Source organism: Mus musculus, chromosome 6 (genome assembly GCF_000001635.26).
Source record: "Mus musculus strain C57BL/6J chromosome 6, GRCm38.p6 C57BL/6J".
Lineage (NCBI taxonomy): Eukaryota > Metazoa > Chordata > Mammalia > Rodentia > Muridae > Mus > Mus musculus.
The window spans coordinates 85897144-85966677 of NC_000072.6; the positions used below are offsets into that span (position 1 = coordinate 85897144).

At 44.9% G+C, this 69534-nt stretch overlaps 4 protein-coding genes and 3 pseudogenes across 20 annotated transcripts; 2 read left to right on the top strand and 5 right to left on the bottom strand.

The window, feature by feature from the left end:
* Positions 1–1906: 1906 nt before the first annotated feature.
* On the bottom strand, positions 1907–12172 carry Nat8f4 (N-acetyltransferase 8 (GCN5-related) family member 4). Of its 4 annotated transcripts, XM_030255652.1 has the most exons (6): positions 9966–12172; positions 8100–8220; positions 7569–7970; positions 5049–5183; positions 4810–4954; positions 1907–4470 (listed from the first exon to the last, which is right to left on the bottom strand). In XM_030255652.1, exon 6 carries the CDS (start codon positions 4394–4396, stop codon positions 3716–3718), a length of 681 nt encoding a protein of 226 aa, XP_030111512.1. In that variant the 5' UTR covers positions 4397–4470; positions 4810–4954; positions 5049–5183; positions 7569–7970; positions 8100–8220; positions 9966–12172; the 3' UTR covers positions 1907–3715. The 4 variants fall into 4 exon arrangements, with proteins under 4 accessions (XP_030111512.1, NP_083607.3, XP_006506783.1 ...); NM_029331.3 differs by lacking the exons at positions 8100–8220; positions 9966–12172 and having other exon boundaries at positions 5049–5186; positions 7569–7795; NM_001145895.1 differs by lacking the exons at positions 7569–7970; positions 8100–8220; positions 9966–12172 and having other exon boundaries at positions 1908–2127; positions 4049–4470; positions 5049–5390.
* An 838-nt stretch (positions 12173–13010) lies between these two features.
* Positions 13011–18771, bottom strand: Nat8f1 (N-acetyltransferase 8 (GCN5-related) family member 1). 2 transcript variants are annotated; one of them, XM_006506470.3, is made up of 2 exons: positions 18067–18771; positions 13011–13877 (listed from the first exon to the last, which is right to left on the bottom strand). In XM_006506470.3, the coding sequence occupies exon 2, from the start codon at positions 13831–13833 to the stop codon at positions 13135–13137; it is 699 nt and encodes a 232-aa protein (XP_006506533.1). In that variant the 5' UTR covers positions 13834–13877; positions 18067–18771; the 3' UTR covers positions 13011–13134. The 2 variants fall into 2 exon arrangements, with proteins under 2 accessions (XP_006506533.1, NP_075649.3); NM_023160.3 differs by having other exon boundaries at positions 18391–18489.
* Positions 14717–33141, top strand: Tprkb (Tp53rk binding protein). 10 transcript variants are annotated; one of them, XM_017321732.2, is made up of 10 exons: positions 14717–14837; positions 16253–16337; positions 17329–17385; positions 18006–18224; positions 22774–22881; positions 24280–24368; positions 27217–27379; positions 30098–30220; positions 30665–30841; positions 31633–33135. In XM_017321732.2, exons 7-10 carry the CDS (start codon positions 27239–27241, stop codon positions 31717–31719), a joined length of 528 nt encoding a protein of 175 aa, XP_017177221.1. In that variant the 5' UTR covers positions 14717–14837; positions 16253–16337; positions 17329–17385; positions 18006–18224; positions 22774–22881; positions 24280–24368; positions 27217–27238; the 3' UTR covers positions 31720–33135. The 10 variants fall into 10 exon arrangements, with proteins under 10 accessions (XP_017177221.1, XP_030111446.1, NP_001348993.1 ...); NM_001362064.1 differs by lacking the exon at positions 22774–22881 and having other exon boundaries at positions 14772–14837; positions 31633–33141; XM_030255586.1 differs by lacking the exons at positions 16253–16337; positions 22774–22881.
* On the bottom strand, positions 23486–24237 carry Gm18290 (predicted gene, 18290; annotated as a pseudogene).
* Positions 35414–36239, bottom strand: Nat8b-ps (N-acetyltransferase 8B, pseudogene; annotated as a pseudogene).
* On the top strand, positions 41300–42074 carry Gm7542 (predicted gene 7542; annotated as a pseudogene).
* Positions 45125–64589, bottom strand: Dusp11 (dual specificity phosphatase 11 (RNA/RNP complex 1-interacting)). Of its 4 annotated transcripts, NM_028099.4 has the most exons (9): positions 64295–64524; positions 62073–62148; positions 61441–61572; positions 56228–56351; positions 55162–55222; positions 53371–53417; positions 52875–52950; positions 52475–52654; positions 45125–50633 (listed from the first exon to the last, which is right to left on the bottom strand). In NM_028099.4, exons 1-9 carry the CDS (start codon positions 64390–64392, stop codon positions 50462–50464), a joined length of 966 nt encoding a protein of 321 aa, NP_082375.4. In that variant the 5' UTR covers positions 64393–64524; the 3' UTR covers positions 45125–50461. The 4 variants fall into 4 exon arrangements, 3 of the variants coding, with proteins under 3 accessions (NP_082375.4, XP_017177243.1, XP_011239778.1); XM_017321754.2 differs by lacking the exon at positions 64295–64524 and having other exon boundaries at positions 45131–50633; positions 62074–62147; XR_001785172.2 differs by lacking the exon at positions 53371–53417 and having other exon boundaries at positions 47333–50633; positions 64295–64589.
* Positions 64590–69534: the final 4945 nt, after the last annotated feature.

Consider the following 69534-nt stretch of genomic DNA (forward strand, 5'->3'; position numbering starts at 1 on the left):
TGACTTCCTGTCCTTAGTAATTCAGTTCAGCCTTGAGTCTGTCCATGACTAGAAACATGCAGCTGAACTCCAAGGGAAACCCAGGTTCAAAGAATTGGTACTTCTCAGGCTTCAATAAATGACTTGATTTATATGTGAGGAATAGGCTCAGTGGGCTTTCTTGCTTCTTTGGAAGGGACGCAATCTCTCTGGTTTATTCAGCCACCTATTTCAAGCTTCAGGTCCCTCTCCACCTTACACTGGTTCTTCCAATGACACCTGATTGGGTGTGTGAGGTGCTGTACTCTACAAAATCCAAACTGTTCGTGTCTCTGGCTCCACAGCCTAAGGTGATCCTAAGGACGGAGATTCTAGGTGCACGTTTTACATTAAACAGACTGGCTTTGCAGCTTCATTCTGCCTCTATTTGTCTCTGCATCTCTGTTCCTGAGGCTGGTTAGGATGAATTCATCCAGTCAGAGTCAAAGTGGCACAGCCACTGGCTCTGGTCATAGTCACTCCATTATTACAAAAACTCCACCCACAGTTTGTTCTTTCTAACCTTGGAGAACCTAGCATTTGAGTTTATTCTTTTCCAAACAATTCTCTTTCCTACATGTTTTGTTTTGTTTTAGATGAAAGGTATACAACATGAAGTTAACCGATGGTTACACTGTAAGACTTAGTGGCCATTGCTCCAGCAAGTGTTGTGCATAACCATATTTATCAAATCCCAAGCATCCCCAGCAGACACTGCTTCCTGTTTCTGTCTCCTGAAACTCTGGCCACCTCCATTTTCCCAGGTTAACTCTGAGCAGCTTGGCTCAGAGCTCCTGGCACAATTTCCTATGTATCATGAGGACTTCCCAGCTCCAGTGCATCTTCCTTCTTGTATTAGCCCCACTGAGTCAGTGATGCAAATTCCATCCACAGATACATGCAGCCATCAGCACAGCATGGGCTCCATCTTTGCATCCTTCAGGAGGAGATGGGAAAGCCTTATTCATGGAGAATTGGTTTTGGGGCTGGAGAGGTGGCTCAGCAGTTAAGAGCACTGACTGTTCTTCCAGAGGTCTGAGTTCAATTCCCAGCAACCACATGGTGACTCACACTCATCTGTAATGGGATCTGATGCCCTCTTCTGGTATGTCTGAAGAGAGCTACAGTGTATTCATATAAATAAAACAAATAAATCTTTGGGGAAAAAAATTGGTTCTAGACCACTGATGATGTCTGCCCCCCTCCTCCTGGAGATGGGTACATGGCACCTGGATAAGACTCTGTTTAGGGTGGACATTTACGTGCTGGTATTAGCCTTGTGAGTATAAAAAGCTCCATGTCCCCTCTTATACTCATCAGGCAACATGGGAGGCGGTGTTCCCCTGTGAGAACACAAGACGTGGAGCATAGAAATAACTCTCCATGACACACAGAATACCTTAATTGAAAGCACAGTTGCTGAGATGGTAATGATAATGGCAGGGGGGAGTAAACTGGGGGAGGATGTATTAGCATGGCATGTTTGGATGCTGCCAGCAAATTTTACTGAGCTGTTGCCATGTAGAAAAAAGGGCAGGGGCTGAGCAACGAGGTCCAGCGAATTTCTGAGGCTATATACAGGAGCAGGATCCCTGAGCAGGAGAGATCCCAGTTAGGAGGTGGAGGGCCACACAGCTTTCCCAGATGCCAAGGACACGCTGATTGTCCACTTTGGCAGTCTCTCCATCCTGAAATTGCTTGGCCTTTCTGTTCCTGTCATTTGGCTTCCCTCCCAAGTGGGTACAAAATGAGTAAAACCATCTGGTTTTGGGTGTTTTGTGTCTGACTTTCCCTGGGAATGTGAATGAACATCTATTCTCATCATCCAGGCACTATGACAGACCCAAGCAACTAAGTAACCAAGCAACCAAACACAGATCCACCCGAGTCAAGTTTGATGAAACAGTTTATTGGAGCACAGGAGCACAGCTGAGGGATTACTTACAGGAGCACGGGTTGCCCAGGCAGTATGGCCATTGCATTGGTAATGACTTACAAACCTCCAGCCCTGGGGTTCCTAAGAGGCTTCTCTCTGCTGATAAATGTTTACTGCCTGGGTGACATCAGAGAGGAACGCTCTCCAGAGTCTCCTGAGCCTCTGTCAGCCCCCTAAAAGGGGAAGTTTCAATTTAGACCAGAGAGATACAGGGTATCCCACCCACTCCAGATCTTAAATCTTTATGCATCCGCTTCCATAACTCTTCCAAGCCTTGGACATATACATCTATTTTCTTCCATCTATGGCCCAATATTGGGCTATATCAAAGGATCAGTCACGTATTCTCTGCAATTGTACAAGTTATGAGTCTTTGGAGTGACCATCTCCCACTGTGAAAAGGCTCCCAATTACAAGTGACACTGGAACAGCAGTCATTGGGCATGAACACAAATGTTTTGAAGGCAAGCTGATATACTATACCTGCTTAATAAAAACTAAAACAATAGTAGTAGTCTCCTTACTATGGCCTATGGCCTGCACATCACATAATTTTGTCTTGATTTAGAATAATCAATAGGAATATCCACCTGTGGAGGTCTTAATCAGAAAGTATGTGTGTGCAAACATAACAATGCCACTATAACACTAAAACATACATCTTCCCGGCATGTAACAACACAGCACAGGGAGCAAGACTGTCTCAATAACTGTCCCTCAGCAGCCTGGATCGAGCCTCTTGGCACTAGAAACCCAGCGAGCACACAAGGCTTTTCCAGGTCAGTCTCTTGATTCTTCCATGTCCTGAAACCAAAGTATATCATGTCCTCAGCAAGGAGTTCTCCAGTTCCAGCATGCAACCAAAAGCAGTGGAAACCACATCTGTGATTCGTTGGCCCTCGGGGCCTTTCCTTAATAATTCTGGAAGTCTCTTATGCCTAGCAGGGTCATCTTCGGCCAACAACTTTATTAGTTCTGAGACTGCCTTTCTCCACTCTACAGTGCTGTTCCAACTCCTGAACTGCCATTTTAACTTTTTACAGAGGAAATCCAGGAGCACTGGAAGCCCACTGATGTCCAACCTACTCGAGTGCCAATTAGTCTGGGCGTTTTCCCTAGAGTGACATATTCATGACAACTCCTGATCCCATTTCATTTTCATGAATCCCCAAGTACATTTCATGCATTTAATTGTGCTTTCCCGTAAGACTGGGACCAAGAGGCCAGGAGGGATCATTCCACTAGGAGAGGCCATTCAAAGTTACTCTCACTGCATCAGAGGTCCCCTTCCTCCCTCTGCACAGAGGTGGCTTAGGTGTAAGTTACAGGCTTCGTTGCTCCAGTGCTCTCAGTGCAGCCACCCTGATCTGTGCTGTGCCTCTACCAGTGGAGGCTCCATTTCTACACAAGTCTTAGATTTAAATCCTGTGTGAGCTGCTGGAACTTCAGCTCAGCAAGGTTGCTTGCCTTGAGGTCTTGAGACCACCTAGCTGATACTGACAGCTAACAGATTCCTAAGTGAACTGTGTGCAGGATGGACTCAGTTGGGTTTTGTGCTATCTTATCATGGCACTAGAAAGACGAAAGAGAGATACTTAAAAAGGCAGAATGGAGCCAACACCCACAGGTCACCACCAGCATGGGTGCATCTGAAAGGAGTGCAAAGGGAGCCCTTGGGATTGGTAGCAGGAACTTGTCAGGGATGGCTTGTTCCTACAGCAGAGTGAACTGGAGCCTCCAAGGCAAACAAAGGATAACAGGTCACATCCCTGATCCCCAAGCAAAAGGGAGAGAGTAGGTGAAATGAAGGATAGAAAGACCCATTAACCTTGTGGCTATGCTCACAAAGTACTGGTCTGTTTTCCGGAAGCCCATGGCCTGGTAGAGAGCCACAGCACTGTACTGCACACAACTGGTCTCAAGGACAACATCACTGTAGTCCTGGTCCCGAGCAAACCAGAGGACAGTTCTGACTAGTGCTTTTGCTATCCCCTGTCCTCGATGCTGTGAGGACACAGACAGGCGAAAGAGCTGCATCTGCTTCTTCCCTAATGGAGGGTCCTTGACTGGCCGAGCACCCACTATGCCAACTACCTGGTCTCCAGACTCAGCCACCCAGAAGGAGCCATGTGCATTCAGGTAAGACTTGGTGATGTCAGCCAGGTCAGCTTGCAAACTTGTAGCCACGTAATTTCTCCAAGAAAGCCAGATAAGGAGCCGCAGGCAAAGGAGAAAGAGAAAGCTGCATACTGTGGCCAGGAGCCAGGAGCCAGACACTAGGACTATGGTCACAGGCACCCCAGGTAAAAGCAGGAGAGTCTGAGGTAGTGTCAGCATATGGTGGAAGGCAGCAGGGACATGTTCCTTCATGCCCCTGGAGAACAATTCCAGGACCTTTTTGTGGTCCTTCTCCTGGTACTGTCGGATGTGATAAAAAGCCATGGGGAGACTTCTGGCTCTCAAGTATCAGTGATCACAAGGGACATCCAGACCTTCTTGCACAGCTTCCCTGAGCCCTGCAGGAAACAGAGGAAGCCAGGTCAGCCCCCCAATTCCCTCCCAGACTCTCAGAAGCCAGGGAGACTCCACTCACAGGTGTGCCTCTGTTGACACTACTACAGAGAGAAGTGTCAAGCCATCCGCACTAATGACCCCACTTCCTCCCTTTTCTAGTCATGTGTCCCTGGAACATGTCCCATGACCTCTCTGAGCCCATGTGTCTTCCCCTAGAGACCAGGGTAAAACAGTACCTGGTTTCTAGGAGGCTTTGAAGATTTAATTTGAAGATTTGATTTGAAGATTTGTGAGCAGAGCCCTCCCTGTCAACCTCCTTCTCTAGTGACAAGTTCTCTGACCTTTGGGAACTGAGGTGCCACACTGTGGAAAGATGTGCTGTTCTGAGATCTTCTGTTTCCTCTTCAGGGTCCAGACTGGAAAACTCCTGTGTTCTCAAGTGCAAGTTTCAACAAATCCTCTTTCCAGCAACTGGTATGATTCAGACTACAGAAAAGCAAAGGATCAATGCAAAAACTCTCCACTCAAGAGCCTTCAAGAAGGCTCTGGTACTCCAGACCCAAGGAAAACCAAGTCTCACCTCTCTGTCCTCTCGTGTAGTACCACAGTTCCAAGTGTCCAGGATGGCTTCAGGCTCCAATGACATCCAGGGAGAATCTACCAGGGTCTGATGAACCTCTAGAGCATAGATCTAGCCTGGCACTTCATTGGCTGACTACTGAACAATCATAAACCAAAGGTCAAGAGCTGAAATATGACATGGGAGGGAACCCATATCTATTATCTCTTGGGCTCCACAGTATTATCCTAGAGGAAGCTGGATCTGGCTTGCCTCAAGTTCCTCATCATTTCAGGAAGCTTCACTCTCCTCTCTGTCCCTTTCGTGTCATAACCTCTTACACCCAGTGTACTTTGCCACCTCTGGTTTCCGGCCTAGTCAGTGGCATTGGCACATGCCTCCTAGAAGAGGTCACAAAGACAGGGATGACAGGTGCATCACAAGATCATGACATATGCTGGTTCACCTGTAGCATTTAGCCTGGGTCTATGGCCACCTGAGGGCAAGCAAGTTCTAAGGAGAAAGAAGGAAGGCAGCCTTGGTGGGGTCCTATATTGAAGCAGATGCTCAGGAGTTTGGGGGGCTTAAAGGATAGCCTTTAGAACTTTATAAAAATCAATAATAAAAACCAGAGGATGTGGGAAAGAGGATAAAGGCAGTGAGGGTTTCAGGGGAGGACTTAGGATGAAGGCTCTAGGAGAGCTTCCTTAGCCTCTCGCCATCAGTCAGGGAGCTCTCAGGTCAAGGAGAGAAACAGAGATTCCCTGAGCAGGACTAAGGAGCAGCTTGAAGAGAATATGTCACAGTTTTGGAGGAAAGACACCCTACATAGAGGGGGGAAACATTAGGATGGGGGAGGAATGGGGGAGGGAGAGGAGAGGGAACAACTTATATAGTGCATGTAGCACGGACCCTTATAAGGAACAGATAGATATTGTTTTAATTAGTGGGATGCATGTACTGTGTGTGTGTTTATATGACTTGATACATATGTGAGAATCAATCAGGAGAGAGAGAAAGATGGCAGAGACCTCTCCAAAGGCAGGAGAGCTAGAGAAGGCCCAGGTACAGGGGCCCCAGATGGCTCACAAAGCAGCTAGACAAGGAGAACAACCTTGCTTGAAAGAAACCAAGCTACCTGAGGTCAGGCTCTGAAGTGAGTCTGGCAGAAACAAAAGGCATGACTTATGGTTAATTCACTCAGGGGTGTGATTTGCCACCATCTTGCATTCCATGATCTGTCAGCATCTCATGGTTTGTATGGTCTGAAGGAGAGCCTTGTCTGAGTTGACAAAGGAATCAGTTGGGTTGGCAGAGAACCAAGAGACACAAAGTTCACTGAGACCAGAGTGAAGACATTAAGACCTCTGAGCCTCCAACCATGTGGACATACATTTTGGAGCTAAATTGACAGTAGATTTAACAGGATTCAGGTGGGGCTGAACACCATGAGCACATGACTATAAAAGAATAACTAAGACCCTACTGGGGCAAGGCCATGCTTAGGAAACTCATGGCTTGTCTGTCCATGCTGCCTTCAGTTTTCTTTCATATGGTAAACCAGAAGCTGGAACCCAGGTCCTGGTGAAAGCTGCTGTTACCGACTGAAGGCAAAATGCTCCCTATAAGTTTATACATTTAAATATTGGTCTCCAAATGGTGTCACTGTTTTGGTAGGTTGTAGACTCTTTGAGGCCTAGGTAGCATTAAGTGGGACTACAGGAGTAGGCTACATGGTTATAGTCTACTCAGATGGGGACCTGAGTTCTGTTCCCAGCTTTACCCAGCAGCAAGGGCACATTCCTGCCAAAGCCAGAAGCTACTCCTGCTATGTCACAGACCCACCTACCCACCCATCCCCCAATACCCTAGCTTAGTCAATCCTCAGGGAAAAAGCCTATTTGTGGTCTCTTGTGCTACTGGAATTGAGTCTCTGCTGCAGAATAAGGATAAGAACCTGCAGTGGCAGGTCCTTGTTGCTTCTCACACATTCTGTCCTTGGTGGCCTCCTTAAGAGCAGTGCCTTGATCTTAAGCCATTCACTGCCTCCACAATGCCAAAAACAGGAGGTTTCACCTCGGTTTAACATAGTGTCCGGGAAAACTCAGTGTCCTGAGGAACGCCCCTCTTGGTTGAGGGTGTTAATGTGGCCCCAGTCTTCCAAGCACTCCTGGAGCTCCTTCAATCAAAAACACTCACTCACCTCCCCAAGTGGATGCCTCCCTAATTCCTCCTGAGAGCCCACTTGATAAGAGTCCAGAATGTTCTTGCAAAGGGCAGTGAATCTTCCCGTGGTGGTACTCTGTCTCCACCCCAGGGAGAACCTGAGGGTTTCTAAGGAGAGCCAGGAGGCTGGCTAAGAACAAAGGCACGACTCAAAACACCATTTCAATTTCCACCTTTTCCTGAAAAGCACCTGTTTTCCTCTCTGTCAGCAACTCAGGCTCTGTGCTGAGGAAGACTCATCGGAAGAAGGTGAGGGCGACACCCACCAGCATCTGAAAGACTTCCTGAGCAGCTCAGCAGCTCAGCAGCTCTCACCTTGGGCGGGAACTGTGTCTTCCGGAAGTGGCGGACTTGTTTCCGTGGGGAAGATCTTTCTGGGACGACCGAGACTAAAGGTGAGCTCCGCTCTCAGGAACTGACCCAGCGAGTGCTTCTCCTGCCTTGCGGACACTTTTCTCCTGAGATGGTGAGCAGACTCCTGGCCCAAGTTCACTGCGCCCCCTCCAAGGCCAAGTGTGAGAGCAGGTGTAAGAAAGGGGTGCGCGCCTCAGCGCTGCTCTGGACGCGCGGCGCCCCCTGGCGGCAGGATCCGAGGCTGAGGCAGGATCAGAGAGCAGAGGCCACTGAAGATCTTGTGCTTGTAGGAGTGTGTCTCTACTGGTCTCTAAGGCTTCATGCTCAGTAGGTACTCAGACTTTGCCTTCAATCACGATGTTTCTAATTAAAAAAAAAAACACTCATTTCACTACTTTAATAATCTTGTGTATACAACATACCTCGAGGTCATGAAACTACAGTCCATAAAGAGTCAGAGAAAAGTAAAACAACTAGATCAGTGTTACTCACCCACAGAGACCTGTGTGCAGAGCACATTTTCATTTGTGAGGATGCTTCAGGCTCTGAATAATTCTTATGATGTTTGACCCATGGCCAATTTGGTGGCCACCATCAGATTTCCCACGACAAACTGAAAAATGACGATGAGAACTACATGGAAAATATGTTCAACCACTTGAAAGGAAAGCTTGTATCTGAGAGAAAGGAAGCCCATGACTGAGGAAGAAGGCGGTCCAGAGATGTCTCAGACAGAGAAAACACTAGTTCCTTGTATTTTTTAGCTACTAGTGGTTTTGAAAGATATCTTAGCAAATGTCACTTCAATTCTGATATCATTGAAGAGGGTGGAAACAAATGTTACCTAACATCTCAAACGGAAAGTCATCAGGTTTGTCTAAACATTCTTCCTGACATAACAAGTACCTAAGCAATCAACACCGTTAGGGGCTGGGAAGACGAGGCAAGGAGTAATGCTCTTGCTGGACTCGCATGAGCACTGGGATGGTGAGAACCCCACACCCAGACTCTACTTGAAAATGCTGGGAGGGGTGGCAAGGGAGCCATAATCTACATGTTCAAGTCAGAGGAGGACTGTTAAGAGCTAGTTCTTGGGCTGGGCGGTGGTGGCACACACTCAGCAGGTGGGAGGCAGAGGCAGATGGATTTCTGAGTTCGAGGCCAGCCTGGTGTACAAAGTGTGTTCCAGTACAGCCAGGACTACACAGAGAAACCCTGTCTCTAAAAAACAAAACAAAACAAAACAAAACCTTCCACTGTGTGATCCTGGTGCTTTACTTGGCGTCCCTACCATGGAAAGAGTGGGATAAAGAGGTGGCAGGAACTCCTCAGTCAGTGTTGGTGTGAGGCTGCTACTGTCTGCACTACTAATGCCAGTGTCCAAGTTAGCCAGCTCCACAACACCTCTAATGCCCCACCACACTGTGAATGCCAGTGCAGGGATGAGCTGCCCCGAAGCAACCCTGTAAGCAATGCCAGTTACTAAACACATCCTCCACTTTGGCCTGTGTGCTGCTGGTACAGTTTATTAATGTGTGTCTGGAAGATGATTGGTGAAGCTCTTATTTTCTCCTTGAGGTGTGTTTGATCCCTGTGAGCCTCAGATCAAGAAAACAAATAAAGTGTTTCCATTTCCCAGGAAGGAAGTTAACAGAAGTTCTCATGACTCTCAAAGGGCAGTTTGAGCCCATGTAAGAACAATGGTCTCTACAGTAACCAGTGAAGTCCAGAGCCTGTGTTATGCTTTGGAAAAACTTCTCATTTCTACCTAGAATGTGCTGTGAGGAAAGGGGATGTAGGAGCTAGGGATAGGCTCAGTCAGAAAAGCGCTTGCCATACAAACATTAGGACCTGAGTTGGATCCGTAGCATCTATGTTCATAACTGAGGCATGGTGGCCAGCCCTTGTAAATTCTAGCTCTGAGGAGGCAGAAACCAGAAAATCCCTAGGACTCTTTGCAGCCAGTGTACCCTAATAGTTTAGTCCCAAGTTCCAGTGAGAGACTGTTTCAAAAGGTGGGTGGCGGGCTCCTCTGCAGACATGTGCACCAACCTACATGGGTAAGGGGGTGGAGAAAAGAGACAGAAGATGTGTTTTCGGGGGTCACATTTATTTGCCTACTTGGATAAGAAGCCAACAGGGATACAGTGGAGGAGGGGCTGTGTCAATCAGTGGTCACTCTCACTCCCCAGGATTGGGAAAGACAAGCAAGGCTTTGTGTCAGTATGGAGGAGGTGGCTTTGGCACACCACAGCCACCATTCAGAACCCAGCCAGCCCTAAGCCTCCAGCTGCATTTTAGGAGAACCCAGTGCTCACAGGCTATGTGATGGCCTCCTGCTGCCAACCTCCTACTTACCCCATCCCAAGCTGTGCGCTCAGCAGCCTTGAGCTGGGCTGGCTCATGGCCACTCTGGCTTTGTTGTTCTATTTTTCCTGGCTTTGCTGCAGCTCTGTTCAGTCACCCTAGAGAGTAAAGCATGGCCTTCAGGTCAGTTGCTCTGGGGACAGAATTTAGATGCATCACAACTGGCTGTCCTAGATGCCTTCACAGCCCTTCATGCCGAGGTCAGCACTTGCCCTCCTGCCACCCCTCTGCCCTGGAGACTGGGTCTCTGTACTGACACAGCAAGGGTTTGGCATTGGGGATGAGGTGGGAGGCCTGGGAGAGATTGGAAGATGGAGGAAGGGAGTGGTGCTTTGTCTGGGGCCTCCTTGAGGACAGGGTCTATTCCCAGCTGCCCAGGTTCTCCAAACCTTCCCTCCCTTCCTGTCCAGAACAGGCAGCCTTGGTGACTTCAAACTTCTGCTCATCCCGTTCAGGCTCAAAGTCACAGCATGCTGGCTTTAGAGCATCCTCAGTGTGACTCCTGCCTGTCCCGTTTTACTCAACTTGTTACTGTCACAAAGTCACTGAGGTAATCCACTGACAAAGTGAAAAGGGATGTTGTGACTCAGAGTTTTGGAGGGTCTAGCCTAGGGCAGACTCAGCTGCTCTGAGAAAGCTCTGAAAGAGGGACCCCTGCAGGCTCACAGGCAGCTCAGACACTGGTTAGGAGATTGTCTCTAAGACCTTAGGCTGGATGGGGTGCGAAGAGATGAGTCCTGGGTAGGTGGCATTTGGATTTCTCTCAGCAGAGCCCCAGACTTGGTCCAACTTGGATCTCAGCATGGGCTGAGCAGTCCAGAGCTGGTTGAAGGACAGTGGCTATAGCAGGTGTCCTCTCCCTGCAGTAGGGATGGACACCTTGGCAAGTAGAAACTAACATGCTGTTCTTTGTCCCCTAGAATGGAATGGGTGGAAGAACCTACCTGAGAAGTCCTGGGATTTAGGTGCAGGGGCAGCTTCTATTCAGAAGCAGCCCTCAGGCATAGCTCAGCATGTAGGTAGCCACATAGACCAGAGCCTTGTTTCTCCAGAGGCCCAGTGAGACACATGTTTTTGGCTATCGGGAACATCTGCTAATTTGTGTTCTAGAAGTGCATGGCCATCTTTTTTGGGGTAGTGGACACACTACAGTGCCATGAAGTCTGGTATAGGGAGCATTCCCACTGCCATGGAGCCACAGTGTTGAGACCAGGCTGGCTGGACTATGTTAAAATTAGTGCATTTAAAAACAAAGATGTCCAACCTAAAAGGCATTTCTGCAGGTGTAGGAAAGAAAACATTCGTGGTTGAACAGGGAATACTCCAGTGGGATGCCAACACTGCATTTCAATGGCAGTGTTCCAGACTTAATGAAACTTTAACCTGTCATGCCACCTGCAGCTACACCCACCCCATGCTTCTGTAAACAACAGAAGTCTGTGGTGGAGGATAGCATTCACCTCGATCCACCTCACTCTATCAGACACATACCAAATTGTGTGAGGCAAAGCCACAAGAAACTACTATCTTCATGAATTAGCATTAAGTGTCTCATGTAGGAGCCCGAGATAGGCTTCCAACATCCCCACAGTCTAGGAGATAGGTACTACCCCTCTGGGTGTCTGCATCTCAAGAGGCACCAGGGATGTTGAGAAGACTGCTAGTGTGTGGCTTGTGAGCCCTGTTAACTCCTAAGGTTTACACACATCTCCAAGGAGCAGAGATGTTTACAATGACAAGCATTGGGAGGCTTTTCTTGCAGAAATGTGAAGATATTCCAGGTTGGACACTGACAGACCAGATAAATCCTACCATCCACATCTAGCTTAGTTGAATTAGTGAGTTTATTGTGTCTCGGAATGCGAGCAAGGAGCCTTAATGATTCAAAGACAGCTTCATCCCTGAAAAGCCACAGGATGGCTCACATTCATCATCCTGGAGCCCTGCACCACTTGCAAGCAGCTCTGAGGTGGGTCTCTTCTCCCCAGCAGTTGCTGCTAATAGAACCTTGGGGTGGGCCTCAGTGGATCCTTTAAGTTTCAGGTACTTCCTGATCTTGTCAGTTGTCTCACCTCTTGGGTCTCTTTCGCTTACTGCACAAGTCTCATGAGCTTTCAGAAAGTAGCCATTTCCTAGGAAATGAAACCCTACTTTCTGAAAGGAGCAGTGTTTGTTTTCCTAGGAAACAGTCATAGCAAGCTTACTACTGAAAGCACTGCTGTAAGAGAAAGTGATAGAGACACTTTTTTTTTCTAATTTCCAAATAAGGAGACTATAGTGACTATGTGCACACGTGTGCACATACCAATAATCTACTTCTGAGGAGTCAGAGCTCTTCTATGTGAGGATGACAGGGCTCTTGAGTCCCAAACACAGGTGGCAATTAGAAATGTACTTTTACTGAAGTCTGGGGTGGGGGGAATGAGATTTCTTAGTATTTTGTATAACTTTGTATGCCTTTTTAATGAAAGTCTCTACTCTGAGGACGTGAACACGATCTAAAGCAACTCAAGACCACGGGAAGCTGATCTTTTCCCCCAACAACCTTCTGATACTTGCATCAGTACCCAGCACTGGGGAGCTCCCATCTTCTTTGTGGGCTGGGATTAGCTGTAATGATACCTGTGTGTGTGAAGACCGGTCAGTAAGAAACTCAATGTATACATGTGTGAAACTGTCAAAGAATTAAAAAAAAAAAGTGGACTCAAGGTGTTATTCACTAAGTCTGAGAAGGTCAATGACCACAGGCCAAAGCTCATGGCTTCCTGGAACACAGGAACACACAGAGAGAAACCTTCATGTTTACTCCCCATGTTTACATCTAACCAACTCAGTGTCCTGGGGCTAGGTAAGTGGCCCTCTCCAGCCCTACAGAAACTTCTGGTTCACACTCAAAAGTGAATACATGCAGTAGTATTTTGCACAATTTATAATACAACAGTAATATGGGGCTAGATATATGAAACACAGGTACCCCAGACACCTAGAATGTAGCAGAGCCCCTAACCCCCCACTCAGCCATCACATGCATTAGAATCTGGTGTGCACCAACAAACTTTTATTGTTAATCACACTGACATGACAGGGTTCACTGGTTCCTGTAGCAGAGTGCAGAGAAGTGTGCTTGCTGCACAGGAGCATAAGGTCACAGCCACCCCTCCTAGGCAGAAGGGAAGGAGTACTTTAATTGAATTGTACAAATACCTGCTAACCTCCAGAATATACTCATGAAGTACTGGCCTGCCTTCTTGAAGCCCATGCCCAGGTAGAGAGTCACAGCACCTTGCTGCAAGGCGCTGGTCTCAAGGACAACATCACTGTAACTCTGGTCCCTTGCAAACTGGAGGACAGTTCTGGTCAGCGCTTTCGCTATCCCCTGTCCTCGATGCTGTGAGGACACAGACAGGCGAAAGAGCTGCAGCTGCTTCCTCCCTAGTGGAGGATCCTTGACTGGCTGAGCAGCCACTATGCCCACCACCTGCCCCCCAGACTCAGCCACCCAGAAGCAGGCGCCATGTACATTCAGGTAAGACTTGGTGATGTCAACCATGTCTGTCTGCAAACATTTGGCCACATATTCCTTCCAGGGCTGTCTGGCAAGGAGCCGCAGAAGTAGGAGCAGAAAGAAGATGCAAATAACAGCCAGGATCCAGGAGCCAGACACCAGGACCAGGGCAAGGGGCACCCCAAGTAAGAGCAGGAGGGTTCGGGGCAGCATAAGCATGTGCCGAAAGGTAGAGGGAATGTACTCCTCCATGCCCTTGGTGAACACATCCACGACTCTTTTATGGTCGCTGTCCTGGTACTGTCGGATGTGATAAGGAACCATGGGAGACTTCTGGGTCTCAAATCTTGGCATCCAGGAGAGACAGCTATACCTGCCTTGCACACCTTCCTTGAACCCTGCAGAAGAGAGAAGCCATGTGAGTCTCCTGAACTTCCCTTTCACAACCTCCCAGGACCCATGTAGGTCCTGTCCAAAGGTGTATTTTCCTGCTGTCACTAACACTGAGAGGAAGTATTGTGTTAGCAGGACCTGGTCACTCCCCTCCCCGTTTTAGCCTCTAGCCACTGGGTGATTTGTCTCTCTTATCCTCTCTGCGCAGGTGTGTCTTCTTCACCTGTAGATCAGGAAAAGGAAACTTTTGGTTTTAATGTTCTGACCTGTATGCAGCATGCATGTAAACTGTTCCTTCTCCCGTTACTCAATTACAGGCGCTTTGGTGTTTGGTACGGAGATGGCACCTTTGTGCAGGAAGATGTTATGTCCTAAGAACTGTGTTTCCTAGTCACGGTCCCTGCATCACAGAGCTGTGTTTCCAAGCTCAAGTCCCAGCAAAGCCTCTTTCCTTTGACTAGAAAGACCTGATGTGATGAAAGGCAAAGGGTTAACCCCTAGCACCCACCCTTAAATATTGTGTAATACAAGCCTCAACCTTGCCTCTCTTCCTCTCATCTGGTACCACAGAACCAGAAGTGTCTGAAATGGTTCCAACTCCTAAGTAGCATTAAGTAGAAGCTGCTGGTGCCTGCCCTTTCTCTGGGCAGTAGACCTGGGGAGGAAATTCCTTGGATGGCTCCAGAATAACTGTAAACCAAAGCCAAGAACTGGATTGTGAAGGTGGCACACATCCATTTTCCTTGTGACCCCATTAAATAAACCCAGACAAGCAAGCTCTGGAATGGTACATTGGACCCCACCGTTATGAAGCCCCGCCCCCATCTTCTTCCTAGTCCCTTCACTTCTGTTTTTCTCCAGTTCCCAGGCTGGCTATCTGAATGCATCTGCTAAGACAGTGTTTCTTAACCTGGGGGTCAATCAACCCTCTTACAGGGACCACCCAAGACCCTCCGACATACCAGGTATTGTCATGATTAATAACAGTAGCAAAATGACAGTTAATGTTTGGGGGTCACTACGACAGGAGAAACTGTATTAAAGGTTTGGGGACCACTGTGTTAGGAGGACCTGGGGTCTGGTGTGGCTGTGCTCGCACCTCCTGCCTCGGTAAGGGCCTTTATAGCAGTGTGTACCATGCCCAGTGAAAGGGAGTATTTTAGATAATGAAGGATTTTTTTTGTACAGTAAAATAGGATTTTTGCCTTGGGTAAGATGACTAGATTTTTTTCCCAAGTGAAAACAAACAAACAAACAAACAAACAAGTGAGGGGAAAATCAGCAAGCTGAAGTGAGTGGACAATGGGGATGCACAAAATCTTCGGGGACAACTTATGATGGTGTGGTCTTGTGCTGTTACACCCACACAACCTAAAAGTCGGTAGTTTAGAACAGTGAGTTCTTTTAAGACTGGAAGATATTAATCTGCTCTCAGCATTTGCAAAAATACTTAAAAACACAACAAATTGAATTACTTATGCTTTTTGTTATGATTGTCAGAATTTTAACTACTTAGGAAACCCAGTCTTAAGCTGATGTTCATTAAGTCTAATTTGTTTATGTTAACACCTTTAAATAACCACTTTTATAAATAATTTTTCCAGGTAAATTTAATACTCTATTGTATGTAGCAATCTATGTCTGAACTTGTTTGCAGTTCAAGACATTTAATTCATACAGAACGATTGGCACATGCTCTCTTTTATACAGAAATCATTATGGCCAATAGAATTCTTTTGATATCTCTACCAGTACCATTCAGAATTAAAAACAAAACCAAATTACAATCAGTACTGTTATTTAAAATCCTGGTCTATATGTCTTCACATTGACAAAAGACATACCTGCTCCACAATTCACTTAGTACATCTGTGTATAATCATTAACACTGCTCCCCATTATGGGTCTAAAGTTTATTTTTAAATAGTTAATGCTGTAGGTCTTTTACCCTACCCAAAGAACCCAAATTTTGCTTCAAAAACAAAACTAGGCAGATTGATAAATAATGGGGGGGGCCTCTTTAGTTTTGTATAATTCTTTGATGTGGTGACACAAACTATCTATGTGTATATATGTGTGTGTGTGTGTATCTTGTATTCTATAAAATTTCTAAAACACAGCAGTTAGGAAGTACTTTGAAAACTGCTTTTCTCCAAATCAGAACTGTTCATGTTACTAATTTTTCCTAGGCGGGCGTGTGTTCATGTGCTGCTAACTCTCAATTCTCTTTAAGCAATGATAATTCAACATGCTCTAACAGGGCACACTCTGAGCAATGCTTCCTAATGATTAAAAGGCATTGCCTATTAGGATTTTAAAACATAAGTAGATAATTAGATTTAAAAGCATCTACAGACAACTGCTTATTTGTAATTTATAGAATTCTCATTACTATCGTGTGTGCCATGGCTTGAGTGGAGGTCAGAAGGCAAGCTCTCGCAGTTGGTTCTCGCCTTCCTCCTCAGGTGGGTTCCCGGGATTCATTCAGGTCTCAGGCTTGCTGGGCTACCTTGATGGACTGCATACTTTAACACTAGCTTTCCTTAAATATTCACTCATTAGTTCTGTTTTGTGTTCTCCTTTAAGAATTATATGGCTGGAGAAGCTAGAGAAAGCACCCAAGGAGCTGAAGGGGTCTGCAACCCTATAGATGGAACAACAATATGAACTAACCAGTACCCCCCAGAGCTTGTGTCTCTAGCTGCATATGTAGCAGAAGATGGCCTAGTTGGCCATCACTGGGAAGAGAGGCCCCTTGGTATTACAAACTTTATATGCCCCAATACAGGGGAACACCAGGGCCAAGAAGTGGGAGTGGGTGGGTAGGGGAGCAGGGCAGGGGGAGGGTATAGGGGACTTTCGGGATAGCATTTGAAATCTATATAAAGAAAATATCTAATAAATAAAAAATAATAAATAAATAAATAAGAGTTATATGGCTATTGCCTGCAGACATTCTGCAGAAATACAGCCTCTAATGGACATCCCCATTAGTGATTTAATGGAGATGCAAGGACGTCACCAACAGGATAAACAAAATGTAAAAAAAAAAAAATAGACAAGGTAGGCTCTAGGGTTTATTGGCATTAATTCCTTGACATGTGTCACTCATTCACGCCTTCAACACAGAATCAGATCGGTTGGGACAGATCCCATCACAGGGCTGAGAGATAAAATTAAACCACCACAACCAAACAATAGTATCTTCAGAGATGTGGAAAGGAGTCAGAATTAGAACCAAGTCACACTGCTTGTGTGAAATTCCAGCACTGGGGAAGCTGAAACAGAAAGGCTATAAGTGCAGGGCAGTCTAGCCCTGGTGAGTGAGACTGGACTCACTGTGGTGGACTTTCCAAAAGGAAAGCTGAGAAGTTACAGAGAAATGGTTTTATATGTGGCTACCTGACACTGTCTTCTAACTTTGGTTCAGACCTTTATTGTCTATATCTGTTTCAGAACAAAGCATATTTCAGAAATTCTCACTCCAAGACACAGCTGCTCCTGCTACATATGGTATGTTCTGATGTACATCTTTTTGTGCCAGAGAATTCTCTTACAAGAAAAGAAGTCATTCCGACAACCAACCAGGTGCACGGTGTCAGGATGTCATCTTTCATATGACACAGATCTCAGAGTTGCTACTGATAGTGAAGAATGATTGGGGACAGATAGGGACACTTTCATATTCTGGATTATGAAGACACACTTGTACTTCACACTGAGGAAAGGAAACGAAACGGACACCCTCTCATTTGTTTTGAATTAACCTCCCAGGTATCTCTGTAGGGGTGTAAGGTCGATTATCAGTAGAAATTAATTAGATTCTGAGTTCCAATGTGCCTGTGTCCAAACACCTGCAGACGAGGAGAAAGCCAAGAAAGTAAGAAGCAAACATCATATGAGAAGTGTCCTCATGTTGACCATCTGGCCAGAGAGGCAAAACAAAACGGAGCTCCAGGATTATTGGCTGTCTTTGCCTATGGCCCTATCTCCTCCTTATATATTCTGCTGGGTGAAGATGGCAGGGAATGCATGTCTGTAGGGTAATTAACCTACTATTTCAGACTGCAGGTTCTCTCTGGATAAACTAATTTTAAGATTCAAGCTCTTTATTCATTGGGTTCTCTTGACAGGTAGCAAGGACTAAAATCCGGACTCACTATCTTGGTGGCCACCCTTCCCCGTGAGCAGTACCCTGGTCTTGTATAATTCCCTGAGGCGGATGGCTTCTGGGGACTTGATCCCAGCGTCGCGTCCTCTGGTCTGCTCAAGAAATTTGCCTCTTTCCTCTGTCACAGCTGTGAAAGTCCACTTGTCTCTAGATCTCCAAGCACCGGAAGCGCTCCTTCAATGTAAGCCACAACCACGCCAGATCCCCGTTTCCACCCAAGAGCATACTCGGTAAACTGAGTCTGGAAAGCTCTGATAAATTGTGACTCCCATCCTGGTGAATATTTTTCTTTTTCACAGGAAAAGAGTGTTCAACACAGGCTAAGAACAGGGCTGACAACACCATACCTCAGCTTCTAGGCCCGACCAGTGGGGGCTTTTCCACCTCCGAAGCCGGGACAAATTAGAGTTAGTTCTCCTTGTCCTCCGCCAGCAGCTTCTAGCGGTACTAGGAGTCCGCTCCACTTCCATTTTAGAGCCAGGAGCACGCCCACCGGAAACTGGGCGCCTCGGCGCCCGCCCACCTATCAAACATTAAGCACTTCCGGAAGTAGAGAGCTAAGTTTCCTAGGGGACGATCTTCTGATGCGGGCGTAGGATGCAGGGTGAGTTCCGCCCTGTTGCTCTTTCCCTGCGGACAGTTTTGCGGGCGAAGTACGCGTGCCTTTGCCCGTGTTTGTCGCGAGCCCCGGTGGAGAGCGACATGGTCTCAGGAGCGCGGCTCGGGACGGAAGGCCGCTCGGCTGCGCGCGCCGGGGCGCCCCCTGCAGGCGATGCCCGAGGCTGAGGCTGGAGGAGCCGCGTGCGGACCGCACAGCCACAGCCAGGCCCAGCGCTGGGAGGGAGGCGCGGCGGAGAGCGGAGTCGCCTCCACCCCAGGCTTTACCCGGGCCAGCGAGCGGCCTTGGCAGGAGGGACCCAGGCAAGAAGCCCTGAGGGTAGTAGGGACGCCCTGTTGGAAAGCCTGACCAGCCTAAGCCGAGGGCAGGCCATGCCATCCGGGTTGGAGAGGAGTCAGGCAGGGTCCAGACTACATGCTGGTCCCAGTGACATAGTTAGTGCTTTAGCTTCAGCCTGACTTCCTCCTGAAGGACCCCGTGACCATTGGGATAGGCTAGAATTGCATTACTGGTGACAGGGCCCGGATGAGGACGCTGTTAAGGTGTTATTGATAAGAGGTGATGGCAGTGCTTGTGACAAGGATGAGTCAGGAGAGATGTGGATATAGAGTCAGAACGTGGACACTGGACGTGAGAAGCCTTAGACCACCTCCTGTTGCTAATACCACAGTACCTCATGGTGGGTGAGGTGTTTTGTTGTGTTTTCCTAGACAGGGTTTCTCTGTGTAGCCCTGGATGTCCTGAACTCATACTGTAGACCAGGCTGGCCTTAAACTCAGAGATCTGCCAGCGTCTGCCTCAAGCCAGGGAGCAGGTTAGGAGGCTAGGCAAACTTCATTTGTAATAGAATCGCTTTGGAGATAGAAGCCTTTATTTGATAATCATATAACTGGATTAACAAAATTTTGACCTGGGCAGCGGTGGCACACACCTTTAATCCCAGCACTTGGAAGGCAGAGCAAAACAAAACCCAAAAAACAAAATTTTGAGTTCAAAGGCCCCAATTGCCCCTGAGGTAAACTATTAACTTTATAGTGATATGAGCGGATTAATTATTTTTTATTTTTATCTCTTAGTACAAAGTCCTAGCCACCTTCTTAATTCCATACTTGGCCTCACCGTTTAATATCACACATCGGGAACTAAATGTCAACATGACTCTTTTTTTTTTTTTTTTTCAAAGAAAAAAATCACATGATCATTTTATTTGATGCTGAGAAAACATTTGACATAGTTCTTTTTTTTGTTTTTTTTTTATTAGATTTTTTTATATACATTTCAAATGCTATCCTGAAAGTTCCCTATACCCTCCCTCCGCCCTGCTCCCCTACCCACCCACTCCCGCTTCTTGGCCCTGGCATTCCCCTGTGATGGCTGACTAGGCCATCTTCTGCTACATATGCAGCTAGAGATATGAGCTCTGGCGGTACGGGTTAGTTCATATTGTTGTTCCACCTATAGGGTTGCAGACCCCTTCAGCTCCTTGAGTGCTTTCTCTAGCTTCTCCATTGGGAGCCCTGTGTTCCATCTTATAGATGACTGAGCATCCACTTCTGTATTTAACAGGCACTGGCATAGCCACATATGAGACATCTATAACAGGGTCCCTTCAGCAAAATCTTTCTGGCATATGCAATAGGGTCTGGGTTTGGTGGCTGATTATGGGATGGATCTCTGGGTGGGGTAGTCTCTGGATAGTCCATCTTTCCTCTTAGCTCCAAACTTTGTCTCTGTAACTCCTTTCATGGGTATTTTGTTCCCTATTCTAAGGAGGAATGAAATATCCACCCATTGGTCTTCCCTCTTCTTGATTTTCTTGTGTTTTGCAAATTGTATCTTGGGTGTTCTATGTTTCTGGGCTAATATCCACTTATCAGTGAGTACATATCATGTGAGTTCTTTTGTGATTGGGTTACCTCACTAAGGATGATATCCTCCAGATACATCCATTTGTCCAAAACTTTCATAAATCCATTGTTTTTAATAGCTGAGTAGTACTCCATTGTGTAAATGTACCACATTTTCTGTATCCATTTTTCTGTTGAGGGACATCTGGGTTCTTTCCAGCTTCTGGCTATTATAAATAAGGCTGCTATGAACATAGTGGAGCATGTGTTCTTATTACCAGTTGGAACTTCTGTGTATATGCCCAGGAGAGGTATTTTTGGATCTTCTGGTAGTATTATGTCCAACTTTCTGAGGAACCTCCAGACTGACTTCCAGAGTGGTTGTACAAGCTTGCAATCCCACCAACAATGGAGGAGTGTTCCTCTTTCTCCACATCCTCGCCAGCATCTGCTGTCTCCTGAATTTTTGATCTTAGCCATTCTGACTGGTGTGAGGTGGAATCTCAGGGTTGTTTTGATTTGCATTTCCCTGATGATTATGGATGTTGAACATTTTTTCAGGTGCTTCTCAGCCATTCGGTATTCCTCAGGTGAGAATTCTTTGTTTAGCTCTGAACCCCATTTTTAATGGGGTTATTTGAATTTCTGGAGTCTAGCTTCTTGAGCTCTTTGTATATATTGGATATTAGTCCCCTATCTGGTTTAGGATTGGTAAAAATCCTTTCCCAATCTGTTGGTGGCCTTTTTGTCTTATTGACAGTGTCTTTTCCCTTGCAGAAGCTTTGCAATTTTATGAGGTCCCATTTGTCAATTCTTGATCTTACAGCACAAGCCATTGCTTTCTGTTTAGGAATTTTTCCCCTGTGCGTCAACATGATTCTTAACAGGTGTCAAAACAGATCAATACAAGTGATGATTCCAAAGTTTCTGGTCTAAGCGACTCTTTCACTAAACCAGAGCAAACTGTACTGAGGCTTTCTAAAAAGCCCCTTTCCCTTACTATTAAAAATCAGACCAGAGTTTTGATTCCAAGCACCCACATTGCATTTCACGGAAGTCTATAACTCCAGTTCCATGGAATCCAACACCCTCTTCTGGCTGCTGCAGGTATCAGGCAAGAATGTAGTACATCCTTAAATTTTGTTTGATGTCTGTAGAAGTTCAGAACATGCACAGTGGAATATTTTAAGAGTGAAATAAAAGTCACTAATCATCTTGGTACTCAAGATTTCTGCAGTTTGTTTTCTCCTTTTTCTATGCATGTTTTTACATGCCTACCATGCCTATCATGTTCTTTGTCAAATAGATGCTAACATGAATAGGACCGTGTCAGGACATTAGTTATCAAACTCTTCTTTTTCTGTAACAGAAACCCTCAGACATCATTCTAGAAAATCAGAGGTAACTTTCTGTTTAAGTTTTGTGGGTTTTAAAAAAAATGTTAATATTTATTATTATTATATATATGGATGTTTGTTTTATATGTATAGAGGTGTGTGTGCCACTTGTGTGCCTGGACCAGTGGAGGCCAGAAGAGGGCATTGGAGCCGCTGGAATTGTAGTTACAGATGGTTGTGAGCCACCTTGTGAATGCTGGGTCCTGGTCGTCTGCAGGAACAGCAGTGTTCTTAGTGGCTGAGCTAACTCTCCAGTCTTTAATCTCTCATGCTTTTGGCTTTGTTTCCTGAGGCAGGATCTCGTATAACCCAGGCTAGCCTGGACTGGAGTTGTGTAGTTGAGGGTGACTTTGATCTCTTCTCAGATGAAAATGTAACTTCATACACATTTAATAGGATAGAAACTCAGAATAAAGAGTCAGTGCCATTTTGCTTGCAGGGAGGAAGGCCTAAGAAACTGGAACAAACAGGTTGTTGAGGGAAACTTCCAAGTCTGCCTCCAAAGGGCAGGGAACGTGAAGTTAGGAATTAGGCACCAGAATTAAGCATTGCCATGTAATATACACGTGTAGTAAAGAGAGTCCAAAATTCTGTTTAATATAATAAATATGTAACTTTTCCAGAAAGTAATAAGTCAGCCTTTAGAAGTGGTTTCAATTATGCAAGTACTAGGAAACCTCAAGTACACATAGCTAGCTAACGCGGACTCAGGCAAATGTGATGCAGACTCAGGGTTGTAGGTCTTGTTATTTAGGCTGTAAACCATCTCTCCAGCCAACATTTTGGGTTTATAAGTGGCAGCCATTATATATTTTGGGTTTTATTGTATATGTTCACTATAGCTTTTTTGTTTTATTTTTGAAACAGGGTCTCACTGTGTAGCTCTGGCTATTCTGAAACTCACTACGTAGGCCAGGCTGGCATCAGACCCACAGAGATTCACCTGCGTCTGCCCTCTGAGGGCTGGAATGAAAGGTGTGTGCCACTGTGGCCAGCTTATGCTCGCCGTAGTTAAAAAACGGGACACACATTAAATGCAGATAGTTGAGTTTTAGCGATAATCATGGTAATTCTTGAAATAATTCTTACCCAGAATGAACCAGTATTGATTAATTGGCATTTTACACACACCAACCAAGAAAACTTAAAACAACTATCAAAGGCAGTCTACCCTATGTAATGTATGGTAATGTCTACTATTGCATATTTAAGAAGGAATGCTAAAGTAATACAAAGAGCACTATAGTTCACTTGGAGTAGAAACAGCCTGTCAGTCATCCTAATCAGGATCTTAACAAAGCATTAGGTTTCCAGGAGAGACACTCGTCTAGAGTAGTCAGTAAATCTTTTGATAATTTTACATCTGAAGAACCAGGAACAGGCTACATCTTGGAATCTGAAAACAACAGCCAATCACACCATGACAAGATTCCTGCCATCGTGTAAGATGAAAAGGCCTTCCTTCAGCCATGTTCCCTGGCTCTTAGACGAGCTTCATGTGTCCAGAGTTCAGCTGTGTTTACACGTTCGTGGCATCTGAGTCTTAGAAGTGGTCTTTGTAAAGCGTAGTCATTTGCACAAAGGTAAAAGTAGGCCGGAGTGTAAGTAACCACAGTGCTGGGTGTGTCTGTGAGTCCTTCAGTCCAGCGGCTGCACAGAGGTGTGATGAATGAAGAAGGCTGTTTCTGTGCACAGGACCGTTCTTCACTGAGGATGACCACTTTTACACTTTTAAAGATAAAACCAATGTGTCCACTACTAACTACCCTAGACTTAATGAGTATCTTTTTGAAGGATCTGTCTCAAATAGTCATCTTATTAATCTTCTCTCTAAAGCCAGTTTTGAGCACCTCGTGCACCTTATCAGAGCTCCAGCCTAAAGAGTTTTCACCATGTATCTGGGTCTCCTCTCTTCCAAATCTCACACCAGCCGAGAGGTGTTAGCCCGGACAGCTGAACAGAAAGACCATCATCGTTTGATTTCAGCCTGAGCCCAACTTTTCTGTCCTGATCCTTAGAGACAATGACTTCAGGGGTCCCTCCTTTAATTCCTGCTCTGTGGATCCCCACACCATTATCTGATGTGGGTGTCACTGCATAGTTCACAGGGAAGATCCTGCTGCTAGCTGCAGCTGGGCTAGTGCTCCGGGGACCAAGGCTAGAAGTGCACACATTTCTTTTTCATAAAAGCTCAGCCTCATGTACTTGGAAGTACTTTGGATATAGATTAAGATAAAGGTTCCCACTTTGAATGATGGGAGCAGAAGCCTCTGTCAAAATTGCTGGGCTGGCAGGGTTGGTGGAGAGGGTAATTTGGGCTTGGATTACCTGTGTTCAAGAGAAGGTTAAAGACATGTTTTGTTTTGTTTTAAGGCATTTTCCCGACTCTACGGGCCCGTGCTTCCAATCTCCTGTAATCCTAAACTTCTGACTCTCCTGACCTCCCCTGGACTGGATTCTCGGTGAGCACTAGCACACCTGGTTTTATCCGGTGCTTAGGATTGAACCCAAGGCTTTGAGCATGTTGCTCGAGCGCTCTACCTACTAAACTGTCTTCTCAGCCCCTTGTTTCACTATCTTTTTAATGAGCAGCCTTGAAATTATTTCAAGACTTGTCAATTTATGTGTAAATGTGTGCCTACAGACCCATGTGCACATGTTGCTGGGTGCCCGTGGAGGCCAGAAGCAAGTGTCTCATCCCTAGGAGTTGGAGTTAGGAGTGGCTATTAGCCATTAGAGATCAGTCTAAGAACCAAACTCGGGTGAAGAACAGCAAATACTCAGAAGTGCTCAGCCGTCTCTCCAACCTCCTCAGTTAGGCTGAGAGTATGCTGAGCATGGTGGAACCAGCTGTGACCGTACTGCTGGTGTGGGCAGCAGTAGGACTGCAGGTTCCAGACCAGCCTGGCTCAGAGCTTGAGAGTCCCACAAGATTAAAGTGACACATTTAGTCAGCTTTTATTTGGTTTTCTATCCCTGTGGTTTTACTTATTGTTATTACTGCCTTGACAAATCGACACTACAGCACTGATTTTGTTTTGTTTGGGCGCTGAGACTGTTATGCTGAAAATTGAGCACGTCCTTGTACATGCTTGAAGACTGATCACTAAGCCATTGACTCCGCCAACATGAGAACTTTAAAAAAATATTTCTTAATATTTATTTATTTATTTTACTTATATGAATACACTGTAGCTGTCTTCAGACACACCAGAAGAAGGCATCAGATCCCATTACAGATGGTTGTGAGCCACCATGTGGTTGCTGGGAATTGAACTCAGGACCTCTGGAAGAGCAGTCAGTGCTCTTACTGCTGAGCCATCTCTCCAGCTCCCACATAACAACTTTTTAAAAAAAAAAGTTTTAAAATGTATTCTTTTTTCATACAAGATATCCTGACCAAAGCTTCCATTCCTTCCAGCCCTCCCCCATCTCTCCTCTCCCATAGAGCCATTCCTCCCATCTCCCTTTAGAAAAGAGAAGGCTTCCCAGGGATATCACCTGAACATGACACAACCAGATACAGTAAGACTAGGCAGAAACTCTCACATCAAGGCTGGGCAAGGCAACCAGTAGGACCCAGTAAGAGGAAAAGGGTCCTGAGAACAGGCAGAAAACTCAGACACGCCCACTCCCACTGAACATGACAACTTTTAGCCCTATTTAGTCACACCAAACCTTGCCATTGGTTGAATAGACTATTCTCAACCTTTCAAGATGATAAAAAGGACATCTTATTTTATCATCATCAAACTTCCAGTTTTCCTCAAGAAAGAAAACTAGAAATGGATCTGACAGATAGAAAAGATGACTAGAACCTAGCAGACTGGCTAAACCAAAGAAAGAATCAGTAAGGTGTTGGTGCTGGAGATGTCGCTCAACAGTAGAGTGTGCTTAGCCTTGCAAAGGCCCTAACTTCTGTGTCCATCATTAAAAAGAAAACTGATGGTTGAAATTGTTCTTAAAATGTATGTATTTTTCTGTAATGTATAGCATGTCTGCTGTACCCAGGGCATCATTCACAATATGTGAGACCTCATGCTGAGCACAACCCCACACTTCCTTTACATTATTACATTGTAGGTGGGAGCCAGCGCAGCTGCTGAGAATTACTTAACAACTGTATGTTCTTGGTCAATTCCATGTTGAAATATATGTCTGAGTAAGGTATGGTATTTGAGTATAAGTTATTTTTCTTAATATTTGTGACTGGGCTTTGTTAAAGTATAAGTAAAATAGACTAGGAAGGATACGGTAATGAAGGTCTCACTACTGTGGTAGGTGATCTGTGATCTGTCATCTCCTGGCGTCCTGCATCAGGTTGGAGTCTCTGGAAGATCACGCACAGAGGCTTCCCACCTTCCCAAGCAGGGCGCCAGCCGCTCTCCACCCCCACCCCCACCCCCGGAAATGGGAGAACGAGAAACAGCTCGGCACAGTTAAAAACACGCCTTATAAAGATGCCAAAGATGTTCTGGAAATGGACTTTTCTACTTTAGGAATTCTGTAGTTAATGAAATTAATTTGTTAGCTCCAACTGTCAGCCTGACATAGTCTCAGAGTTACCTGAGAAGGGACTCTTAATTGAGGGATTGTGCAGATCCTGTTGACCCATTGACCTATCTATGATGGGCTGCCTTGACTCTTAATTGTTGTGATGTAGAAGGGCTTAGCCTACTATGGGCAGCACCATTCCCTGGGCAAGTGGTCCTAGACTGTATTAACAATCTAGTTAGTTAAGCAGAAGCCAGCAGCTGAGTGTTCCTTTGTGGTTTTGAGTTCCTGTAATTATAAGCCACATAAGCCCTTTCCTCCCCTAAGGTGCTTCTGGTCAGAATGTTTCATCACAGCAATAGAAATAAAGCTAGAGGGCTGGAGAGATGGCTTAGTGGGTAAGAGCACTGACTGCTCTTCTGAAGGTCCTGAGTTCAAATCCCAGCAACCACATGATGGTTCACGACCATCCATAATGAGATCTGATGCCCTCTTCTGGGGTGTCTGAAGACAGCTAGAGTGTACTTACCTATAATAAATAAATAAATCTTTAAAAAAATAAAAATAAAAAAGAAATAAAGCTAGAGAAGAAACAGGGAAGTAGAATGCAGGGATTTTGTTAAGATGGTTACATCTGAGTGTGTTTTCATAGCACTTCTAGGGCTTGAGGGGCAGAGGCAGGAGGATGGAAGTACAGAGCAAGTTATAGGACAGTAAGACTGTCAGGTGAGACAGACAGACGAGGAGAAACTGGGTGGAAAAGATGGAGGCAATCTTTTACATATAAGAACCTGATGACCTTTTGTTTTTGTCCAGGAGAGTCCTTCTTGTCTACGAAATGCAGCTATCACAGCAGCTGGACTTGTTTCCTGAATGCAGGGTGACCCTTCTGTTATTTAAAGATGTAAAAAATGCAGGAGACTTGAGAAAAAAGGCCATGGAAGGATCTATTGATGGTTCATTGATAAACCCCAATGTGGTAAGTACAAAATATGGGAATGAATTAACCAAGGCAGACATTTAAGAATATGTTCATTTTACCTTATAATTCTTTTATATTCAGGTAAAAAGTGTTTGCCCAAGTCACACTTTGGTGTTTTAAAATAATAAATAGAGTCTAAAATGCTATATCCTGTCTTAGGAAGGGCTATGGCCTAGCTGTGAGCACATGTATGTTCTGGCAGATGCCTGAGTTTTGTGCTTCTCATACGTGAAGTGTGAGTCTGCAGAAGCACCCTAGTGTCTTAGTTACGGTTGTGTTGCTGTAAAGAGACACCATACCCAGGGCAGCTTATGAAAGAAAGCATGTAACTGGAGGCTGCTTACAGTTTCAGAGGCTAGTCTATGACCATGATAGTGGGGAGGCGCGCGGGGAGGGCGGGCGTAAGAGCTTACATCTGGCCCACAAGATGGAGGTAGAGAACACAAGTGGGCCTATTGTGGCCTTTGGGGTTTCAAAAGCCCATCCCCAGGGACACTTCACACCCTAGTGGCATCAGTGAATCCTCAGAGCCTATCTCCAGTGACACACCTCCTCTATCAAGGCCACATCTCCTATGATGGCTCTTCTTAGTCCTCAACCTGACTACATCTGGAGTGAACTAAACCCTCCAAATGGCTGGGCATACCTGTGAGGGGATCTTTGCTTACGTGAATCATCTGAAGTGGGAAGATCCACTTCTAATCCAGATCTTTGAGGTGGGACGACACACCTTTAATATAGATCTTTTGAGATCGTAAGATCCACCTCTAATCTGGGCCACACCTTCTTCTCGGAAGCCTATATAAAGGACACGGAAAAAGGAAGCTCTCTCAACTTCTTATAAAATAGGTCTCCTACAAAATAAAAAATAAATACTTCAAGAGAGAAGAACCAAGACACAGTCACAGTCAAAGCAAAATCAAATTCCAATTGTGTAAACAACACAATGTCCAGTATCTGGGATCCACTCATGATCTTCTGAGCTCCTTCAAAGGGCTTGCGTTACTCCAGCTCTGTCTTCTGTAGCATGCACAACATGTCTTCTAAGTTCAGGAAGCCTCTATTCCACTGCTGCTGCTATATACTGGCATCTCCAAGATGCTAGGATCTCCTGCAACTAGGCCACACCTTCACCAATGGCTTTTTCTGGCCTCTCTCAGTGCCAAACCTCAGCTACTCTCCATGACCCCTTTATGCCTCCAAAACCAGTACTATCTGGGTCACTCTTAAACTTGCCAAGTTCAGCTGCAGCATAAGGTGCAACCTTGACTACCTCTGCAACACAACTTCTGTGTGCTCTCAAGAAACCCTTCTAAGAAGTGATACTGGTGTCTTCTTAATCACTGTAATGTCTCAGTTCCAGCAACCAACATCAGTTATCCCTGTAACTCAAAGAGTTCTTCTCAATGGTGCTGGTCTCTTGTTAATTATGGCTGACTCTTCAATCCCAGCCCATCAGATACAACAGATTCTTCATATAAAAAGCCCTGTGGAGTCTTTGCTTCCCTCTGAAACTTCACAAACCAGGCCTTCATTGTCTGCCCTGCTTTTTCCAAGCTCCTACAGAACAGCTCACTGAACTCTCAACACTCGATGTGTGACTTCTATCCCAAAGGTCATTCCACGATCCTCCCCAAAACAACATGGCCAGGTCCTTCACAGCAGTATTCCACTATCCTAATACCAACTTCTGTCTTAGGATTCAATTGCTATGAAACACCACAACCAAAGCAACTTGGAAAGGAAAGGGTTTATTTATTTGGCTTAAATTTCCATATCACTGTTCATTAAACAAATCAAAGGACGTCAGGTCAGGAACTCAAGCAGGGCAGGAACCTGGAGGCAGGAACTGATGTCCATGGAGAAGAGCGCTTACTCACTTGCTTCCCATGGCTTGCGCAGCCTGCTTTCTTATACAACCCAGGACCACCAGCCTAGGGATAGTCCCACCCATACTGTCCTGGGCCTTGTCACATCAATCCCTAGTTAAGAAAATGCTCTACAAGCCTGCCTATATATAGCTTGATCTTATTGAGGCATTTTTCTCAATTGAGGCTTCCTCCTCTCCAGTGACTGTAGCTTGTATCAAGTTGACATAAAATGTAGCCAGCAGACCTCCCAGTCCTTTCTAAACAACCCACCAACTGAGAACCAAACATTCAAGTATGTGAACCTCTGGGGGCCATTCTCATTCAGACCAGCACAAATGGCAGAGTGGTTCAGAGCATGCATTAAGGCACCAGGGTCCCATTTACTGTGACTTAGGAAGAAGTACCCTCTTGTTCTTTGCATTGTGCATATCCCAACAGTCCTGCAAGGGGAGTGCTGTGCATTGTCTCCCTGTGTTAGGTCAGGCAGCAACTTGCCTGGTTCCCACATGATAAGCAACAGGGCTGGGATTGAAACCCCGCCAACTTTAGTCTGTTACCACATCTGTTCTATGAGTAGGTGATTTCATTGAATGTGTGGGGATTGAAGAAAACAATGCTGTTGAAGTTTAGGTTGTGGCCTATTCTGTATTCACCTACAAGAATCATGCAGCTTTAAAGTTATATAATTTTTTTGTGTTGCAACAGCCCTTGAAGTCATAGCTTTTAAAGATAGTCCATAAGAATCATGATCAGATAAACAGCTGGACTAAAGTTACCTCAGGCAGGCATGAGGTTAGGGACACTCCTGATTTTTCTGTGCTAACTTTTGGATTCTCCCTGGTAGATTGTCGATCCATTTCAGATACTTGTGGCAGCAAACAAAGCCGTTCATCTCCACAGACTGGGAAAAATGAAGACAAGAACTCTGTCTACTGAAATTATCTTCAACCTCTCCCCAAATAATAATGTAATGTGTTGACTGACTTTATTTCTGTTGGCCTTGTCATCTGTGCCTGCCCAGAACCTGCTCCAGTGTGACACTGAGGGCTGGGTTTCTCCAAGTAAAGTTAGTACTAAGCCAAAGTAGTTATGTAGAGAGGTCTGGGCAGAGACGTTCAGCACTGCAGACAGCTGTGGAGTTGGTTTCTTGATCAAAGTTTAACCAAGTGGGGCTAGTATCATCTGCACTTTTAATGTCTCCTGGAGACAGAGGTAGAGGGGGTTTTGTGTGCAAAGTCAGAAAGTCAGGACTTGATCCAGAGGAGCAGAGTGCAGGTGTAAGCAGGGGCAGCAGTAGTACGTGCTGGAGAGGGATCGCTAGGGGAGGAACACTGGGAAACAGGGAGGCTGACTGAGCCGGCAGCACAAAGTCCAGACGTGGCCCTGGCTCATTGCCTTTTCTTTTTCATAGATTTCAGAGGCCTTGAAGAAATTTGGCATTTCAGAAACTAACACTTCAGTTCTGATTGTTTACATTGAAGATGGAAGCAAACAAGTACCACAGGAACACCTAGTATCTCAAGTGGAAGGCCAGCAGGTGCCTTTGGAAAGTCTTCCAGAAATAACAAGGCTCTCGGAAGTCAAGAAGGTTTGTCCTGCACATTTTGAAGAGTTCAGTAGATGAACTCTGCTGACACTGCTTGCTCATCACTGTGGTTGTATAAATTTTGAATGATTAACATTTTAGTTAGCATACAAATACTGGGACTCATTACATTTATACAAATCCTGTTACTGCTCTTTTTCATATCTGCCTCCTCTCTTATTCTCAATACCTTTTGAACTTTTAAGTACTAGTGCAGGGCTGGAAGATGACTCATCAGTTGAGAGCACTTGCTGTCCTCCCCAAGTGCCGGGCAGGGGCTGATTCCTGGCAGGCTCATAGCCATCTCTGCCTCCACTTCCCGGGAATCCAATGTCTTCTTCTGGCCGTCATGGGAACTGCACACATGTAGTATACATACTACAGGCAAAACACCCATACCAGTAAAAATTTAAAAAGCTTTAGAAATAGTAACATCATTTTACAAATTCTTGGAAAGTATTTATAAATGAAAACTCAAATGCATAATGAAAACTAAGAAAAAGGATCTCTTTCAATATTAAATGACTTTATGAAGTTAATTGCTAGATTTGGACTCTTAAAATTGATATAAATATGATTTATATGTTCAGGCAACTTGGGTTTTTTAATATTAATAACTACACTTCAAAAGAATATTTGACATTAATGACAAATTGCCAACAACTTTGAATATTTTAAATGTATTTGTGATTTCAAATCATTAATGCCGTAGTGAAATGATAAACCACATATACTTGTTTATGTAATAGTAGCACGTGGACACAGCATTCATAGAGTGTCATTCACTTTTACAGATATATAAACTGTCATCACAAGAAGAGAGGATTGGGACGTTATTGGATGCTATCATTTGTAGAATGTCAACGAAGGATGTTTTATAAGATGTTTAAAATGTCAACAGAAAGCCGGGCGTGGTGATGCATGCCTTTAATCCCAGCACTTGGGAGGCAGAGGCAGGCGGATTTCTGAGTTTGAGGCCAGCCTGGTCTACAGAGTGAGTTCCAGGACAGCCAGGGCTACACGGAGAAACCCTGTCTCGAAAAACCAAAAAAAAAAAAAAATTAACTCTAAGCCAGGTGTGGTGACTCATTACAGTCCACTGCTCAGGAGGCTGAGGCAGGAGAAAGCTGCAAGTTTGAGGTCAGCTTGGGATATGCCACAAATTCCAGATCAGCCTAAAGTACTATGTCAAATCCTATCTCAATAAATAGCAATTCATTTAACTCTCTTAGCTGCTTTTTAGGTAGATATGTCTTTGTGCCCACTTTATACAAGAGGCAGCTAAAAGAGTATAGCAGTATTAACTGACTAGCCCAGGGTCATGTAACTAGTATAAAACCATGTTTGATGGTTCCTTTTCCCCCTCACTTTATCTTGTATTGGATTGTATCCATCAAGATAGGCTTGGTCAAGGGTTAGCAAAGCTCTGTGAAGAGCCAGATAAGTACTTTGCTCCTCAAAGGCCGCCTCATCTGGTTCCTGCTACAATTACTCAATATGACCTTTGCAGTCTGAAAGCAGCCACAGAGGACAGGTACAGAGTGAGTGGCCTCTGTCCAGTGAGCCTTGACTTGAACAAGCAGTGGGCAGCCCTGGAGTTGAGACTGTAGACTCCAGAGTTGGCTAGGACATAGTGACAGTCAAACCCTAAAGCTCACTGGCTTAGTACAGCAGAAGGAAACATTTTGTTATCTTGAAGGCAGAAGGGATCAGAGGGAAACCCACAGCAGGGCTTTAGAGCCCTCTGCGGGGGCTTCTCAGCCTGGGCTTCTAGGTTACTGTGCAGCTTGTCAGAAGCTCTGGGGAGGGCAGAGAAACCTAAAAGCATCCACATGGAAGTGGCAGGTATTGCTCACCTCTTTTCATTCACACAAGTTCAAAAATGGTGACCCCTTGTTCTTCCCACAAGCACAGTCAGTTCTGCCCCTCCAGTCCCCTCTAAAGCGCCAAGTCTGCAAAGCCAGGTGCTCTCATAGTGCAGTTCTGGGGTTGTTCTCTGGGTACCTTATGGTGGTTTGAATATGTTTGGCCCAGGGAGTGGCACTATTTAGAGATGAGGCCTTTTTGGAGTTGGTAAGACCTTGGCAGAAATGTGTCATTGTGGGCATGGGCTTTAAGAGACCCTCCCTCCTTCTAGCCGTGTGGGAGCCAGTTTTCTCTTAGCGGCCTTCAGATGAAGATGTAGAACTCTCAGATCCTCCTGCACCATGCCTGCCTGGACACTGCCATGCTCCTGTCTTGATGATAACAGACTGAACCTCTGAACCTGTAAGCCAGCCCGATTAAATGTTGTTCTTATAAGAGTTGCCTTGGTTATTATGTCTGTTTGCAGCAGTCAAACCCTAACTAAGACATACCCCACACCCCAAATTCCTTTCTGAGTCACACCTCTTGAATGTTCAGACAAGCCTGCTCCATGGAGGTGAGGCAGAGGATGATACAGAACAAAGAATAAGTGACTCTTGCACACTTGCCCAAGATTGTCCAAAATGAAAGAAATCTTGATGCCTCTTCTCACTATTGTGTGTGTGTGTGTGTGTGTGTGTGTGTGTGTGTGTGTGTGTGTGTGTGTTTGTGTGTGTGTGCAAGTTCTCAGTGTCCCTGCCTCATATGGACTGTTACAGGGACCCCACATTGAGTGTGCAGCTGGGATGTTAGCTCAAGGGATGCAGATTTCTAGGATGGATACTGCTGGGCTTAGTGTGGAGAAGATCTCACAGAAGCCAGAGAAGGCTGACCTTGGTGATGACAGACAGAAACATATTACGGTGACCATCAAAGCCAGCCAGGGTCAAGGAGAGCCACATGGCAAGAAAGGGTGAGGGATATAGTCCTAGTAACCAAGTCACCTGTGTTAAGAGTGGCAGAGCAAGGGGTCTCTGTGTAGTTGGAATTGGTCAGTGGCAAGGTTTGGCTTGACTGACCCCTCTGGAGTTAAGCTGTATCAGAGGTGATGCCAGAATGAAACAGGACTCCCAGTAATTCCCAAGTGTCACAAATTACTGACTTAGGGGTGCCTGGATCTCTGTGATCAGTAGTCTCTAGCCTAGGGTGGGAGAGAGCAAAATACCCCACATCTCTAATAGTATCCCATTTTACAGAGGAACTAACTGAGAAGGAGGGACAGCCTTGCATATATATATATGCACAGCACCATATCCCATCCCAGCCTTGTGTCAGAGGTTTGCAAGATGACCCAATCACGCACAAAGCACCTGAATTTCTGGAGTTCCTGAGCCTTTGAACTCGGACTAGATTCAGCCTTGCTGGGGCCAACTCCAGTGGGGGTGCTCTTTCTTGTCAGCTCTTCTTGAGGCAGCAGAGGGGGAAGGGCATCGGTGGAGGGTAAGACTTTGTCTTACAAGATATTGAGGGTTGCTGTATAATAATAAAAAGTTTACTTATCTAAGTCAAAGTTACTATGCTACTGTAGCTGACCTGCCTTCTATGATCCTCTGAAGCCAGAAACTACAGTTTCTGGCACTTAGCACATCTTCCTCAAACAGCAAAGGATTAAGCCTTTGTACTATCTCAGCAGGAGCTGCTCAGCTCTAACTTTCATCCTGCTAGCAGTCCCACTATAAAAAACCTTAATAATCACAGATATAATTTTAAGGATTCTAATAGGATCATCATTAAGACAAGTCACGTATTTGTCTATGTAGCATCACTACAAGACAGTACATCTTCATGGATCTGCAGAGATCTGCTCCAAAGGGGTGTGCTATTACTTAGTGATATATATGTTGAATAATAACATATTAGGAAAAACATACTAATAGCAGGAATCTTTCCTAAAACAAATCCCTTACAGCCTTGCTTAATAAGGGCAAACCTGTCACAGATTATATAATAATCCAAAGCAGGCCATCTCAGGACAATCACCTGCTAGATATTAGCTTGACCCATTATGGCTCCTGGCACAGCCTGAATTCCAGGAGTGCCAGCTGTAGGGTGCTTCCATCCCCATGTCCTTTTAGAAATGCAGAGCTGTATGTCAGGCCTACTTAAGGTGATGCTGGCCTGTGAGCCCACAAGAACAGCTCTACAAGACTGGGCATCATGAGTCATCTTCCCCATAGAATCAGTCCTTACTTTAGTCTCACCGATTTCCTACTCCTCTGCCATGACAAAAACTACCTCTGCTGGTTCTCTTCTCAGTTCTACACCCAGCTCTGGTCTGTGACCCTTCAGATCTTGTAAGCACAATCTATGTTTGTCTCCAAGTCTTGCATGTTCTGCAGGTGATAGCTTTGTTTCTTTCTCCTTTGCTGTAACTTTGGCTGCTCTCAAAGCTCTTGATTCTTGCCCAGCTGGCCTGCTGGAACTACTAGTCACACAGACATCTGGCACTTCAGCCAACTTAGGTGTTTGCACAGGTGAACTAGGTGAGATGTTCCCTCCAGCCATGTAGAAAGTTCTGGTCTACTGACTTGCAAGTGAAATACATACAGTAGTATTTTGCATTTTTTCATAATGCAACAGTGATGTTGGGCTCAGTAAAACACAGGCCTGCCAGAAACCCAGAGTGTGGCAGAGCCCATAAACCCGGCTCAGCCATCACATGCATTAGAATCTGGTGTGCACCAACAAACTTTTATTGTTAGTCACACTGACATGACGGGATTCACTGGTTCCTGTAGCAGAGTGCAAAGAAGTGTGCTTGCTGCACAGGAGCATAAGGTCACAACCACCCTTCCTAGGCAGAAGGGAAGGAGTAATTTAGTTGAATAAAACAAATATCCACTAACCTCCAGAACATACTTTTGAAGTACTGGCCTGTCTTCTTGAAGCCCATGCCCAGGTAGAGAGTCATAGCACCTTGCTGCAAGGTGCTGGTCTCAAGGACAACATCACTGTAACTCTGGTCCCTTGCAAACTGGAGGACAGTTCTGGTCAGCGCTTTCGCTATCCCCTGTCCTCGATGCTGTGAGGACACAGACAGGCGAAAGAGCTGCAGCTGCTTCCTCCCTAGTGGAGGATCCTTGACTGGCTGAGCAGCCACTATGCCCACCACCTGCCCCCCAGATTCAGCCACCCAGAAGCAGGCGCCATGTACATTCAGGTAAGACTTGGTGATGTCAACCATGTATGTCTGCAAACATTTGGCCACATATTCCTTCCAGGGCTGTCTGGCAAGGAGCCGCAGGAGTAGGAGCAGAAAGAAGATGCAAATAACAGCCAGGATCCAGGAGCCAGACACCAGGACCAGGGCAAGGGGCACCCCAAGTAAGAGTAGGAAGGTTCGGGGCAGCCGCAGCACATGGCGAAAGGTGGAGGGAATGTACTCTTCTGCACCCGTGGTGAACACATCCACGACTCTTTTATGGTCGCTGTCCTGGTACTGGCGGATGTGATAGGGAACCATGGAAGACTTCTGGGCCTCAAATCTAGGCATTCACTTGCTCGCACTCTTTTCCCTGAGTCCTACAGAAGAGAGAAGCTATGTGAGTTGGAGGCTGTGTCTTTCTGCTGTCACCAGAGGGGAAGCAGGACACTAACTGGGAGAGTGTCTGTCCAGTAACACCTGACTACATCCCTCTTCATCCTAGAAGCTTTCTGCATCTCTTGACGCATAAACAGAGCACTGTGCTGCAGACAGACTCCATGGACCAAGCTTTTGTTTATTGTCTGTGGACTATATATTGCCGGCATTCTGTGTTCCCTAGTGTGTAAGTGTGCACAAACTCCTTCCCAAGGTTTATAAAAGCTTAGATTACAGAGTTTGTAAAAAACCAACAAACTGCCGGGCCGTGGTGGCGCACGCCTTTAATCCCAGCACTTGGGAGGCAGAGGCAGGAGGATTTCTGAGTTCGAGGCCAGCCTGGTCTACAGAGTGAGTTCCAGGACAGCCAGGGCTACAGAGAAACCCTGTCTCAACTCCCCCCCCCCCAAAGAAAAAGAAAAAAGAAAAGAAAAAAGGGAAAAACCAACAAAGCATTCTCTAAGCCCCTCCCCAACTCCATCCTTGAAGCCCCAGCCAGGTTCCAGGACTCCAGGCCCACACTGGGACCCTTCCCACAGCACTGTACTTGTGTCTTCTTACTCGCCACTACACAAGCAAGAGTGTCTGAAATGGCATCAGCTTCTGGTGGAATTCAGTAGAGATACGTCTAGGACTGCCTCACAGCTGCTGAGCAGACCCGAGCTGGCACTTCTCTGGCTGGTTCCTGGATATTTGTTAATCATAAAGCACAGGGTCATAGACTGGACAGCAGGTCGGCCGTGTCCATTCACCTCTGAACTCTGGGCTAATCATTTTTTGAGAAAAATAGGATGTGGTTGCCCATCTGCTTCACCCTCAGGGGAGGCCTGCCACGCCGCTTACTACTCCCCTCATGCTGCAGCATCTCTCTGCCCTTTTTGGAAGTCAGCCGAGTCCTTGCACATAACTGCTCAGAGTGGCCTGATGTCAGTTCCTCCCACAGCAAGAAGGTTCTTTCCTCCGGACTTTTCTCTGTCTGTGCTGTTCCTGGTCCTGATAAAATGCATCCTAAAGTTTCCCATGTTGCTCTCCTGCTCCTCCTCCTCCTCCCCATCAGCCTTCACTCAGCCATCCTGTCCTTTTTCATCCCCAACTATGCTGCCATCCAGATGGTGGGTCCTGGACAGGGACAGCTACAAGAGTTCTACCGGCTGCTCTGAGCTTGCGCATCATGCTTCTCACATCAGTTAGCTGAGCTGTTGCTTCCCTAAGACAAGCAAGGACAGCTTTCTCTACCGGCTGACGCTGTGGAAGGGAAGCTCTCTGCCTTTGCCCCAAACCCTGACCTGAAGACCAATGAGAACCGTGCTATCCCCATTTTTTACTCAGGCCCACTGTAGCCTGGCAAGCAGGTTCTCTGAAAGAGGTAGAGAAGCTATAGCGGGTCTTTTTGAGGGACTTCTGAAGCCAGGGGAGAATGGAAAACCCTCAGAGCTGTAACAAGGACCAGAGAAGATGTTGAGATGTCGGGATGGAAGTAGTGAGGTTTTTCAGAAAGGACACCCAGAGCTTACACCTCAGGAAAGGTTGGTCTCCTGAGCAGGGATGCTAGAGAGGCAGGGATGCTGCTGAGGCTGGACCATCTTTGAGAAAGCAGGGTCTTTACAGGAGAGACTAACACCAGCAGGGGCCTGGTTATACAGGACCTGCACACAGTCCAGTAGTGCAGACATCCCGTTCCAGATGCACGTGAGGGAAGCCATGAGTGCCTTTAGCTGGGAAGCTGAGTGCCAGGTGTGATAGAGGCGCGTGGATGGCCCTGGCAAAGCAAAGGTCCTGAGGTGTGCAGGCTGCACGTTAAAAAAGTCCCCGGCCAACAAGGTGGCCTGGAAATGAACAGTCAGTACTGGCTCCCAGGAGGAACCCTGTCATATAGCTAAGTTAGACATAAAGACAAACACGATTCTCAATTACTCGAGGGCTTCTCTGTCCAAAACACTGTGGGCCTAGTAGGTTTATTGTTTGCAAGAGGAACTTTTTTTCAGTATCGACTATCAGCACTAACAGTGCGCCTAAGATTCATGTGACCTGTCCATTATGACACAGCCCAGATAGTGAAATCTATATCACCTTGAGGTGCGTTTAGGGCAGAAATGACAAGGAGTCAGCACCATACAGCTAGGGATACAGCTTCATAGATAGGGACCAGCCTGCAGCCCAGCATCTAATCCACGGGTTTTCAACCTTCCTAATGCTGTGACCCTTTAATACAGTTCCTCACGCTGTGGTGACCCCCAACCATAAAATTATGGTAGTACCACTCCATGACTGTAATTTTCCTATTGTTATGAATTGAAATGTAAATATGTGTTTTCTCATAGTCTTAGGTGGGCCCTCTGAAAGGATCTTTCAACACTAGAGGGGGTCACAGCCCACAAGTTGAGAGCCACTGATGTAGGCTCACCCAACGTTGGCTCTGCAGATGTGTACTTACACAAAGCCCCAGATTCAATCCCCAGACTGCCTTCCTATCCCCCCAGACCAGACCTGTAATGCTGATAGCAATGGAAACTGCAAAGGCTTCAAATTAAATCACATGAATGCAAAATGTGTGAACCACAAAAGCACAGCAAAACCGTGGAATTTTTCTCTCATTTAAGCAAGACAGAGAGAACTTATTAAGCAAAAAAGAAAGCTTTTGGTCACTGAAAGGTGATCCAAAATTGTCGACTATTTTATTGTTGTAATTCTTTGGATTTTGTGAAGGTTTTATCACGTAGCTCAGGCTGGCCTGTAACTCAACACACCTCTTGTTTCTCCCTCCTAAATACTTGGGACTACAGCCATGGAGCACTAACTATAGTATTTTTTTTAAAAAGATGTATTTATTTTTATATGAATTGGAGTTTAGCCTGCATGTAGGAGAGAACCAGATCCCCTGGAACTGGAGTTAGAGACAGCTGTGAGCTGCCGTGTGGGTGCTGGGAACTGAACCTGGGGCCTCTGGAAGAGCAGCCAGTGCTCTTAACTGCTGAGCCATCTCTCCAGCCCCAACTATAGTATTTTTAAAAACCTGTACACAAAGAAAAAATATTGAAGAGAACAAATACCAAAGTCAAATGTTCATTTCTGACTTGCTGGAATTGCCTAAGATTTTTTAACACAAAAGGGGCAGGGTCTATTTGTAAATAGTTTCCTGATACACAATATCAGGCCACCAATATACAATTCTAGCCTATCGCAGTGGTCACAGGGTCCTTCAGGAGGAAGTCAGGCTGAAGCTAAAGCACTAACTTTATGTCACTGGGACCAGCATGTAGAGTCTGGACCCTGCCTGACTCCTCTCCAACCCGGATGGCATGGCCTGCCCTCGGCTTAGGCTGGTCAGGCTTTCCAACAGGGCGTCCCTACTACCCTCAGGGCTTCCTGCCTGGGTCCCTCCTGCCAAGGCCGCTCGCTGGCCCCGGTAAAGCCTGGGGTGGAGGCGACTCCGCTCTCCGCCACGCCTCCCTCCCAGCGCTGGGCCTGGCTGTGGCTGTGCGGTCCGCACGCGGCTCCTCCAGCCTCAGCCTCGGGCATCGCCTGCAGGGGGCGCCCCGGCGCGCGCAGCCGAGCGGCCTTCCGTCCGGAGCCGCGCTCCTGAGACCATGTCGCTCTCCACCGGGGCTCGCGACAAACACGGGCAAAGGCACGCGTACTTCGCCCGCAAAACTGTCCGCAGGGAAAGAGGTGGGGCTCCGGCTGGGCGGAACCCACTTTCATTTTGCCGCACGGCTTAGATGATCGTTCCCCGGAAGCAAACCCCTCCACGTCCAGAAGCGCTGTCTCTGCCCAAGTGGAGGTCAACATCGGGAGAGTGCTTCCTTCCGCTGACTCCTCCCTGGGAGGGCAGAATGTGCCAGCAAAGTCTAGTTAGAACCTTCCTGCGGGAGGGATCCTTGGGTGGAGACTGGAAGTTGAAGTCAGGTTGTAAAGTCTACTGATGGTTTATGGTAGATGTTAATCACTTTCTTACTGTGATAAGAAGAGTATTAACCTAAGCAAAGTGAGCACACTTTTTCCATTACTGGAGAACCCACGATCAGTTTTCACTTTGCTCCCATCAGTCACTGGAAGCACCCCTGGAACCCAGAGCCTCCCTCAGTGACTTGCATCCGGGACTTACCTAACAAAGTTGATCTTTATATCTAGAGTGGGTTAGGAAGGTCGTGTGTGATCCTTGAGCCTCCCAGGCAGACGAAACGTGCCATAACTTGTTTTCTATTTTCCTTGGCTGGCGTTTGTCTTTTATCAGTATTTTGTTTGCATGGCATGGAAGGTGTCTGGTGATGCGTGCAGTAAAGACAACGGGAAAAGTGGGAACGCCAGGCTGCCAGTGTTGCTCTCCTAATTAGGACAGTGGAGAAAGTACACCAGAAAGGGCTGTCTGAATCAGTGACTGGAGGAGGTCGGCAAGGGAGAGCAGCACTTCGGGCAACAGTTTTAGAATTCTGAGAAAACTGGCTTGCAGGCTTACAAACCGTGAGTGGAACCCTGAATTTTATGCTAGTAGGTAAACACTCTACCACTGAACTACAACCTCATTTTGCTTTTAATTTTTACATTCATTATGACATGAGCCTGGCACGGTGGTACAGTCTAACCATCTGTACATCTATACAGTATGCATCTATATGGACTGACATCCAGAAAAAGTAATGAAGAAAACCTAGTTAAAAATGCATTATAAGCACTTAACAAAAAACAAAATAAAACATGTCATAGGAAAAAAAAAACAAGTCATATGAAAAGAGACTCAACCTTAGTCATGGATGAAGTAAAAATTCAAGAAAAGACATTCTACACAAATAGATTTATCTTAACAGAAGAAATGTAAAACTAGTGTCAAAGGACTCAGCTTCATATATTGAAGTTCTCTGTGTAAAATGATAAAAGCACTTCACAAAAGTTTACTGCTTTAGAGTTTTGAAGTGAGGGTTCCTGTGGAGGTCAGAGTGAAAGCCAGGTGTGAGTGGAAGCAACAGAAGGAGCTGCTCGTGTTTCGGTCCATGGAAAGGTCAGCTTGGTGCTAGCAGTTACAGGAGGCGTGAACTCTGCTTTATAGAATGTGGATGCTGGACACAGAGCTGTCATCTTTGACCAATTTCATGGAGTACAGGACATTGTGGTAGGGGAAGGGACTCACTTTCTCATCCCTTGGGTACAGAAGCCAATTTTCTTTGACAGCTGCTCTCGACCACGGAACGTACCATCACTAGTAGCAAAGATCTGCACAACGTCAACGTCACACTGCTCATCCTCTTCCGGTGGCCAGCCAGCTTCCTCGTATCTACACCAACATCAGCCAGGACTATGATGAGCAGGTGCTGCTGTCTTATCACCACGGAGATCCTCATGTCAGTGGTGGCTTGATTTGATGCTGGAGAATTGATTACCCAGCGAGAGCTATCTCCAGGCAAGTGAGCGATGACCTCACAGAGCAAGCAGCAACATTTGGGCTCATCCTGGATGACGTGTCCCTGACACATCTGATCTTTGAGAAGGAGTTCACAGAGGCAGTAGAAGCCAAACAGGTGGCTCAGCAGGACGCTGAGAGAGCCAGATTTGTAGCAGCAGAAGGCGGCCATCATCTCTGCTGAGGGTGACTCCAAGGCAGCTGAGCTGATCGACAACTCGCTGGCCACAGCAGGCTATGGCCTGATTGAGCTATGCAAGCTGGAAGCTGCTGAGGACATTGCATACCAGCTCTGCCGCTCTGGGGACATCACCTACCTGCCAGCAAGGCAGTCCGTGCTCCTCCAGCTTCCCCAGTGAGGCCAGCCGGGCCACGGCCTCCATCATGCTGAATGATGCCTTCCTTCTGCCCTACCCCAGAAATAACGGCGAAATTTAATGATTGGCTTAAAGTGAAGGAAATAAAGGTAAAATCACTTCTGATCTCTAAAAAAAAATTGAAGTGAACCCTGGGGATTGAAAAAGTGTTTGCCTTGCAAGTCAGATACCTGAGTTGGATCCCTAAAACCCACATAAATAAAATAAAATAAAATAAAATAAAATAAAATAAAATAAAATAAAATAAAATAAAATAAAATGGCAGAGTGGGGGGGCTGAAGAGATGGCTCAGTGGTTAAGAGGACTGATTGCTCTTCCAGAGGTCCTGAGTTCAATTCCCAGCAACCACATGGTGGCTCACAACCATCTGTATGTAATGAGATCCGGTGCCCTCTTCTGGTGTGTCTGAAGACAGCAACAATGTACTCACATATATTAAATAAATCTTTAAAAAAGAAAAAACAAAACAAAACAACAAAAAAAGGCAGAGTGGGGTCCTGGAGTCCTGTTGTGTGCGTGTAATCCCAGCTCAAGTAAGGCAGAATCAATGGAGCCCCAGGGTCACTGGCCAGCCAGCCTAGTTTACTGAGCAAATTTCCAAGGGCTGCAAGACCTGTCTCAACAAGAGATAGAGCATAGTTTGGAGCTGGGTGTGCACACCTTTAATCCCAGCACTCACGACAGAGGTAGGTGGATCTCTGTTAGGTTGAGGCCAGCCTGTTCTTCTTTCTTCTTCTTTCTTCCTCCTCCTCCTCCTCCTCTTCCTCCTCCTCCTCCTCCTCCTCCTCCTCCTCCTCCTCCTTCTCCTTCTTCTTCTTCTTCTTCTTCTTCTCCTTCTTCTTCTTCCTTCTTCTCCTTCTCCTCCTCCTTCTTCTCCTTCTCCTTCTTTCTTCTTCCTTCTTCTCCTTCTTCTCCTTCTTCTCCTTCTCCTTCTTCCTTCTTCTCCTCCTTCTTTCTTCTTCTCCTTCTTCTTCTTCTCCTTCTTCTTCTTCTTCTTCTTCTTCTTCTTCTTCTTCTTCTTCTTCTTCTTCTTCTTCTCCTTCTTCCTTCTTCTCCTTCTCCTCCTCCTCCTCCTTCTTCTTCTTTCTTCTTCTTCCTTCTTCTCCTTCTTCTCCTTCTTTCTTCTTCTTCTCCTCCTTCTTCTTCCTTCTTCTTCTTCCTTCTTCTTCTTTCTTCTTCTTTCTTCTTCTTCTTCTTCTTCCTTCTTCTCCTTCTCCTCCTCCTCCTCCTTCTTCTTCTTATACATAAGTACACTGTAGTTGATTTCAGACACACCAAAAGAGGGCGTCAGATCTAATTACAGGTGGTTGTGAGCCACCATGTGATTGCTGGGATTTGAACTCAGGACCTTCAGAAGAACAATCAGTGCTCTTACCCACTGAGCCATCTCTCCAGCCCATCTTTTTGTTGTTGTTGTTTTTTTTTTTTTTTTTTTTTCAAGACAGGGTTTCTCTGTGTAGCCCTGGCTGTCCTGGAGCTCACTTTGTAGACCAGGCTGGGCTCGAACTCAGAAATCCACCTGCCTCTGCCTCTCAAGTGCTGGGATTAAAGATGTGCACTACCACTGCCCGGCTTTGCTGTACTTTCTGTAGCTTCATACATAGACACATGTACAAATGTAGTTTTGATTTTATTGCTGTGAAGACACACTGTGACCATGTCAACTCTTACAAAGAAAAACATTTATTTGAGGCTGGCTTACAGTATGAGAGGTTTAGTCCATTATCATCATGGCAGTATGGCAGTATGCAGCAGACATTGGTACTGGAGAAAGAGCTGAGAGTTCTACATCTTGATCTTCAGGCAGCAGACACACTGGATGTAGCTTGAGCATAGGACTAGGCCTCAAAGCCTGCCACACATCTTAACAGTGCCACTCCCTATGGGCCAAGCATTCAAACCCATGAGTCTATGGGGGCCATACCTATTCAAACCACCACATATACCAAAGCAAATTAAAACACCTATAATGTATATCAATTGTATCTTTAAAAATCATTTCAAAAGCACAGTGAGACAACATATCTTTTTAATTCAAAATAGCTAAATTTTGAGTTAGAGACAGCTCAGGAGGTATGAGATGGAAGGTGGGGACAAGTGGATCTCTGACACTGGCTGGCCAGTCAGCTTACTCAGGCAAGCTCCATGCTAATAAAACACCCTGTTCCAAACACAAACAACTCCCATCCCCTGCAAAACAATGTGGAGCTGGGTATGGTGGTACATGCCTTTAATCCCAGCACTCCAGACACAGGCAGGCAGTTCTACACAAAGAAACCCTGTCTTAACCAACTGTAGTGGCTATTCCTGATTGTCAACTTGACAATATTTGGAATGAACTACAATCCGGAATTGGAAGGCTCACCAGTGAACCTTATCTGGAGGCTTGGAGATCCTTATCTGGATCTTGGTTTGAAGATCTTGAGCCATAGTGGCTATGGATTCCAGAAGATTGAATCTCCGAGTTTAAGGAACACACCTTTAATCTGGGCTATGCCTTTCATCTGGGATTAAAGGTGTGGTGGAACACACCTTTAATCTGGGCTACACCTTCTGCTGGAGACAATATAAGGACATTGGAAGAAGGGAGTCTAGCTCTGGCTCCTTCGCCTGCTTGCTGTGTGAGACTGAGTAACTGCTAGATCCTTGGACTTCCATTCACAGCTGCGACTGAACCATTGTTGGGAATTGGGCTGCCGACTGTAAGTCATCAATAAATTCCTTTACTATCGAGACTATCCATAAGTTCTGTGACTCTAGAGAACCCTAATACACCAACCAAAACCAAAACCCCAAATCAAAACCAACCAACCATAAACAAACAAACAAAATACCAACAACAAAAACCCAACCCAATCAACCAATTAAAACAAAAAAAGTCCCAAAGTAGACAGTGACTTCTGAGAATACCTTACACACACACACACACACACACACACACACACACACACACACACACACACAGACACACACACACACACACAATTAATTGCTATTTCTTGTTGGTAGAATACAAGATAGTACACCTGTTTGGCAAAGTTTGATAATTTATTATAAAGTTAAACATACACGGCAGCATTCCACTCCAAGGGGAGGGGGAAGGAAAGATGTTTACATAAAATGCTATATAAAAAATTTATATTTAAAATTTAAATTAAAAAACCCCTACAGAAAACCTAAATATCTTTTAACTGGTTGATGATTAAGCAAAGTGTGAGACAACCATATACAAGAGCAACTCAGCAACAGAGGGAAGCGAGACCTGTCGATCCATTTTGTAACACAGACCTTAAAGCCAGTAGCCAAACAAGAAACCCCACTCAGAAGCCCACATCCTAATTTCACCTGCACAGCATTTTAGAGATGGTAAGAGGAAAACTGTATCAGTAGCTGCCAGGGGCTGGGCTGATGGGAGGGGCTGTGACCCAGAGAAAGCTGGAAGGGTGGAGTCTGGGGCTGCGGTAAATTCCTTGGTCAGGGTGCACAAAAGCCTATCCTAGAGAGGAATTTGTTGTAGTTTCTTTTCTTTTAAAAAAAAGTTATTTCAGAGCTAATGACCCTCCTTCCTCCAGAATTAAGGGAGACCACTATATAGCATATGGAAGTTAGTTCAGAATGCATGACAGGGTGTTATGCTGAGACATGGGACTTGCATAAACAGTCATAGCTGTCCTCACTGTTAAAGTGAATATAATCTTAATCCAGATTCTAAAATTTACCCCCATGTCATGCAAATATAACCTCAAATGAAACCTTAATTATTGATAAATTGTTATGTCGAAATAACTGATAATGGTATTTTCAAATGCTCCAAGTTTTTGTGGTATGTCAAGTCAGGAAGAGACCAGGTATATCATTCATGTGTAAGGTCAAACCATTAAGAGTGCATGGCTGCCAGATCCATAAGACACTTGAGGTCCTCCAGGAAGCAGGTCTTGAGGCGAGGATTAAGAACTAAGTCACTGGTGTTTTCTTTGACGTACACATACATACAGAATGGTGAGGAAAGGTCTTAAGCAGGAAACAGCAAAGCCACGTGATACAATATGCTGCCCTGCTTCAGTAAGCCAAGAACACGCCAGGCTCCCTGGCATGACAGTCTCAGTCTGGACTTTCTCTGGAAGCTCATTAATGAAACTGTACAAGTGATCTACAGCAGAACAGGAAGAACGTCGTCTGCTTGCTAGGCGCCTCCTGTCCTCTGCAGGGGGAGTAGATTATCCACCTCACTCTCTGGCAAGCAGCTCAAGGAGCCTGATGCCATGGCCTAGTGTGTCCCATCCCCCTTTAGTTGAAAGTGGGGTTTCATATATAAATAAATAAATAAATAAAAGAAAGGCCAGAGGTACCACGTGTGACCAGTCAATGCGTCCCACTTGGCTGGGAATGTTTTTTTTGCATTTTCATGCTAAGTTTTCTCTAGGTAGCTCTGGCCGTCCTGGATCTCCCTCTGTAGACCAAGCAGGTCTGGAGATCTGTCTGCCTCGGCCTCCCAAGTGCTGAGATTAAAGATTTAGTTTGGGATTTTAAAGACACATTTGCAAAGATAAGACAGGGTGTATCCTTCCCTGCAAAAAGGTACTGTCATACTGTGCTACTTGACATGGTGGCACAGAACCTGAAGTAGTATTTTAGCACAGTGTACACAAAGTACACTGTAGAAAAAGAGATCACTCGCTGGGGCAGGCTTTCTAAAAAGTGGTTCATACATGGATGCCTGGCTCAGATCACAGCACAGATTACAGCCAAAGAACAACTTTCAAGACAGACTGTATGGCCACAAAATGGCTAGTATTCAGACAGAGGGTAAACAAAGGACTTGAAAAGTCAGTTTACGGCCAGATACAGAAAGCCTTGGCAGTCCCTGCCCCAAGGCCGTAAGCCATTTGTCTCTTCCAAGAGGAAAGGAACACAGGAATTTGTTTTCTGGGAAGCTGTAAGTTTTGCTGGAAAGGCTATTTAATTAGGATTCCACATGGGACCTCCCTCCATAATGTGAGTGTAGCAAACATGTAATAGTCAAGATATATACTGTAGTTATTATTGTTTTTAAAGAAAAAAATGAGTTAACTCTTAGAAATTAAAATCTAGAGCCAGGCAAGAGAGCAGGTACCTGACGTCCTACTTGCTCTGGAGCCTGGGGCAGATGACTGCTGGAGCCCTGGAGTTCAAAGCTAGCCTGCGGAATATACTGAAGCCCTGTGTCTGTTTTTAAAAAATCATGTAACATACTTAAATATCAGAAAATGCTTTATCTTTTGTATTTTTATTATGTTTATACAAATGACATATATAGGTCTGAAGAAGGCTGGAGGCACAGCTCAATTACAGAGTACATGCCTGGCATGCTCAAGGCCCTGGTCAATCCCAGCATCTACAACCCCAATGTATCAGAAGAAAAGTGCTAGATAGTAACACGAAAAGGTTAAATAAAAATAAAAACAGATAATTAAATCAGATGTAATTTCAGGAAAGAAGTCCAACATCCTACTAGAAGCTGCACTAGGGTTAGGGATTAATGCTAATATAATAGCATTAAATAAAAACTTCTTACAATTTGCCATATTGAAAGGACTCAGCTGGTATATGTCATGGTGGATAGAAAATACACTATGACATGTGAGATAAAGACCCTAAGACTTCAAGAGAAGAATTACAGGTCCCAAAGATCTGAGATTAGGAGACAGGGTTTCAACAGCCAACAGCAACCGTCTGAACACCATGAACTAGGACTCTGAAAAGTGCCTACCTACTGCTCATCAAAGGACAGGAGCAGAGAAGCAAACAGATCCACTTCTGTGGCTCGGCTGTTACACCCTCCCAGCCCTGAGAGGCTGCTGAAGGACATAATGAGCAAATGGGAAATTATAGTCATGGAAGTAGAACCCTGGGACCCAGGTTCTAAGAAATAAATGACAAGAGGGAAGAGAGCTCAGATGGGAGCTTTGCCCCACGTGTAAGGAACAGCCAGTTTGCCTCCTATGGACAGTTGTGTTTCCTCAAATTGCTGGTAAAGTTCTAAGCCCCAGTATCTGAAATATCACCGCATTTGGGGAGTCTTTCAAGAGGCAAATGAGGTCTCCACAGTGAGTCTGAGTCTAATGACCTGGCATCTTTGAGAAGACAGAGCTGGCGATGCATCTCAGCGTATCATAAGGGAAAAAAGGAAAGGGGGGGAGGGACGAGTGGAGGAGATGTTAAGACACAGAAGACCGCAAGAAGACAGTGAAGTACCAGTCATCTACAAGAAGAAATTCTTGCTGACTCTATCCTTCCCAGCTTCTAAAACTATGAGACACAAAAAGTTCCTATAGATGTTCTCCCTCAGTCTGTGGTACTCTAGCATGGCAGCCCTACCAACGAGACCTGGCACCTGACTGGGGCATTTAAAGAAGCTCCAGAAAAGGAGTCAAATCAAAGGGCGCATCATTCACTGAGACGGTTTATAATGCTATCAGATGGAGAAGATGAATTTGTGACATAATCAACAGAAAATGGCCAAATGAATGAGGCAAAAACGTTAAGGAAAGAGGAAGGCCAGAAAGAACCCACAGCCATGAACACGACGCGCGTGATGACCACACTTATCTAGTAACTTCATCAAAGGCTGCAAAGGGCTGTGGAGTGAGTGGGTAGGCTGAGAGCTAAATCCTCATTTGCCAAAGGAAGAATTCATCAACGCATGTTATCATAAATTGGAAAATGAAGCAATGGTGATCTGTAAGAGTATTTAAAAAAAAAAAAAGGAGGAAAATACATAGCATAAGAAATCCTTAGGCGGGCTACCTCTGAGACTGACAATCAAGAAACATGCAGGGTGCCTTTCCATGGGAATTTCAGGAAAGCTACCTGAGAAAATATTCATGTATGTTTCTAAAGTAAAATATAACTTAAGAATACTAAATAGACCACTAGAAACTTTAAAAAAGAAGTGTCCTTCCACTAGGCCTTTGTATTGTGTGACATGGACAGAAGCCAGACGAGTGTGTAAGAATGAAAGTTAGTTATGAGTTATCCAATGATAAAGGTGGTTTTCACTAGGTGTTGGCAATCCAATTCCTGGTAGAGGAACAGGGCAGGTGGCAGGAACAACTCCTAACCGTGGCAGAACTCACGCAGTGACCCTACCTGGCAGTGTCCTCCAGAGGCTGCTTGTCAATGTGTTCTTTGCACCGTCCAGACTGGGTGCATTCTGTACCTGTCCCAGCTTTGTCCTCTTTTGGTTCCTAACTGTCTGTTCCAGTTTCTTACACTGGACAATACACTGACCCAGTATATTCTGGGGAAGAATTCCTCGGGGGTGGAGTGGGGGGGTCTCACAACAAGAAGCACTTTGAATCTGTTAATGTGATGGGTAGAGAAAAAGCCATCACTGGAGTGCAGAGCAACTTGACTAAAGTTTGGGCAAAATTAGCTGCAAGCTGGAATACATGATCTGCCGGGACTTCATTAGGGAAAAGTTCCCTCCACATGTTCATACATGAGAGAGAAAACTACTGTGCATAGCAAAAACTTGCTGTGGACTTGATGTGTTATGAGGAGCAACTTCCTGAGTGAGTTCTAAGGACAAGTAATTAGCACCTCCATGTAGCCTGAAGTGTGTCCTAGAGAAAGAGCACCATTCTAGTGTGGGAGGCCAGTGGACAGAGATCCTGAATTGAGGTCCTCGGAGTCAGTATAACCCTCAGCTTTCCCAGATATCCAAGGATGTCTGTTCAACCTTTAAAATCTACAGAGGGTTTCTAGCCTCCTGGATAGTTCTACCCTGTTGGTGGCAGTTACCCAACTTGGCAATCAACCAGTACCTAAAGTTTGAACCTTCTCTGTGTTAGATGCCTTAGCTGGCAGGTCAGCAAGAAGCTGGTCAAATCCCAACACTGACCACCAAGGAAAAAACGCTGATCAGAGTCCCACGAGGACAAAGAACAGGTGCAAAGAAAAGAACTGTCCCCTGGCTAGAGTTTTAGTAGAAAATTTGAACAGTCATGGAAAACACACCCATAAAGATTGTCAGTAAAGAACATGTGGTAAAAACACTACGAATCTCTGCACCTACACAACACATTACAAGCATGAGCAAAGGAAATATACAGGGAAAACAGAAGGCAATTTAGAATTTGTTATCTATTCAGAACTCTGAGAAAAGTTGAGGCCTGGAATGGAGGTGCTCTAGACTGCCGGAGCCACCGCGTCCGCCAGCACAGAGCAGTGTAACATATATCAGGACAGTACAACAGTTTGAACAGTTAAAAATGTTCAGAAAGTTTTCTAAATTCTTTTGACCTGATTTTATTAAATTCATTCAGCTGTCTTCTGTCCAGCTCTGGTCTCAGGTGGCCCTGACGACAGTCCAGCCACAGCGTGCCTCACAGGTTCCATTCCCAGTAGTATGGGTAGAAAGGTCTCTGGTAACTCTCAGCAGTCCACTTATTTGGCCTCGCACTCCAGAAGAATCTTCTTTGTGAATAGTCCTCTCCGGCTGGACCAGGAGGAGGGACAAGGCCTCTCTGGTAAACACTCTGATTTTGTGACCATTTTCTTAAACAAGAAGCAATAAATCATTATCAAGATTAACATATAATAACAAGCTTCATAAAATATTACAGACACTCTAATTTCACTCTTTCCTCCCTGGATGACCCAAGCAGATAATCACTTATCTTTCTCTTAAATTTGTATGAAATGGAGCTGGGATTGGGGAGATGGCTCAGTGAGTACAGCTCGTGCCAGAGACATGGGAGGCCTTGGGGGCTGCATCCCCAGAACCCACAGAACGCTGAGAAACAGTAGCATGTGTCTGTAATCCCTATGATAATATGGGAGGATCCCTGAAGCAAATACAGAAGTGGATGCTCACAGTCATCTATAGGATGGAACACAGGGCCCCAATATAGGAGCTAGAGAAAGTACCCAAGAGCTGAAGGGGTTTGCAACCCTATAGGTGGAACAACAATATGAACTAACCAGTACCCCCAGAGCTTGTGTCTCTAGCTGCATATGTAGCGTAAGATGGCCTAGCCGGCCATCACTGGGAAGAGAAGAGAGGCCCCTTGGTCTAGCAAACTTTATTTTCCCTAGTACAGGGGAACTCCAGGGCCAAGAAGTGGGGGGAAGGGGAAGGGGAAGGGGAAGGGGAAGGGGAAGGGGAAGGGGAAGGGGAAGGGGAAGGGGAAGGGGAAGAAAAGAAGAGAAAAGAAAAGAAAAGAAAAGAAAAGAAAAGAAAAGAAAAGAAAAGAAAAGAAAAGAAAATCTCCAGCTCAGAGAATGGAAATTAAGGATGTGGTCTCACCCATGATTGCACATAGTGTGAATGGCAGAGTAAGGAGACAAATTCAAACCCAGCCTGACTGGTACAACCCTCAAACGCTCATAAAAACCTAAGTTAAATTAACACCAAAACATTTTGCAAGCTAGTTGCTAATTTTATGTAGCATCTTGACTAGAGAGGAACAGCTACAGAGCTCATGAGGCTTTATTTCTGCATCTGTCAACAAGAGCATTTCCAAAAACGATTGCAGCATGAACAGCAGAGTGAGTAAAGAAGGCCTAGAATAAAGAAGGCCTGCTTGCATGTGGGCGGGCACTGATCACCTATCGGGAAAGCGGTCCCAGTACAAAGAACAGCACAGGCGAGCCTGCCCTCTCCTGCCTCCCACTCCCATCCAAGGCTCCTCTGGCTCCTGATCCTAGAGAGAATCACCAGGCTCACCCTGTTAAAGGCCCATCTCATCTACCTGCCCACCCTCTCTCCTCCTCTAGAGAATTCTAGCAGACAATTTTGACTGAACAGAGAATTTTCCCATTTCCCAACTGAAATTCTTTTATAACTTAATCTGCTCAAATCATGTGTAAATGTCTCTCTTAGGACTTGTACTCTCTTCCCCTCAGCCCTCTCTCTCTGAGACAGAGTCTCATGTAGTCTATGCTGAGTCCAAGGATGGACTCCTGACCCTCCCGTCTCTACATCCCAGTGCTGGGAGCACAGGCACACTACCCTGCCTGGCTTTGTATTTGTTCTTTAAATCGCAGCCTTCCTTATTCCAAAAACTAGAGTCTTAAAGCACAGGGATAGACCTCAGAGATAGAATCTTAGGTCTCGTCCCTAGAACGCAGATTTTATCTTCTAGTAGACCTATCTAACTCCTCTTAGATTAAGCTAACTAAAATAAATAGATAAATAAAGTAATAAAGTAACATTTCCAATCTTTAGCTGTGTCTGAAGAGCTACACATTCCCCATCCAGTGTTTGATTTGCTAAGCAGCATGACTGACCCTGATCAGGAAGGAAATACCAACTGCTGGTCATTATCACAACGGACTTTCCCTTGGCTTAACAGACAGTTTCCACCTCGGCTCTAAAACGGGAGCAGCACAGGTACCTGAGTGAGTACGGTGAGCTCTGCGTCTGGTGCTGGAAATGCTGGGAAGGTGCCAGATGACCACCACGCCGGTTTTTCCTAGGCTTTTTTTTCACAGGTTTGTTGTTGGTGTAGACTTGCTCCGTAGGATCTGCTGAGTCTTCAAGGCCATCTGTCCTAGGTGCACTAACATTCCGGTTCCTGAAAAGGAAGTGTGCCACAGCGTCACCAGACTCCAGTTCCCGTGGCCAGTTTAGTAACTTTGTATTTTGATTTGTGAACATTTGATCTCGTTTCCCCACTCCTGGCTGTTTAGGTTTTACTCAGAAAGTGAGCTCGCTGCCAGGGAAATGTGCCGCTTGAATTATACCTAAGAGGCTTCCCTAGCCACAAATCTCGCCTAAGAAAATGCAAGACTTACTTTCTGACATGACGTTTCTGCAGGTTTTCAATGTAGTTCTGCCTTTCTATGCAGTGCCCCCGGCAGCTGTTGAACACTGAGGAGCAGATGAAGATGAGCCGTTAGAAACAGGGGCACGAGAAGGAATCTAGCCCAGAGCACGCAGACCAGAGCTCGTACTCACTGACTGGTCATAGGCTGGCACAGCTCACTACTGCACACATGTTCCTCATAAGCTTTGTGGCAAGAGGCTGCCTTAGACTCTTCCTATCCTTGCTCTTTCCTCCCTCTGGTGCTGGAGACCACACTCAAGTTCCATACATGCCGAGCAGATATTCTGCCGCTGAGCCACATCCCCAGCCCCACAGGCAACTCCTTCCTTCTCTCTCTTCTCTTCCTCTCTGTCATCTTATATTGCATCATATTCATTATGTTTTCCAAAAACTGAAAAGTGGTTCTACCATTTCCACCTTTTGCTTTTATAGGAAGGGAAAAATCGTGGCCCCCTCATACTTACATTCAATTGCATCATCTGGCCTCATGCCTTCTACATCAATCAAATATCTAACAAAACAACATAATTCGGGTCACTTAAATATACGAAAAGAAAAAAATCAAAACAGGTCCAATTTCACTTACAAGTGGAGACATACAAATCCTAAGAAAATACTACACATCTAATCCAACAGGCACAGAATGACATGCCATGACCATACACCAGTCCCAAGATTGACTAATTTAGAAATATATTAATAAAGGTACTTATATTAATATAACAATATAATTAATAAAGGAAATGCACGACCAAACTGGCAAACGTTTAAAAGGTAGATTCAGCAGTCCTTTCCACAAATGGCTTTGTGAACTAAAACCCAGGAGGCTTCCTTCATATTACGGAGTGTTCATCAGTAACCAACACACAGAACAACTGGGAAATAGTGATGCAGCCAAACGCTATGGGCCAGAACAGGAGCTACTGTCACTGTCACCCACTTTTCCTGATTCTCACCTTCATTTCCCCACCAGCGTCCTGACAGTGATGACAGCATGCTTCTACCAAAATGACCTTGACACCCGGTCCAAGTGACCATCAACACTTCAATTCATACAAAAACCTATGAGTCCTGCCTCTGCCTCTGTTGAATATTCTTTACTCAGCAGAAATGGATGGGGTTCAACACCCCCCCACAAAGTGCAACAACAAAAAACCCAAGCAGCTGAAACAGCACTTTGCATGGCCTAGCACTGACTCAATGCCATACTTGCCGCATCGCCCACCGCCCCGGCAGTATATGGGGTCCCACTCTGGGCTCTTGGCTGAGCCTTAAGACCATAGTCTCTTCTGTGCCCTTACTCAGCCAGTACTAGGTAACCTTCAGAAAGTCACTGAAACCCTCCTCGGAAATGTACTGTCTTTTTGATGAGACAGGTCAAAGCCTCCCTCACGAGGTACCATGTTCCTTACTCCGCAGCACTGACAATGATAGTTCGATACTCCTCTTCCTATTTTAATTATTCTAGTCTTCCTATTCCTTCAGAGGCAGGTTAAATAAGTATCTCTGCCAGCCCCACACTGCTCACACAAACTATATCTCAGTAAGTTGGGCGTGGGGGCGCACGCCTTTAATCCCAGCACTTGGGAGGCAGAGGCAGGTGAATTTCTGAGTTTGAGGCCAGCCTGGTCTACAAAAGTGAGTTCCAGGACAGCCAGGGCTATACAGAGAAACCCCATCTTGAAAAAAATAAAAAAAAGAAAAAAAAAAAAGAAAAAGAAAAAAGAAACTATATCTTTGTAAGGATTTTTTGTGTGAATGAACATAAAGTCACACAGCACAGCAATTCCTTAAGAAGCACCAGAATGCACCTGAACTTAGCGCACAGCTGATCCAAAGACGCTCAGACCATTTTAATGTTTTATCAACCCCCAAACTTCTGACTTGTATGTTCATCAGCATGCAAAAAAACCCAACCAACCAACCAACCAACCAAACAAACAAACAAACAAAAAAAAACAAAAACAGGGTAGCCTTTAAAAAATAAGGTCTCCAAATACTTCCACAGGAAGATTTCTACGGCATATTAAATTGCAAAACTGAATGTCTATTGCACTTTAAGCCACTCAGCTATGCTTATACCTGCATCTGAGAAGTCTATAATGGTATTGCTGATGGCAGTCTCTGGGTAGAGGCAACACTGCTTTCTACTTAACCCATTTCTATTAAGTTTAGATTATCATTGTAAAACACACACACACACAAACACACACACACACACACACCACTATTTGACTTTTGGGTTGGCAACTCACCTGCAAATGAGGTAGCCAGTCCTATTTAAGCCATGGGTGCAGTGGACACCGATAAGTTTGTCTATAGAATAGGAAATGCAGAAGTAAGAAACAAGATACACCAAAAATAAGTTCTACACTATTCTGAGAAGTAAGGCTTACAAGTTACCAAAATATTGCAGCTATGTTGAAAAGTAAAGTGGCTTTAAAAACACGTTATCAAGAATTATCAAGAATAACCTACCAAAAGCTCATCATTGTGGGTATTTTGCAAGTACTGGTTAGATAAAATGATGCAGAGTGTAGAGGTAACACCAGGTCGAATTAAGACGAAAGAGAGCTGTCTTAATATGAAGAGGAAACTGGAATGTGTGTATGTGTGTGCAATGCTGAAGTGTGAAACTCATGTAAGCCATGCAAGTGCTCTGAATTTAAGCTACAGCCCTCAGTCCGGCCTCCACTTGTGACAGTGAATAAAAACCACAACTATACTCAAGATGGAAGGACAGCAGAGACACCGTCAATATTTTTGACAAGGACAAGTTTCCTGGCCCACTGTGCTGCTTCCTAGTCTCTGCCTTCTACTGTCTCTTTATGGAACTTTTGGACCCTGTGTTTCTAATCTTCTACCCCTCACTCCTAAGCTACAGGGAAAGGGAAACACTTCCATTATACTACACAGTTCTCACTCAAGTTTTGTTTCTGTGTGGCCAACAAGAAGAAAAACACTTTATTACTACCAGCTGACATTTTCAAAGACAACAGACCTAATATTAGGTCAGTAACAATATCAAACTGCCCTGGAGAGACGGCTCAGTGCTTGGGAGCACATCTGCTCTTGACAAGGACCCAAATGCAGTTTGCAGCACCCATGATGGATGGCTCACAACTGCTCAGAACTCCAGCATGATGGAATCTGATCCCTCTGGACTCAAGTACCTGCATTCGTATGTACATAGCTACAAGCACACACACAGAATTAAAAATAAGAGATTCTTTAAAAAGTCTCTAAACCTATTCAGAATGTACAATAGAGTCAGACAAGGAAAGCAAACAAACAAGCAAACAAAAAACCATAAGGACTTACCATTGTTTTTATTTTTCTTTAAAAATTCTTTAACTGCACATTTGAATTGAAAGATAGTGTCATTATCAGGTATTTGATGACCAACTGTAAATATTTTTATGTAAGAAATAGTTTCTGGCAAATCCTAGAAAGCAAAACAGAGACAAATATACATTACTTCATTTGTAAGCAGATAGTGAAAGATGTGAGGAGCCTGAATATAAACTCATGATGATGAACTCGCTATGACAGCGCTTCTGACTAAAGAGCTACTTCTTACAAAGCTGTTTCAACCAGGAAACAACTTGTTTCACATTAAGACTATAGGACAGTCACTAGGTATACGGAACACACCAAATTCAATGTGAATAAGGGTGTATATGTGGTATGATTAAACATTATGTGAACAGTTCTACCTAATAATTATTTCACTCTTCTGTGCCTGCACAAAGAGGCAATGAGCTGGGCAAAAGGAGCCATGACTAACAGACAGAACCGGGGAGGAGGGGCTGGAGAGATGGCTCAGAGCTCAGCGGTGCCTGCTGTTCTTCCCGCGGACGCAGTTCAGTTCTCAACACCCATGTCTGATGGCTCACAACAGCCTGTAACTCCTGCTCCAGAGGATCGGGCGCCCTCTTCAGACCCAGCCGGCACCTACATACATGTGGCAGACACTAACACAGAAAAACACAGATACGCACACAGATACACAAACACACACACACTAAATCTCAGGGAAAAAAAGAGAGGTTAGATGAAAATCTGTAACTCTGGGTGTAATTGGAAAGCACTATCGTGAATTTTACAGAGTTCCTGGCTCTTTCTACAAAAAAGCTTCGGAACAATGTCGTCTATTAGCAATAAATACACTCCACACTCATATATCTGAAAAAACTGTCAACACTGAAAGCAGACCAAGCTTCGAGTCAGCTTGGGACAGGAAATAGCTAAGATGAGCCTGGAACTTCTTTCATGCAGACAAAGTGACCACACGTGATCAGGGTATCTTAAAAGGCTAGCACTGAGAAATGGTTTAATCTAGCCGAGGATCAATCGGCAGCATTTAATAGCTACCTGGGGAGGGAGATCAGTTTTCCTCAGGAGTGTGGCCCTGGGTAGTTGGCCATGCTCCAGTAGATGGCTTTAATGCATGTGCACTTGAGCACCACTAATTTTGGACTTGGTGGATTACTTTTAAAAGGCAAAGTGGGGGTGGGGTAGAGAAATGGCTCAGAGGGTTAGAGCTTAAGACCTGGGTTAAGTTCCCAGTACCCACACCAGGCAGCTCACAGCTATCCGTAACTCCAGGTCTAAAGGGTCTGACTCCTCCTTCTACCCTCCATGGGTACCATCAAGCATGTGGTGAACTTAATATAAAAAACACATAAAAAAAGAAGACACGGCCGGATGTGGTGGCGCACGCCTTTAATCCCAGCACTTAGGAGGCAGAAGCAGGTGGATTTCTGAGTTCGAGGACAGCCTGGTCTACAGAGTGAGTTCCAGGACAGCCAGGGATATACAGAGAAAACCTGTCTCGAAAAACAAAACAAACAAACAAAAAAAAAGACATGACATTGGAGTGTAAATCAGGAGGAATTAGCTGTGGTACTGGAGTAATTGTGATCAGAAAAGTGTATTATATGTGTATGAGGTTCTTAATAATATTGTCTGAAAAAGGTTTTAGGAGCCAAACTGAGAAGCCCCAAGTATCCAAAGAGAGGCCCTCCACCTGTGCTCCAATTCAAAAAGGCAACTACAGGGGCATTTGTAATGACAGAAAAAATTTAACTAACAAAATAAAATCTGACTAGTCACTATTGGCAGGTATCAGGGAGCCAAGCTATTCTTTTGAAAGCTGTCACACAGAGGAAAGGATCCTGTGGACATCACCGAGTAAATAAACAAACAGAAACTTCATTAAATAAAACATGAACGATAAAATTCACCTTGTAAAGCCTGGTAAGGTGGCATACACCTGTAATCCTAGACCCTGGGAGGCTGAGGCAGGATAATCTTGAGTTTGAAGTCAGCCTGGGCTACACAGCAAGAGCCTGTCTCAAAAGAAAAAAGAAAAAGAAGATCAACTTTTTGAAGCCTCAAAGGAATTAATAGATCAGTCATTAATTAACTAGTAATACCATAAGAGACAACCACTCACTCTATGCCCTCCTAACTGAAGGATACATGACCACTTGTGTGAAAGCATCTCACAGCAGGCATGGTTGTACACCCTTGTAGTCCTTGTGTCTCAGTAGGCTGAGCACAGGAGTTTAAGATCAGTCAGGGCTACATAACAAAAACCCATCTCGAAATATACAGAAATGCTCAAAATCGCCATGTTAAAAGGAAAATTAGGCTCACAGTTAAGAGCCTTTACTGTTCTTGAAGAGAATGAGGGTTTAATTCCCAAGACCCAGAGAGCCAATCACACTGCCTGCAACTCCAGTTCCAGTGGATCGGACACCCTTTTCTAAGTTCTGTAGGCTCCAGCATGAATGTGTTGCACATAAACTCATGCCAGCACACACACACACATTAAAACAAATAAAGACTTTTTAGAAAAGGAAATCAAGCTGGGTGTGGTGGTCCATGCCTGTAATCACAGCACTTGGGAGGCAGAGGCAGGAGGATCAGGAGTTTAAGGCCATCCTCGGTTTAAGTTTAAGGCTGGGCTATATGAGATACTAACGAAAGAAAGAAAGAAAGAAAGAAAGAAAGAAAGAAAGAAAGAAAGAAAGAAAGAAAGAAAGAAAGAAAGAAAGGAAGAAAGGAAGAGAGAGAGAGAGAAAGAAAGAAAGAAAGAAAGAAAGAAAGAAAGAAAGAAAGAAAGAGGAGGAGGAAGAGGAGGAAGAAGGAGAGGGAGAGGGAGGGGGGAAGGGGAGGAAGAGGAAGAAGAAGGGGAAGGGAGGGAGGGAGAGAGAGAGGGAGGGAGGGAGGTGGGTGGGTGGAGTGCTATATAGTTATAATCCCAGCATTAGAGAGACGGAGGAGGAAGATCCTGAGTGTTAGGTCAACCAGGGATACATACTAGGACTCTGTTTCAAAAGCTAAACCCCAACAAAACAATAAGGAAGAGAGGGAAGGAGGGTAGGAAAGGGAAAGGAAAGGGAAACCAGGGGTTAGGGGATCAAAAGGAGGGAGGAGGGAGAAAAGGAGAGAGGAAAGCAGAATCCTGAATCTGGCTGTGCCAGCCCACTGGCAGAGAGAGAACTAACCAGCGGTACTAGCACGTGGAGGCACAGAGCTAACATTTAGATGGTACAGCCTGGCTGGATTCCTCAAAGCAAGAACTCAAGGGAGGGACAAAAAGAGAGAGACACGGACAGCAATGTGTAGACTTAATCAGAACTGACAGACAACCAACTGCAAACTAACAATTCTTATGACAGTTAGGAACTATCAAGTTGTGTATCTGATATAAAAGAACTGATGTTAAGGAAAAAGTATTATATCTTAAATACACATACCAAAGATATAGAGATGAATTCTATAATATTTGAGTTCTTTAAAATAAGACAAAGCATGCTGTGTGTGGTGGTGCACACAAGCAATCTCTGCACATGGAGGCAGGAGTAGGCTGCCTTTGTGGGCTGGAGACCAGCCTGGTATACATAATAAATTTCAGGCCAGCTAGAGCCACACCATGAGACTCTTTCTCATGAAAACAAAACAAAGAATAACAGTTCCCCCAACCCTCCCGCACCCCAACATACACAGGGGTAAGGGAATTCAGAAGACAGCATGGGGTAAAATAGATAGGACCATATCTATTATAGAACATATGTACATAACTTAATATTGAGCCAGAAAAGAAAAAGATTCTGATATATGCTTTAATAAATGTCAGAGACATAATTACTAAAACCATTCAGTCACAGAAAGGCAAGTATTACATGATACTGGGGCTGGAGAGATGGCTTAATGGTTAAGAGCATTGGCTGCTCTTGCAGAAGACTTATGTTCAATTCCTAGCACACAACAGTTCACAACCATTTGTAATTCCAGTTACACGGGACATAATGCCTACTTCTGTCCTCACAAACAACTGGTATGTCTGTGGTGCACATATATACAAGCAGGCAAACATTCATACAAATAAATAAGAATAAACCTTAAAAAAATTACTCCACAGATAACTGTAACTATCCTAACTCATCAAAGATGCTTTTTTCCTCCTGCAGCATACAGTTTACAAAAAGCCACATCTAGCCAAAATGCAGAAAACAATTGACTGCGAGCTGCTCAGCCCTAACTGATACATCTAAATACAACTCTCCCATCTAAGGTTCTGAGAACAGCTCAGGAGAGGGAGGCAGAAATATTATAAGAGCTCAAGGACCAGGAGGTCAGCTGCAAGATTATATTTCATATGAATGTCAAGGAAGGCTACAACAATGAAATGTCAACACTATGAGTGCTTACACAAGATCTGAACAGTACCCATCAGCTGCCATGCCAACATGGATGGGAGGAACTGCAGAGGGCCCTACCCCTGGATAAAGAACTACAGGCAATTAAAAATGTCTGAGAAAGGGAGAATTACTCTTCAGATATAAGTACCGTCAAGTGGTCAGCCTGAAAAAAGCCACACACACAAGCAGAACTACACGGACTCAGCAGGCTGCATTTGTTTACTTGCATGTACATGCAACAATAATACAGAGTAGGAGGCTATGGATGTGAAGGTGGGGTAAGGAGAGGTTAAAGGAAATGACAGAGTTCTATTTTAATTAATTTAAAATTTAAATGCATGTTACATTGAGCTACTTCTGTAAGATACCTAGATCAAGGAAATTCATTGTAATAAAGCAGATAAGAGGTTTACTAGGGGTCTGGCATATAGGAGAAGGGAGAATTAATGTTCAATGGTTATAGAACTTTTGCTGATTAAAGAGACTAATAATAATTACTACATATTATAGTTTAATTCATGTCGCCAACCTAGTGTGTATGTGTTTTGCATTGCTGAAGACTTATGTAGTCCAAGGTGGCCTTGAGTTTGTGATCCTCCTGTCTTAGACTCCTAAGATCTGGGATTATAGCCATTAACTACCATCCATGCCTGGCCTCCAATCTCATTTCTACATGAAATTAGGAAAACTATTTGCTCTTCTTTAAAAGTTAGTTATTGCTACCCATGAATGAAGTTTAGTCTTTGCATCAGCATAGGATGAAAACTGTTAAATTACTATGAATTTTGGGTTTTTTTTTTATTCAGTCAGAGGGCCACTTACCTCTACTTTATAATAGCGCTGAGTATATGTTAAATCGATTATCAATCCAAGTTCTTCATTTTGTTCTTGTATTTTATTAAACAGATCCAAAGGGGAAAAGCATTCTTCTGGCATAAGCTTTGCTTCAAATTTCTGTCAGAGAGTGAAGAGAGAGCAAACCCACTTGAAGCCCTGTAGCACACGATGCACTTACCCAGCCCCCTGAGGTGAGGACAGTGAGACTCAAGAGCTGTTCCTGTTCCCCTGGAAGCTCGCAACATCTCTCCTCCATTAGTGGGAAGAGATGCTCACTTCAATATATACATATTCCTGTGTTTGTGTCTCCCTGCCTGAAAAACTTTAGAATGTCCTATTCAACATTAAATAGGTAAGAAAACAAAAAACAAATAGAAACTTGTTCCTATTTGCCTAAGCCTTAAAATCTCAATGCAATTCACAAGTGAACACCTCCCTCCATTCTACTGAATTTCCAGCACAGCAACTACCATATCAAGACAGTGAATACTGAATGATCTAGCTTAGTCAGGCTGACACAAAATATAACACATTATAATTATTCTTGATTGAGAGCCAGCATTCTCTCAATCAAGAATTGATATTTCTGAAAAGATCCTAAATTAATTTTCACTTACTTTTTGCAAAGGAACTTTGAAAGCAATGAAACGAGTCCCAGGCATCCGCTGCCCAACTGGGAGATAGTCTTTCCACCTGTGAAACAGGGTATTTGTTAGTCAAACTGAATGCCAACCTTGTCTCCAAGAATAAGGCTCCGAGATACTGGGCACCTAACACATACAGAATGTCTCTTAACCTATTTATTCCACACAAGTAGCAACCTACTATGTTTCTTTCTGTCTCCCCATCTTGAAAACAGATACAAGACAACAAAAGAGCACACAGGTCTCCACAAACAATATCTAAAACCTAGAAATGCCATAGCAGAACAGCCTAACAAACCCAGCCTCGTGTCAAATACTAAGGTAATATTAGACATGAAAATAGAAGGGGGGTTATGACGGAGTGGGAAGGGGGCTAAGGGAGGGAGGGGCAACAAGAGGCAGAAAAGGAAAGACAAATAGTGTATATTTCCCCTCCTGTGTGGAATCTAGTTTTAAATATATAATGTACATACATATAATATACATATATATAATATATACATACATACATATATATATATATATATATATATATATATATATATACACACACACATATTTGAGACATGAAAACTGTGGTGAATTATTTAGGGGGAGGAAAGAAACTAGCAAAATGTGGGCAGGAGAAAGGGGAAGGTGTATGTGTGTGGGTGAACATGGGCAAAGTAGAATGCCATACATATAGAAAATATCATCATGAAACTCATACTTTTTATGGTAACTAAAACTATTAACCAGCAAGGAGTAATGAATGCCTACACACTGGCTGACAGACCTCAAATTCAATACTTTCACTGCATATTGTTTTTAGTTTCCACACCAGTGAATCAACTCAATATGTAGAAATCTCCCAGTTCTTACAACCCGAAATTCAGTTCAATCAGAAGTCAGTGTGGAGAGTCACAGCTGAGTTGGTCTATGGCCATGAATTACAAATAAGTCCGGTTCATTCACATCCCTGGAGTAGAGAGTGAGCACAGAGTGGTGACAGACTGGAGACATAGTGGGCCCCAGAGCAATGGAACCTAGTGTGACAGACCATGACAAGAAGTTGGCTTCTTATTCTTTTTTTTTGTTTTTATTTTTCAAGACAGGGTTTCTCTGTGTAGCCCTGGCTGTCCTGGAACTGCCCCGAAGGTTTTTATTCTTAAAGTCAAGCTTTATCTTACATCTATGAGCTGTCTCACAATTACTACTTGATATTTATCTTGCTTTATCTCCACAAATAAGCAATAGCTAAAATTATTTTTAATTTTTAGTTAACAATTTTATATCCAATAGATAATTTAATAATGAAATAAGCTACATTAAAATATCAATAAACAATTTATTTATAACTTACTTATACTTTACTTAGTAATTAATAGTTAAATAGTTAACTATAGAAGGTATGTTAAAAATGGATTGTCCAGTGGACAGACAGCTGTCTTCTGCAAGCTGTCAGGCAAGTTCTACACTGGGATGATGTTGGAGGTTAGCTGACAGGATCTAAAGATATCCACTCTGGGAAGGGAGAGAGGCCATCACGTCCATCCTGAATTTTAGATAGTGCTCATTTGTAGACATAAAAAAGAAGTGCTTACTGAAGTCCGGGAAGTCGGGGCAGAGCATTCTGTCGATCCTGAGTTTTAGGTATTGTTTATTTGTGGAGATTAAAAAAAAAAAAAAAGGATTTGATGAATTCTAGGAAGGGGAGAGGCCGGTCTAGCCACGTTTTTTGTGGAGATGAAATCGGAGAGGGGAAGCAAACAGCCGCAAGTAAAGGGTTCATTGCACCAGTGAGCAAAATCCTAAAACTAGCCCTTGGCCCAGGCAGGGTTAACTCCCTCAAAGGACACCTCCGCTTTCCGAATCCTGAAAGCAAGAGAACCCCTCGAGCCGGTACCGAGTGAAGGGTGTCGACAGCTCGGGCCGGATCCTGGCACAGCGCCTACACAAGCAGAAGCCTGTGGCTTCGGAGATCAAGGGACGCCTCAATACAGGCAGCCGCGCCCCACCGCGCACTTCCGCCCAGGCCCGAGCTCCACAGAGTCCTGTCGGGACAGACCCAAGACCCCAGAATGCGGGGTGGGGAGGTGTGGTGGGGTTCGGCGCGGAGGACCCTGGGAGGCGGCGGGGCGCGAGGCCAGGGAACACTCGGAGACTCGAGGCCACCGAGGCAGCCGGAACGCCAAGCCCGGAACCAAAGCGCTTACCTTTCGGGGATGTGGTTTCTGCCCTTCTTCTTGGGTGGGGCACAGGCAGCAAAGTCCCGGCCCCGTCCACGACCATGTCGGCCATAATGCTGGTTCATGTGGGCGCAGAGATGCCGCCCACCCAACGCCAGGCGTGCCAGAGCGGCCAAAGTGGCGACTTCAGGGAGGCCAGAAGAGGCCGCGGGATCCAGAGGCGCCCGCAAAGGAACGCGACGCGTCGACGTCTCGCTAGGGCGCATGCGCCTTGCCCCGCCGTGCTGACGACACACGTCGCACTGAAAGTAGGGTTTGTCAGCCTGCCTTCGGTTTCGACTGTGCTGCACTTAGCTGGAGGCCGGTTTTGTAGCTATGTGAATAATTGCTAGCGCTGTAAGACCCCCGATGCTGGGCCTCTGCTCAAGTCCTGGGATGAACTGGCCAACACCCCAACATCTCGAGAGAAAAGATGCACCTGATGCAAACTGCAAGAGGTTTTATTATCAGCTAGCTGAGGAGAAGTCCCTCTGTCGTGCAGGGCAGAGGAGTTCAACCCCGAGCGGTGACATTAGGGGACTTTTAACAGCTAGCTGAGGAGGTAGGAGGAGTTGGGAGGAGAGTTGGGAGGAGTTGGGAGGAGAAGTGGGAGGAGTTGGGAAGAGCTCTTCTGGGCGTCCTTGGTGAAATTTACAAGGCAGGAGTGGGGAGTGAGTTCTTTCTGAATTTTTATCTCCGTGTCCTCGGCACAGGAAGGCAGGCATCTCTGGTTGTACAGTATAGAAACAAAAAGGCTTTTTGCTGGCTATAGAGAACAAAGAGCTTCTTTCTAGCTGTATTTTTAAAGATCAGGGAAAACAAGCTTGGGGAACATCCAGGGGCTTTACCTTCCAGGGAGAAACGCTCTAAGTTGGGGTCTCATAGCGCCACCCGAACTGCTCCAAATGAGGAACAGACAATCCAGCCCCAACCCTCTGATCCCTGCATTCTTCGTGAACGTTGTCAATTGTTTACATTTTGTATATACATGATATTTGCTTTCACACGGGTGTATCTTTTTTTTCCGCCAAAAAGAAATAAATCAAAAGTTTTATACAACATATTTCTCCTTATTTGATATATTTAACATATTTCTCCATCCATATATGTGTGTATAGTGTCACAGGCAGGGAAACATACATATTCTTCCTAATTTTGAATGACACAGGACACTTATTATAACCAACATAATTAAAAATACCAACTTTTTTTTTTCTTTTTCGAGACAGGGTTTCTCCGTGTAGCCCTGAATGTCCTGGAACTCACTCTGTAGACCAGGCTGGCCTCGGACTCAGAAATCTGCCTGCCTCTGCCTCCCAAGTGCTGGGATTAAAGGCATGCACCACCATGGCCCGGTCCAACTTTTTTTTTTAAGATTTATTTATTTATTATATGTAAGTACACTGTAGCTGTCTTCAGACACACCAGAAGAGGGTATCCGATCTTATTACAGATGGTTGTGAGCCACCATGTAGAAATGAAATTGCTGGGATTTGAACTCACAACCTTCAGAAGAGCAGTCGATGCTCTTAACTGCTGAGCCTTCTCTCCAACCCCCCCCCCAACTTTTTTTTTTTTTTTAAACCATTCCAATATTGAAATTCCTCTACCTGTTTGGAGTTTTTTTGTTTTAAGGTAAGTTCTCATTATGTAATGCTCTGTGATCTGGAACTTGCTTTGTAGAGTAACCTACCCTTGAAATCACAGAGATCGGCCTGCTCCTTTTTCAGCTCTAGAATTAAGGGTATGGGCCACCTTAACCTGATTGGAGTTTTTGTTTGGTTTGGTTTGTGTTTCTGATCTACTATTACAGAAAACACTGTGGTGTGAACATTCCTATAGGTGTATACTGCATCTGAATACCTAGACAAGAAATTACTGGGATGAAATACACTTTTAAAAAAGCAATTCATTCTATTTGTCAAAAATGCTGTCAGCTCACCTTTCCATCCACAGCCAGTTTTACTGATATCGCTTTGCCAGGTGTCACAATAGCTGTGGACATCATGGCTTTATATTTTAGCAAGCACCAAAAATAACCCTGAAATAAAAGAGGAGCCCAAGTCTGAAGTTCCTACACAATCTCAGGACCCGTGCTTGCCGGGGACATCTGAATCGTACAAGTGGAAGACCAAAGTACAGGGAGGTCATCTGCAGAGAAGTGGACTAAGTCCCAGATTATAGAAATTTATGACAGCAAATTTTAAAATAAGCTTAAACTTTTAGTTTGAAATTTCTAAATGTAGCTTATATTTATTTTTCATAATATTTACAATAATTGTAAGGTGAGTATTCTGACAATAATGCTTGATAAGTCAAAGTGTAATTGCAAGATACATACTTTTTACCTCTGGATTCTAATGCCTGCAAGGCTTATCCACATTCTCCTATGGAGTTGTCTGATGGGTTTACACCAAATAAGTCAGTGGAGGAGGGCAGGAAAGACAAGAGGGGCAAGCTAACGTGACAATAATACAGTAGCACACCAGAAGGGCAGAGGGGCTCCTCTTCACATAAACATCGCAGAGGCAGGATGGAATGTAGGGAGGTGAAACCCAGAAAGATTGTTGAATGGAAATTTGAAGTAGTCATGGGGATTCAGAGTTGGCTGTTTCCTGCTGAAGGGAAGCAGAGGGAGTTAAGAGACTGGAGAACAAAGCTTGGAATGGTTTAGACATAAAAAATAATTAAACAGGAATGAACAAAGAAGCCTTGTTCTCAGTAAGAGCCCAGCTAGGAAAAAACTGAGAGAAGCTCAGCTTATTTTGACTGCCATGAATCAGGAGGACAAAGCAGATCGCCCCCTCTTCCTTTTCCACCTAGCAGACCAGAGCATTTCCCTGGCGTGATCTGGGGAATCAGGGTGGGGCCAGTTCATGAAGCTCCTTGGCCTGCCTTCCTTGGTGGATCAGACATAGCTGGCTGGACTCATTAAGAATTCTCAGCTTTTGTCTTCTCAGACCTATCCAACCCGGGGCAGCCTTCTTGTCCAGTGTTGAGTTATATACCCATATTGGGCAGCTAAGGATGATGCCTGAATCGGTCTCGGTGATGTGTTCCTCCAAATATAAACAGAGAGTATGTGGGATGTGGTTCTGGGAGAGCAAAATGGCTCTATGGTTGAGACCTGTTTATAAATGAAAGAAAATCCACTAATTGTTTTAACTGGCTCCCGGAAAGGCTTCCTTGAAGCCCTATACTCTGAAGAACAGAATTTGCTCTTTAAAAGATATGGAAACAATGTTGCCTATTTTCTAAGAAAAGACCTCAAGAAGTCTGAATTTGAGGGCTGGAGAGATGGCTCAGTGGGTAAAAGCACTGACTGCTCTTCTGAAGGTCCTGAGTTCAAATCCCAGCCACCACATGGTGGCTCACAACCATCTGTAATGAGATCTGAGGCCCTCTTCTGGTGCGTCTGAAGCTACAGTGTACTTAGGTATAATAATAAATAAAATTTGTGAATGCAAAGACCTCTAGAGCAGAATGAGATATGTATGATCCTTTCGCTGGGCTTTGATCCTTTCACTGTGTTGCTCCATTTCCTCTGAATCCAAACTCTGATACACAGAGCTCGCAGCTCTTGGAAGTTTATTTCTTCCTTCTGCTGCTTCTCAGCCCTAGACCCCAGCATCCTTAAACATCGGGAAGTGAGTTTTCCTTTCTCATGGTTGCTTAGGTGCTGAGATAGACTTGGGTATGATAGTTACTTACTAAATTAATGAGGGTGCCTGGCCTTGATGCCTTTAGCTTCTGGCTCCTATCACATTGTAGAAGGCATGCGTTGGGATCCTGCCTAGCTGAGTTGTCTCCTATGTCCCTTGGTAATATTAGAAGGCTGTGTGTGGTGACTGTTGGGTTATGCACAGCCCTCTGATAAGTGTCTCACTCACAGCTACCTAAATGCCAATATCTAAGCTGTTTGTTTAAGCCAAACTCTCCCCAAGAGCCACTTTGCATTATGGTCTCCAGGTCACAGATGTCCCCGGTGCCAACTCTGCTTCCTTTGTGTTACTCCAGCTGGACTTGCTCACTGGATTCATCTGCGTTGTCATTGCATTGGTGTCTTATCTTCTCTGATATCCTGAGGAGCAGTCTGTGGTATACACACATCTGTGCTGACCATTGGCACGACTGGAACAGGGTTAAATCTCTTTCCTCTTTTTTTTTTTCTCTCTCTCTCAGAGTGACCCAGTCTCTGTCTCCTATCATGAGAGCAAATGAAGAATTCAACTGAACTTGGCCACAAACTCAAATTCAGTGCAGATGATGAAAGACCCACAACGTGAGGACTCCCCCACGTTCTGACTCAGGAGAGGCGACTCTCCAAAATCACTGAGAAACGGTCTTGTTGCAAATTGCAAGAGGATTTTTATTTAAGAGCGCTCTCGGGCCCACGGTCATACACCACGCAGGGGTAGAGGACCGTGGCGCCCCGAGTAGCTGGATTAGGGGTATTTAAAGGAAGAAACCACAACTTAAGGAGGTGGGAAGGGCGTTGTTGGAAAATACCAAAAATACCAGTTAAGAGTCACAAGGAAGTGCAAAGTTACAAGAGTCACAAGGAATACCTGGTAAGTGTTAACTCTCAAGACAGCTTCTAAGAGCCCCCAACAATAGCACATTTGCATTGCAGGTTCTGGGTGACTTTCTTTGAATGAGCACTCTTTGAACCCAGGAAGCGGGTGGGTGGAGGAATGTCGCTGTTTTATGATTAGCATACCTTTACAAAGGCCACATTCCCAAGCCTGGGCCTAAAGGCCTAGAATTCTGTTTTTACGTTGTTATACTTTCAATGACAGTACCAGCTGTGGGAACACTGTCATTGGCATGGTGCCAGCTATCATAAAAGGCAGCACGGATGAGGGCTTCCCCTGGTATAACGTGTTTCACTTGATTAAGTTATTTTTAACTCTGTGTTGATTCTTTGTGAGTTTCACATCCTGCACCAAATGCACATCATCTCAACCTCCCCCGCTCTGAAATTTAAACACATACAAACAGACCAGCTAACCAACCAACCAACCAACCAACCAACCAAAACAAAGTATAGAAAAACAACTCATTGTGCAAGCCGTAGAGTGTCACAGTGTGGCCAGCAGTATACCATTCTGACCACGCATCTTCACTTCCAAGTGTTGTTTGCAATGAGCCATTGGTTTGAGGTCTCTGGCTTCTGTGACCCAACCAATATTTGATCCTCACAAGGATTCCTCTTGGTTCTCCTGTAT

Bases quoted from the DNA above. Each gene is read 5' to 3' on its own strand.
- Nat8f4 (XM_030255652.1), bottom strand. From the start codon at position 4,396: ATGGCTTTTTATCACATCCGACAGTACCAGGAGAAGGACCACAAAAAG.
- Dusp11 (NM_028099.4), bottom strand. From the start codon at position 64,392: ATGAACCAGCATTATGGCCGACATGGTCGTGGACGGGGCCGGGACTTT. The intron at 62,149-64,294 runs GTAAGCGCTTTG...CCTGTTTCACAG, and splicing joins AGAAACCACATCCCCGAAAG to GTGGAAAGACTATCTCCCAG. The intron at 52,655-52,874 runs GTAAGTCTTGCA...CTTCCTTTTCAG, and splicing joins CAGAAACGTCATGTCAGAAA to GAACCGGAATGTTAGTGCAC.
- Nat8f1 (XM_006506470.3), bottom strand. From the start codon at position 13,833: ATGCCAAGATTTGAGACCCAGAAGTCTCCCATGGTTCCTTATCACATC.
- Tprkb (XM_017321732.2), top strand. From the start codon at position 27,239: ATGCAGCTATCACAGCAGCTGGACTTGTTTCCTGAATGCAGGGTGACC. The intron at 30,221-30,664 runs GTAATGTGTTGA...TCTTTTTCATAG, and splicing joins ACCTCTCCCCAAATAATAAT to ATTTCAGAGGCCTTGAAGAA. The intron at 30,842-31,632 runs GTTTGTCCTGCA...TCACTTTTACAG, and splicing joins GGCTCTCGGAAGTCAAGAAG to ATATATAAACTGTCATCACA.